This window comes from Dendronephthya gigantea, unplaced genomic scaffold (genome assembly GCF_004324835.1).
Source record: "Dendronephthya gigantea isolate DGI-Jeju-01 unplaced genomic scaffold, DenGig_1.0 000246F, whole genome shotgun sequence".
Taxonomy (NCBI): Eukaryota; Metazoa; Cnidaria; class Anthozoa; order Malacalcyonacea; family Nephtheidae; genus Dendronephthya; species Dendronephthya gigantea.
This window is the reverse complement of record NW_021163256.1, coordinates 139,197-211,285: the sequence shown is the minus strand read 5'-3', so window position 1 is coordinate 211,285 and position 72,089 is coordinate 139,197. Positions and strand designations below refer to the sequence as shown.

The window sequence follows — 72,089 nt, the reverse complement described above, 5'->3', positions numbered from 1 at the left end:
AGGGAAGGTTGGAATAGTTAATATATTCTTTTCAAAAGTTCTTTGTCTCAGGTTATTGAAAACAAACTCCCTAACAGCTGAAGGTATGCATATTTAAATTGTGACAGCACAGGATGTAAGTGTATATTAAGTGCTATTCAGTAAAAAAAATTTACTTGTCAAGATCATCTGCAAGGTAGAACTTCCTGCCTGGCAAATATCAAAAACAGCAGGTAGTGCGAGGCAGCTGGTGTGCGTTTGGCTTTAATACAACCGTCCTCGTGCGACAATAAATTCAGTCAGAGTCTTCAAACAGGGGCGTTGGAAGCTTTCAAAGATTGGGGGGACACCAGCTTCCTGGGGCACTTTTGGTAAATAAAAGTGCGGCTAAAAACATACATATATAAATATATATATGACAAAGCTGCAAGGACACCACTATAGTGTAGTTTACATTTATGCTCTATCAAAATGATTTGGGCACGTGTAAGTATGCTAACGTAGGAAACAAAAAAGGCACCTTCGATTTTAAAATAGTATTTACAGCTACATAGCTTCTCCAAAAAGGCATATTTTGTCTACACTCATACAACAAGAAACATAAATCAGGAGAGTTTATTTGAGATTCTGCCAGTTGCTTGCGGTAAAATAATGTAGTGTCACGTTGAGAATGCAATATTTGTGATGATTTCTGCCAATATCTATATATTCCAATGGATATAGTTCAGGTATTGGATTTAGTTGTAATTCATGTTCTCATGTTTTTCCACTATGGCGCTATTTTTATATTATATCGATTTACAACAAATGCTTGTTTTGGCACAACTATATATATTTCGGTAAATTAAAAAACCACTGACAACATTTTTGGTGGCGAAGCTGATTTCTTTTTGTGAAATTTAGGCTTTTTTGGAGCATGGGAAAACAATGAGATATAACGACTTGTAAAATTATTTTACCATAAATTTTATTAGTGACGTAAAAATTGACTATTCGTAAAACATCCGACACAGTGGCTACTCAAAAGTTGTCGCCTAAAACAAAACTCCGACAATCAAAACAACGATGATTGTTAAAGTAAAGTTCCTTCCGTCTGTGTTAGTTCCTCCTTTATTACTAACTCCAGATGGCCCCTCACGATCTAAGAAAAGAAATTGTTATCAGTAATATTACGTTAAATAATATACCACAAACACATGCCACGACGATGAATATGGCCAGATTTATTGAGACTTTATTCTTCAAAGGGTCTGTTGATTAAAAAAAATGCTTTTCATGTTGTTATAATTTTTTATACCGAGTTGAAGAAAATGTCGTCGTGCGAAAGGCTAATTGTACGTTGTTGAGATGTTAAGCAACGTGATATAGCAGCAGCGGTGTCTCCGCAACAAATAACCTGATTCGATTCTAAAGGCTCGTTTGCGCTTGCAATTTTTGCAGCGATTTTATGTGCGAATTTCTTCTTTTAATATATGAGAACGAGTGAATTAGTTACTGATGTTGAAATAAGAGCTCTTATACATTACTACTCATTTACATCTATCAAAAGAGGTCGCCCGTTTACACTTGCGAATTTTGCTGCTATTTTACGTGCGATTTTCTTCTTTCAATAGATGTGAACGAGTTATACGTTGCGAATGCTCTGATGTAGTTTTAAGAGCTCTTATTTGAACATTAGTAACTAATTCACTCGTTCACCTCTGCATGAAACGTCAGTGAAAAAAAATGATGTAAAATCTTAACGAGACTTATGGGATAAGTGTAATTTGCAGTACATATATTCATGCAAATATACCGTAGGAACAACAGCGTACAAAAAAAAGAAATCGGTCAGGTATAAGACGAATATATGAATTCCAACAATTCGCCAACCGTCCGCGATGTATTGTGGCCGATGACGAAGAAAATTAATTGGAAAGAACAAAACACTTCATTCATCAGTGATCACCGACAATAGCCATCGCCGACCGTCGGTGACAAACGAGAACCAGGCCTTACAAAAGTGTTATGATCACAACTCACCATTTATTTTAAAATGTATCCATTTGCTTGAAATTCCTTTTGTTCCATTACCAAAGCCGAAAACTGATACACTGTAATTTGCTTCGGGTAAAAGATGATTGAGAGCAACCGAATACGTGACACTTAAAGTGTCAACCTTGAAAGAATGTATTGCATTTCTCACAATAACTCTATAGCCAATAATTTCATCGTGTTTTTCTTTGTGTTGCTGAATGAGAGTCCATTGAACCCCAGCTGAATTTTTGGACAAGATAACAATCTGCACGTTCTTCGGTGCAGGAATTACATCTAAAACAATTCAAGCAATATTGTATAAAATCTTCGTGCATTGGGCTAAATCTACTCACGCGATTAGTCAAAATCAATCACGTGGTTTCTTGTTGCCTGGCGACAGATCATGGGAATAATCATTTATTCGCAATAACCCATGAAAATCATGGTTTATTAAAAAATGACAGACTGCAACGAAGCTTGGATCTTCAATGCAGCAATCAATAAACCCAGATTGTACCGTATATTAAAAGTGTTAGAGACTTTATGTTCGTATTTTGTTTACAGATAAACGCACTTTCTGAACATACATCTCGTGAATTCACTCGTTAGCGGAACCATACACCTCGTGCAATATTGAAATTTCTCGTTTATTGTATGGTCAGCGCGTGCGTTTATTTGTGAACAAACCACTCACAATAGTCTGTAACCCTTAATTGCACAAATATAGCATGATTCGGGGGTGTCAATCTATGCCAAAAATTGGTAGGTCCGAATTGAGGGCAAAACCTGAATTCCTTGCAGGTGTAAGCTATCAGAATGATTTAAAAAAAAAACGATCTCTTGTTATTAAGACACTCAGGGGTGAAGAACCCGCCGGTAGCGAGCGAATGAAGCTACTTTAACAGTATTTGGAGGGAAAAGAAATATCATTTGTATTCAATTAAGTTCATCTAAAGTGCCTATATCACTTGTGGGATCTTTACGGATTTGAGTAGAGCTTGAAAAATTAGTTTATAAGTTTTACAACCGTTTTTGACAGAATTAAATAGTTTCGGAAATACTTACATCTAAACATGACGATTTGCCTAAATTTCCGTCGTGCTCGGGCGCCTGGGACTCAGGAACCGAGTTCTTGTCAAACATAATATAATCAATTGTAATTTTACTTTGATCTTCCAATAACATAAAATATTTTAAGAAAAACTCGCCCAGTTGCTACAGCCATACACAACGCAGCGTTCCCGCATTTTTTTTTGAAAAGCGCAAACTATATCGCCAGTGAAACTCTTCATGTTTACATTATAAAAGACGGCGTGTTTGCAAATCATTCCTGAGTCCCAGTCCCCCCAACCGACGTATTTTCGAAACTATTTAATTATATCAAAACGGGTTGTAGAACTTATAAACTATTTTTTCAAGCTCTATTCAAATCCGTAAAGATCCCACAAGTGATATAGGCACTTTAACAGAAAATATTTTAAATTTCTACAGTTATGTAACGACTTGGTGTAGCTATGTTACTACACACAACATACCTAATGATGAAAAGTTGAAAAGCTCAATATATCCATCATCATACTGTGTGAATCCTCGTACTGAGAGGGTATAATTAGATCTCGGGGTTAGGTCATGTAACACTACGTGATTAGTGTGGTTTGCCAGAGTGAAATCTATTTCCCTTGTCTTGCCAATAAGCGTCAATTTATACCCCAGCAAAACGCCATGAATTTTTTGGTTTGCTGAAATCTTTTCCCATTTAACCACTGCTCTTTTGGAAGTAATCTTTGCAAGGTAGACATGACTTGGCCTGGGAAGTTTATCTAAGAAGGAAAATAATGTATCGCGGCTCCTTCAAAAGGGCTCTCTCAATGTATTGGTGTCGAAATGATGTTAATTCACCCCACCAAAAAAACATTAAGATGCGATTAGATCAACATTGAGTGCGATTACACGTTATACGCATTTTATGATACTATTTATGCAAATGAAAACAGCTAGGAATATTATTATACCAAAAAATACTTATCCAATCACAAAATTTGTTTCATATACCACATGACCACCGTGTCCTGAATAGCTCGCACCCGGGGTATTTTCCCTGAGGCATGGTATTCACTCAATAGAGCGGGGTTCTTATAAGGTCGGTATATTATTCTAGTTATAGATCTTGAACTCCGGGTATCCGCCCATGCAATGAAACGTCTCTCAAGTTAATTTCGTGGGCGGATACCCCCTCTTTTAAGGTCTTAAAACTAATAATAGATTGCTTCAATTCGATCATCCCGACTGAATCAGAATTAAGAAAGGGCCGACTTCATTTCAACACTGTTTACATGAGTAAGGTTGGTGTGGTGATGCAAAACAGGGAAGCTTTGTTAAAATTATCTTGGAAAGCAGCCCTCTGCATGCAACGCACGCATATTGTTAACAGAACGAATTTTACCCAAATGGCCACTTATACATAACTTACAGGAGTTATTGAAAATCCCGCACACGAAATAAAATACTCGGGGTAAATTCACATGCCCTTCCAAAATAAAGAATGAAATAATTTCCGAGTTTTCTATCGTTCAGGTGATGGAACATATTATATTTAATATTATAAAAAAGATCACCCCCAAAACTAAGGAAATCATACTTGCTCTGCTTTAAATTTTCTTGCGACAGTATGCCGATGTTTTATTCCAAAACTTCTTTTATTCGATTTTTATTCCAAAACGTCTTAGAAGCATGCACTATTGAATCACAGTGGTGGCAAATTGTGCGAACTAACTAGTAACTATGCTACTATCGTGATATTTGGTGATATTTGATCCATGAGGTATTGGGCTTTACTTGCATAGATATGTAGGGGAGTTAGTTCATAGTACCTGGTAGAAAAAGCTTTGCAGCTCCTAGGATTACATCATTTCTCTTCGTAAATGCTTCAACCTCTATGACATATTCTCTACCTCTCGTGAGATCTGTGAATATAACGCTTGACTTGTTGTATATTGTGATGGTTTTATTAAATTCCTTGCCACACTTCAAGGTAACGGTAAAAACAGAAACATTCATGAGACGTGTACCCAAAGCTGAAAGACCGAACCAGCGAACCATTGCGTTTGTCTGTTCCACGCCAACAACTTGAAAACATACATTTTTTAAAACATGTTAAATGTTGACATAAAAAATTCCTCAGAAATACGCCACTCTCTATAGATTTCTAAAGAATCTTCAAATCTATAAATCTACCAATCAGATTACAAATTGCAACTGTGGTAATTTTATTCTGCCTTTTCCTGGATCCACCACTTTCCTGTGTGGTACACGATACTCACCTTCAACGTGTAATACATACACAGTTCTCGAGTGAACTTTATATTTTCCATTTTGCACTACACAACGTATGCTCATCGGGAATTTTCTTCCACTAATGATGATTGTTGAATTCACGCGATACGCATTTTGGCCAATTTCACGTTTTCGTTTCGTATCATATTGAGTACTTGTGTGATTGATCATAGAGCCGTTTAATAACCATACCACATCAGGTTCAGGTATTCCAGTACCGATACAAGATACTTCAATTTTTCTTAAGTCGTTTCTGATTGTGGCATACGTAAGTGAAGCATTCAGAGAAGATAGTCCTAAAAAAAGGTGGATGCATGCATCTGTATTAGTTGAAGTAAAATCGATATATTGAATTTATTGTTTTATTATTAATCCTATGCGGTATATAGGTATATAAAAGAGCAGTTATTCAGCTTCCCAAAGATACCACCAATGAATAAGTGATCGAAATCAAACTTGCCCGATTGAAGGCAAGATGAAGTTGCTTGTTATTTATTATTAGCTTTGAGAAAAGAAATAAAATAGCTCTATTACTCTTTATTGCATTATATTACGGAAACTTACCTTCAACTTGAAAACTCAGGCGAGCGGCGTTGCATGGTGCCATTCCGCTTTTAATAATGCATGTAAATGTGTCGTTGCTGGTGAGTCCAGTGACGCTAATACTGCAGGATATTCTTGAAATACGCACCCCTTCTTTTCTACATTGGTGAAACATCTTATTATTCTTTTGGAACATAACCCTTATGTACCTAGCTGTGTCCTGTATCTGAACCTTGGCCTGCCCAGCACATGTCAGTGTTACATTCGTTTCGTTTGTTACAAACGGAAATGGCACCGCAACGTAGGATATATTCGGTTGAAGAGACTCTTTAAAAGAAACAAAGTTTAATCTTCGTTCACTAATAGTATACAAATTTAACGACGAGGCTTCAGGAAAAAAACTCCAAGCATATATTAATATAGGCTATTGACACGCGCATATATTAATTCTTGCATATTTAAGTGGTTGCGTTTTTTTTTGAGACACCGTGTACACACAGGCTAAACTAGAAACCAGATTTTAAAAAAACGAACGTATCATTACAGGGCAGGCGGGAAATAATCTCTCTGCTGGAGAAAATAAGTAAGAGACTTAACTAACATTTCCCTCATGTTCCACCCAGATTTTAACGTTTCTCAAGTTATTGGAGGTTGATTGCAACCACCACCTCCTTGTCCCTCTTTCTCCCTTGTTTCGCCCGCGCGTTTCCACATATATATACTTATTCAAATACTTATTAAAATATACATACTTATACTTATTGATATAAAAACAAAACTATACTTATTTTATACATATTCGCCTTATACTATACTTATTAATATAAAAACAAAATATACTTATTCAAATAATCGATTATTGTACTCACTATAATATTGTGTATATCTTTCTCCTAAACAAATCTCACTAAGGTCTTCATACAGTGCAATGACATGTGGCAATAAAATAATAAAAATAACAGTTCCTAAAATAAATAAAAAGTAATATTGCTAGCAATTCGAGACCGGGGACTTGGTGACAGATTTGTGAAATGGCGATTTGAATGCATCTGACTTCGCCATGTTACTAAGCAGCATGCAGTTAGAAGTTAGAACGAAAAATCCTTTTTACTATGACGACAAAGTTAGCTTTCTTAGCTTATCGTGATATTGTTCTAAAAGCGGCCTTTTTATAGTGTTATCAATAGTCCAGGTATCAGTATCCATAGTTGATCTTTAATCTAGGGTTGATCTTTTATCAAACCGAAATCCCAACACCTGTGGGGCTTCTGCAACAAAGGTTTGTTTTCCACTGTGACGTTTTTTGTACGTACGTACGTGCTAATAAGTTTAAAATCATTACTACGGTATATAGATGCATAGGGTGGATTCTGTTGATGATTTAGTGTGTTTTTTCTGGCATTAATCAGTATACAACAACTTAGAAGATTTTAAGATTTTACGTGCGAGTACGTAAGTGCAAAAAACGCGACAGTGGAAAGCAGCAGCCTAAAGGAATCGTGCATTCGAGATCGAAAATCAATAGAGCTAGGCGGTACTGAATAGATCACCATGTATAGCGACATGCATGCATCAGAATATTTGCAACGCTCCTCTGGAAATCCCAAGACTTTTAAGAGACTGATATTATATTGGGAGATAATTTTAAATATACCGTTAATTTAGACTTACTGATATTCCAAAGGGAGTGTTTCATTTCGAGGTTATCGTGAACTTGTATCTTGCGACCAACCTCTACACACTACAATCATAAACATGACCATAATTTTACTCGGCACGTTTACGCCATATTTATGTGCTTATATACTGGGGGATAAAAGAAAGGCAATCATCTAATATTAGAAAATACTCACTTTAATTTGTGAGCTACATTATTAGAAGTACTATTGTATGACTATAATTATTGTACCTTATAATTAATAATATTCATATTGTTCTTAAGGTGGTCCACTACAGAAAATTTTTTTCTTTAATGATAAAAAATATATAAATCTCTTCATGCCAAGTTGCTCTGAGTGAAAAAATACTTGTAGGAGTCCTCATGCAATCACTATAGTTACAGGGACCGCCGAGCCTGTTTAAAAGCGGGTGGGGGAGGGGGTCTCGGAATAGCCCGAGAACATACCCTATGTGGGATGAAGCTAGCTATTAGTGGGACTTTTTCTATTGGGTTTTTTCTATCAGAAAAGTGGGGGTCCTTGGCCTCGCGGCTGGCCCCTGCTCAGGGGTCTGTGAGTTACCATGACCAGACATAGCTACCAAATAGTGGTAAATGATTTTTGTAAACACGATAACAAACTAGGTTATAACTCTAGAATGACGGAATTGGTTTTATTTAGTTTTAAATATCTTTGCCTCAGAGCTGAACTAGAATAAAAAAAACTTGTCCAGTATTAAACGTTTTACATGCATGCTATACTAATATAAAACGTCCATGATATATCTGAAAAACCAGTCGCTATTTTACTTAGACTGAATGGAATACAAAACTTTTAATTCACCTCCGAGCCAATTGGCTTTAAAGTCAACCACGAGAATTTTATCAAGTTAGCTTTATTACTTTTCGAGTTATCGTGCACGAAAGTAAGGGGATTGAGAATTTTAGTTTGCTAAGAAAAGCGGTCTTTGTATATTTTTTGGAAAAACATTATTCAGGATCGCTTAGGGATACATTTAAGTCTGCATCCCTTGAAATTTTTAAAACAGGATAAATCATGATTTTTTGTAGTGGACCACCTTAAGTGATTGCCTTTTTTATACATCCTGTGCGTATCACATTAAATTTTAGCCTTATGACATAATATCTCATTACATTTCAACTGATACGGCTGAGACATAATATATATATAGTTATTAGCATTGTATGCATGTAGTTACATTACTACGTGCCGGTTATCATATGACCAGCGGCCGATTGTTCAAAAGCCGGTTAGCTTAGCCCTGGGTTAAAGGAAATCTTTACGTTAATATTTTTAATCGCTTGTTTACAAAGTTGAATATCTTTTTTCGTAAATATTTTCTGGACCGATAGAAGTCATATTTTCTAAAGTTTTAAAACAAACAGTGGTTCAAAAGCACATAAAATAAAACGCTTGTTAAAATTTAACCCAGGGTTAACGATAACCTAGCTTTGAACAACGGGCCCAAGACTAACTTCATATTCTTATAGAACTTTTGACATTATAGTGTATTTTGAAACAAACTACACACGTCAGTTCTGATTTTGGGCCTGTAATGGTGGTATATAGATCTTACAGAAAAATATTCTGACAGGCAACGTTTAGATTTCATATCTTTCGTTTTTCCGACCGGATGCTTTAGGAAACAGCCCACGCAATCCGCTTTAATTCTTACCACACATGCATGAACAATATACATACGAGGAAATCTTATTCTAAACCGTTTAAACCTACGCACTTTCTGATTTCTTTACAGCTGGGACACAGCGGGTATCGATTAATTAAGAGCCAGACAGAAACGTTGCATGTGAAACTTTATTTGTATAATAGAAATGAACGGGTGACCTTATTTGAAATCATTCATTACTGTGACAGGCATGTCCCGGCTATCTGCACATATATCGGTTAAATCAAGAGTGAATTGTTGGAGTAACAAAGATAGTTGAGCAATGTGGTGGAGCTGTATATTGCCTAGATCAGAATAGTCAGACAGTATCATAAACATTTCCTAAATCCCGGAAAATACTGCACTAAACATTGTAAATCTCGCGGATTTCCGCTGATAAACCAATCTCATAATAATCTCATAACACGTCCAGCTAACAATGTCACCTGATGCTTCTGAAAAGAATCTGGCTTAAGAATAGTATGATGAAGAATTGAAACGCATGCATTTCGTATGTTCTTGTAAAGATAAAATACTGTTATTATACATATACAATAATGTTTAGACAACAAAGCAAATCGTTACAGAGTAAATCGTTAATTAATTATTGTTCAAATTTACCTACCATAATTATTCCTAATTATCTGATATCTTTCTTTTATGTAGCCCAGGCATAAAAACTCTGACTGAAAAAGTATAGCTTATGTTGCAGCCAATAGCGATGCAACATTTCTGCGTGAAAATTGAAACATTTTGGTCTAAATATGACAGAATACTTACTTTATGTGTTTATGGATCTTTTCACATACTCTGAAATAAACGAAGGTCCAGACCGTTATTTCTGATTTGCAATAGTGTTAGGAATCAAATTGAAAACCGCACTGTATTATACTAAATGGCACTTCTTCGCCATGTAGCTATATAAGATTTCATGTCTCGTGTTTATAATCATATACCGGATGCTTTACTGAAGCAGCCCACGCCGCATTATATAAATGTCATTAACATATTGATATTAATGATATTAGCTTGAACAGCAGGGGCAAGTTGTTCAAAAGCCGGTTAACGCTAACCCAGGGTTAAAAATGCCTAAACCAGGTTTAAATTTTAAACCTTAGTTGATTTGCGTTGCACAAAGCTCGGTTAGCGTTAACCCTGGGTTAAAATTGATAAAAAAATTAACCCTGCTAGCTAGGTGGGTTAACTTTTTAATCCTGGGTCAACTTCGATTCAAAATGGATGAATAAGGAGCTGAAACACGTAAACACGTATAATTCGTCATGAATTTGTCACTTTTGAAAAGTTTTACGAATAATTTCGACAGCAAAGAATTATTTAAGTTTGACTTCGTTCGGTTTCAGCTGATGTATTGATTTATTTATCTTCGCTTCAATGCAATACACGATAAATGAATACAACCGTACAAATTGAAACATCGTAATCGAAATATTTGTTTCGGATGCCAAAATTCGATTCTTTTGATTGGCAGCAAGTGGTAAGGCTACGTTTGTTCCTGAATTTTGAATCATCAAAGAATGCCTGAAATTTTAAAATAGATTGTTTATAATTTGCTTGATTTTATTTCACGTCGACATTGTTTATCATACAAAATGGCCTTTCATTTCGAATCTTTCCAAAATTCCATGCACGGAAATTGATGTTCAAAACAACGTCCCTTCGACCCTGCCCTCACGGCATATAATCTTTCGACTGACAATATATCCTCGACGGGTAAAGTTTTGACGCTCGTTTATTGACCAATCGAAAACGTTCTCATATCCAATTTAGTCCTTAAAATACATTTAATCTTAGGTTAAATATTTTAACCCTGGGTTAACTAACCCTACTGCTAACCCTGCTTTGAACAACACAGTTTTAACCCAGGTTTAGCTAACCTAGGGTTAAGGATCTTAACCCAGGTTTAGCACTAACCCAGGGTTAAATTTAACCTGCTTTTGAACAACCGGCCCCTGATAAACAGGAATTCTAAGTCTTATTTTTCATGAATACTTTGAGTTTTCATCCTCGAAAGACTGACCGTATACATTTTTTCATAATCATTGTCCGTGAAAGATGGATTGTTTCAAATCACTCTTTCGGGTAGACCATGACTGCACATTTATACCACGAGCTCGAGTTCGAGTGGTATAATTCTTTAATAATATAGCCATTTACATTAATAATAATTAATTAATTCGGTCATGCAGCCATTTTGCTTTTTCTTTGGTTTTGCTACCACCATATACGAGCTGATATTCGGTGGGTAGCTCGACCAATCAGATAGGGGAATAGCTCATATCAAGCGAAAAAAGAACGAGACCAGTATCCTCCTGTACGGACCGAACAAGCTCAGTCAATAAACTATTTATTATATGACTAAAAACGATTAAGAGAAACCTGGCCGATCCGTACTGTTGGTTACCGACCCCTCAGGAACCAATCAGAATGCTTGATTTTAGTTGATGGACCGATGAACTATTCTAGTCATATAATAATGTATAATATATTTTTGCCTTAATTGAGAGCAGCTAAAAGTTTGAATGAAGCTAAAAAAATTGCAACACAATGGTAAACTATAAATATTATCCTTCGATTCATAATAATAACATATTTTAAATAATATATATATATAATATTAGATTCAAGATTTTAGATAAATGTGATACATAAAAATCATCCAGTGAACTGTTTGAGGTCCGATAAGTTTCTAAAAAACAATTTATTGAAACACAGAGGAGATATGGACAGAGGCTCGACTTGCGGCTCCACGCGTCCCCACTTTTTGGACCAGGACCTGGTCCCCACACGCGGCTAATCTTGTTGTAGTTGTTGTTGTTGTTGTTGTTGTTGTTGTTGTTGTTGTTGTTGTTGTTGTTGTTGTTGTTGTTGTTAGGGGGTGACGCTCTTTAAAAAAGCCTAAGGCTCCGTCAATTCGCATCAGATCGCAATTAAACTTCGCACAACTATCCTTAGCGATATTCCCCATCGATTGACGGAGTTATAATTTTGATTTTTATATTTTAAAGAAATTTAGAAGCAACTCAAAATTGTAACGTAATCCGTATAGATTATATTCAATATTAGTATGCATAACTGAAGCAATTTCAAATGGCTAAGGGCCTGTTTACATGGAGCCGAGTTACCCGGCTAACCGAGTTACTCGGCAGCACCGAGTTCTCGCCTGTTCTATATATTGTATGGATATCTCGGTTCACTGTTTATATGGCGCATCCGAGTAACTCGGCGTGCCGAGTTCTCGGCAAACTGTGCCGGGTTCTCGGCAAGGCGAGTTACTCGGTTATACCATGTAAACACTTTTCAACGGGAAACTCGGCTAGGCGAGTAGAATATTCGCTAAACACGCATGCGCGTTTACGTTTCATTTACCACCATTGAAAAAACTTTTTGAAATTTTGAGTCCTACATAATAAGTACGTCATGTAATTACAATGTACCGTAACAAATACCGAGTTACTCGGTTGCATATAAACACTGTACCGTTTTGTCCCGGCAAGGCGAGTAACTCGGTTACCCGGGTAACTTGGCTCCATGTAAACAGGCCCTAAGGCTCCGTCATTTCGCACCAGATCGTGATAAAACTTCACACAACTATCTTAAACGTTATTCTCTATCGACTTACGGAGTTAAATTGTTTGTGCTTATATTCTTGAGAAGATTTGCAAGCCATGTCAGATTGTGGCGGGAGGCAAATTTTAATATTATCAATATTCACATACTATGAGTTCAAGCCAGAAAGTCGTGCATTTTCTTTGTTTTGTACACAATATATATTCATGACTATAGGACCATTGCGTTAAATGCGTTTCTCTCTAGGGCATTACTTATCTTTTATTTATTAGTTTAGGCTTTGTCCAGCATACATAAAAAAGGACTCTAATGACAGTGGCACGGTGCACGCAACGCTAGCTTCTCGCCAGCTACAGCGGCATAGATTAGGACATAGATGTGCAACTCGGCACATTTTAAGTGTCTTTGCAGACGAGAAAATGTAGAAAAACGACAATTTTAACATAACCGTTCGAAAGATTGCCTAGGTTCATAGATATTTGAAATTTCATCCTGGAGAGAAAGATTGAATCTATACTTCACCAGTTCCTGGTCCAATAGTACGATCGTACTTGTTTACTCGCACGCGCTACCCCTTCTGGTAAGCTCCGAGCACATTTTTAACAAGGAAAAATGGAATTTTTTCCTGTAAAAATGCAATTTAAATAAATTTAACGCTTTGGCTAAAGTGTTTCAAACTTTTTTTGTAGTGTAAGGCAAGTGCTATAAAATATATCTTTTTTAGAAAGCCCAAGGATATAATATGCCTGGCGAAAATTTGATAAAAAAAAAGTGTGAAAAAACCTCTGTCCATATCTCCTCTGTGCCAAAAAAAATCGGAAGAGACGAGCCTCTCTGTTCTGATATCCTCTGTGTTGAAATGTTTACAACCTCATCGAGTTGTCGTTGTGAATGTTTTGTAAATGTTTTGAAATGAAAGAAAACATTTTCGTACGATACTTAAAGGTTCAAAGAGCTAAGTAAATCGGTAAGAGTTAATTTCTTTTTATTTTCTGGGTTTTTACCGAGTTGGCCGGCTTAAATAATCTCATTGAACTGCAGTACTCTGAAACTCTGGCTTCGTTTTCAACCTCATTTTCAACGACAGCGCTCATTAAATATATTTTACAGTTCAGTTATTCTTGGTAGAGTAGTTTGGTAGGTTTGGGTTGAGAACATTCCTGACGACCTGATTAAGCGAGTTAAGATTTTAAATGAAACAGCTATCTACATAAACGTTGAAAAATATGAAGCTATTTATGTTATTCCTTTTTTTTGACACTGAGCTAATAACATATTATAAAATTTTTACAAACTTTACTATCGATAAAACATCTATAGAGTAAAATTTTGCTGAAAAAAAAATTGGAGGTCACCGAACTCGTTTGCGATATAAACTCGATTAAATCCTTTTTAGCGGCCATTTTGAAACGTCTCTGTTGCTATAGCAACGACTGCCAAGCACAAGTTCTGAATAGATTTCTGCTTTAGATATGTTGCCAGAAAGTTATATCAAATTTTAGTCTTCTAATCAAACGTTTAGATGCTGAATACCCCCGTTTGAAATGTGCATCTAAAAATTTCGAGAAACAGTAGGGAGCCACCTTAAAAAAATGGGTCCCTTAAAAACAAACACAGGGTGAGTAAAAGGTTTATGGCTTTCACATTCACGTTTGCCGTTAACTCATGGCGTTAACTTAACTGACTTGGATCCCTTGAAATGCCAAAAGCATCCAATTTAACGTATTCAACAATGGCTAGGGGCTACAATTTTAACATCGTAGGTTGTATTCAATTTTAAAAAGCGAAAAAGATTTATATTTAAAGTTTATACTACAGCCGCTAGGAGGCATATTCAAATCTGAAAGGAATCCGTTTCCGTTTTTACTAGCTCTGTTACATGCCTATATTCCTGCCATGAACAAGCATTTTGTGAATAAAGTTATTCAACTGGTGATGACCAATAAAAATGCATTGCTATTAGAATAGCAAAATTAATTGATAAGATAGGTATAAAGGGTGTATAAAAAAGTATTCCCTATTGAAATGAAGCTTCTGTTGGGTGATTAATGCACAGGTGAGTCGTGTGTAACTGTCAAATTACATGCTGCAAATTCAATTCAATGCAGTACACCATATTATATGCAAACACGAGTCATCCATTGTGTTGAACGAATTGAGGGATATGTTGAAGAGCGCGGCAGCATGGATTGATTGTCTATCGTATCATGCAATAAAACAGTCTCTTGTACTGATAAACTCGATGCGCCTGCTTTATTGGTCGCGTTTAATTAATTTTAGACAAGAGGGAAGTTAAATACAATGCCACTTTAAATTTATTCAAATTATCGAGAATGAATGAATAGTAAAGCCTAAACTACAGGGTGTATAAAAAAAAACGCAACCACTTAATATTCTAAAATTCATATTGTTCATAAGCTCAAAAGATTTTATGCCCCTGGGATTTTAAAATGGCTTCTAATCGTACAGTTCAACTGCTAATGGTCAAATCAGCTAAACTAATAACGGTGCAGCTAACAACCGAACAACGAGTTTTTATTGTCGTGCATGATAACTTGAATGCTAAGTGTCGACCTTGTAAGATAAATTGTAAATAAAATTTTACTCGTTAAATACTTTCAATTCAGCTCGTTGGTTTACGCACCCGACTTTGTTTACCAACGATTGTGCCGCTAGAATATGATTACAAGCTTTCTCGCATTCCAGGGGCCAAACGTCTTTTGTGTTGTAGAACAAAGAGGATATTCATGAATATTAAGTGGTTGCGTTTTTTTTGATACACCCTGTAAACTCTAAAGGCGGCTTTTTTGAGAGGCCATTTGCAGGACATCCTAGGAGGACATGCCTCAAAATAAATAAAACTCAGGGTTTTAAATCTTTGTGAAATTTGACGGTTCAGATTTGAATCGCTAACTTGTATGTATCTCATATAGTATAGGATATTCTTTGAAAGAACAGTACACCGACACCGACATTGAACTATTTTATTCTGACCGACGTGAGGTGAGGTTTAAAGTACACATACCGCTAAAATACCACAACATTTTGCTAGCATATAGAATTTATCGACATGGCTACAAAGATTATTATTGGAGTGGCTTTGGTGCTCTTCTGTTATGCCAGGTATGCTGTAACTAACAATAACTGAATAAGTGTTTAGAATAGTACATGCATGTTCGTACCATATTAACTTGTTTAGATTTGGTCGCGAATTCTGTTTTGAAGCAGGGTTGGAAACGGCTCAGAAAGCCAAAGAATACTAGCTTGAGGCTAAAAACTAAAGTATCTGACATTTATTACTCTGGCGCTTCGTTTAGTCTTTAAAGAAGCTAACCTAAAGGCCACCAGTGTTATATTATGCAACGTTGCTTGCAACTTGCAATGCAATTCTTCTCCCAAGGCATCTAAAGTTGACAAATACGAACATTTCTTACGATCTGCTCACATTTTTCTTAGTATTTCGAACACTCATTACAAATTTGAATCCCTCAATACGAAAATAGCTCAAAATTTTAATTGCATTGCCATTGCAAGAAAATTGCATGGTGCAAAAGCGCCTTAAAGTGAACAAATTCATTTTAAGATTATTTAATTCTTAATCGTAACCGGTGACCGAGAATATTTTAACTTGCACAACGTCAACGAGGCAACGACCATGCACATGTTATTAATTACAACCATGATATTTGATGGGAAATCCGTTCAGTGGGACTGGAAACATCGTGGATTTCAATGATATGGCAAGGGTAAATGCGTGGTCAAAACTTTGCGTTTTCAGTCTAATACACTTCCCGAATTTGTTTGTGTGCACACAATAAATAGTTTGGAAACGAGGCGGGCAATGTGATCCATTGATAGTGGGATGGTTTTCATTGCCCGAAAACAAATTCAGGAAGTGTCTATTGCATCAAGTGACTGACAATTGCACGGCATTGAGTAACGTAAAAAGACTGGGCCAAGGATTGTGATTGGTGAGAAACAATAACTTTACTTCCGGTTAACGTACGTGTTGTGAAAAACGTCTCTTGCTTAAGCTCACTAATTACTGATCTAAAACCCTCCTTATTATCAGAATAGTGAAGTTGAGCTGTCTAATTTATTCAGTTAAAATATAAAGGAGAATATGCAATTATTACCTCAAGCGAACCATTTTTCTGCAATTTCCAGAATCCCACAAATTTAATCTTTAATGCCAAATCTGACCTATGTCCTTACCCAACGCCAAAGATTTGGATTAAATTAATCCAATTAATGTGGATTCTGGATATTCTTAATTCGTAGAGAACTATTTAGTTTAATATTAATTGCGATCAACTTTTCAAAGTTGTTAAAACAAGAATATATATAGATACAAAATATTAATTATTTTACTTCGCACGATTATGTAGTTTGCTTATCACTTGTCATGCCTTGGTTTCCGGAAGTTTTAAACCAAGTTTGGAGGACAAGCATTCATCAGACACAAAAACATACTGCAAAGAAATGAAATGGCTAAATAAATATCGAAAAAATCTTTGTCGTCGCTTCCCGGAAATGATCCCCGTCATCGAGAGAGGTTTGAAACAAGCGCTGGAGGAATGCAGAAGACAGTTTAGTTCGTACAGATGGAACTGTTCGCCTCTAAATTATAAACAGGTGCTAAATGAAGGTGGTATTCTAAGAAAACGTAAGTCTAGTTCACACGACTGAATGAATGAAAGATGATATTTGCTTATTTTCATTTCTTTGAATACAATTCAAATGAACTGATGATGTAAAGTCCGTTCTTTCATGTCCATCACAAACTAAGCATAAGTTTCTGGCGGATTGTCATTTGTCAATTTCTAATTCATGAAGTCCGGCCCCAATGTCACGATAAGAACGGATGCGCAAAAGCTGCTGTAACCTTTCTTTAAAATTGTGCGCCCCATAAAAGTGTTTAGCGAAAATGAAAAGCATTATTTAGGGAGGGGGGGGGGTATTCCTTTGATGTCTTGCCCAAAAATGCCTGTTGTATAGCGGCTGGATTTAGCGATTTAATTTTCAGGCTCTCGTGAAACGGCATTGGTACAAGCTCTGACTGCGGCTGGTGTAATGATTGAGGTTGCCAAGACGTGCGTGATGAAGAGAACAAAATACTGTGGATGCGGTGCACTGAATCGACGAATTAACAACGAAATCTCGATCCTTCATGGTTGTTCTGACAACATAAACTTTGGCGCTTATTTGGCCACGATTTTCATGGACCCAAAAAGAGCCAATACTCATTCAAAAAAAGTAAAGCGACATAATCATATCGTTGGAAGAAGGGTAAGCAAGGCTTGGTCGCTACATTTACATACTTAACGCAATTGCTTTGGTAAAAAATATTTGAAATAGACCTTCTTCATTATGACGTCAATTGGCGGATGCAAATGCAACGCGAGGTTTGATCGGCTCCGAAAAATTAACAAACTTCATCAGACTTTCTGCATTTGACATCGGTAGGAAAAAGGTCTATTGTACAGCGAAAGAGTTCCCTTACAGGTATCAAAATTTTTTTCTGAAACATTTTTCATCAACAATCATTTTTCATTCCACAGATTGTCCGTCAAAACACGCAACAAAAGTGCGACTGTCAATCAACTTTAACGGGTTGTCACTACAAACTCTGCAGAAGAACTGTTCCCAAGATCGAAACGGTTGGTCAGGAGATTTGGAAGCTATACCAGAATCCAATACGCTCATTCTGGAACAAAACTAATAATAGACTTTATAAAAGAGTGAGATTGTCGCGAAAGATAAAAACAGATGGTAGCAAGGAAATACAAGATAAACTTGTTTTCTTTAAGAAGTCTGAGAATTTCTGTGAGCCAAATTATTCCATGGGCATTGTTGGTACATTTGGTCGTGCGTGTAATCATTCGTCTAACGGACACGATGGCTGTGCTACGATGTGCTGTGGACGTGCTTACAAAACAACGGTGTTGGTTGAAGATGTTAAATGTAATTGTCGTTTTGTTTGGGGTGATGTGTTTGACATTAAGTGTGAGATATGTCAGGAGACACGAATTGTGGATAAATGTGGCTAGTAATTGGCCATGTGTGTCCAAGAACGATGTGTTAAAAACAGGATGCTGTTATAGTCTCCATGTTTAGTTAATTGTTGTTCGGTTTTATATCTTGTTCATTATATTGTTGTGAAAGGATACAGAAGTTATCCTAGACTGCATGGTTGCGTAATATTGTTTGTCACATGATACATTTTGACATTTTAGAAGCCTGGACATACGATGTCATAAAAGTTTGCAGAAAAGCATATTAACATGTCGTGAAAAAAGTAAAAAATTTCTCAGTCTTATCTTGCGGTGCATTACATTCAGTCAAATATCACACAGCTTAGCATCAGTAGGCATTAGGTACGGACACATGCATACAATCAAGAGGCGTCTGCCCTTCTTTATGACCAGCTTAGTTTATCAATTTTTTCAAACCAGCGCATTTTTCAAGTGCTGCTAAAAAGGCATTCAAAATTAGTGCATGATCTATTGTAAATAGTAGTGTGCGAAAAATAATAAAACATGACATCTTGGTACTTCTATTCTCTTGGTACGTGTGATTCTAATGATCCGTAGCGTGTGCCTGGGGACGGAAGGCACAGTACTCTAATTCAGTGGGACATTTAATGTAAAGGTACCAAACACAATCCAACTTTTGCACTTTTGTTGAATATTGAAGGCATGGAGAATAGCCGCCCCCTTTACCGATAAACTTTCCAAAGTTCCTAGAAAAAGAAAGTTTTTTAATGTACAAGTAACAACCGCTGTGCCAAATTACTGCTATGAAAATATTAATACGTTGTACTTTATGTATATGTGTAAAATGCTAGTGAGTGAAAAGACTTAAAATAAATGTTTTTGCCTTACGAGTATATCAAAGTCGTTAAAATGAAATGGTATTCTTGTCACTCCAGGCTAACCTATGCACAATAAGCTTTAAGATCATACCAGCTCTTTTACTCTTTCATACTTGAAGTATTGAGGGAAGTTTGTTTCAAGTTTCTCGATTTTTATTGAAGGTGGATTCTTCTTCGTCAGTACTTCCAGCTTATTCATAAAATAATCATAAGCAGGTGAAACTATTTCTAAGGCTTCCAAGGTGAAATTGATTCTATATATGGAAGAAAACAGAACACTTCAAATTCTCAAGGGATAGATATCGCAAGGGATAGATATCGCAAGGAATAGATATCGCAAGAGATACATATCTCAAGTGATAGATATCGCAAGGGACAGATATTGCAAGGAATAGATATCGCAAGAGATACATATCTCAAGGGATAGATATCGCAAGGGATAGATATCGCAAGGGATACATATCTCAAGGGATAGATATCGCAAGGGACAGATATTGCAAGGGAAAGATATAGCAAGGAATAGATATGGCAAAGGATAGATATCGCAAGGGATACATATCTCAAGGGATAGATATCGCAAGGATAGATATCGCAAGGGACAGATATTGCAAGGGACAGATATAGCAAGGAATAGATATGGCAAAGGATAGATTTCGCAAGGGATACATATCACAAGGGATATATATCGCAAGGGATGTATATCGTAAGGAATACATATCACAAGGGATAGATAATAGCAAGGGATACATAGCAGCATAGACAACCCATCTAAATAATAAAAATTTCATATAATCTTGCATACACAAGAAAACAATGAGTAAAATTCATGTTTACCTTTTTTCCAAAGAGATATACATTGCAGAATGCGGATTGAGTACGAGTAATTTATCCACGGTATCCAAAAATGCATCTGTCAAGGCATCGTCATATATCACTATAGGGATTGAAAACACTCTCAGATTGTAGAAGCAGAAATGTTTCTTTTTGTCTGAAATCAATATACACAACCCTATATTAGTTCGCCCAGTCTCACTGAAAATAGTTTTCCCAAAAACATTGTTTCGCTTACCATCTGATGCCATTATCACAGACAGCCGTTTAAGGTCATTTTTATCCTCTTTTGTCCATTTATGATCATGATCCATGTCATCTTAAAAATTATATAATATAACTAATCTTAAAATAACACTACAGTTTATATACAAAAAAAATAATAAACTATAAAAATTAGTCTAAAAATCTATATGGCTGCCTATGGCATGACCTTGATATGATACAATGTAAAAGCATCTCACCAGTACCTAATATACGGGATGAATGGAAGAAATCTAATTCCCTTATAACCATAACTTCATTGTCTATATCAAAATAGTAAAAAAAAATAAATAGCTTAATTGCTTTAACTAAATGTTTATTATGATACGATGATTTCTTCAAAATCGCTGCGGTAACAAAAGTATTAACAATGCATGTTAACAATTGTATGGGCACACAGGAGAATCTGTGTCTGGAATTTGGCCCTTCATCTAGTCACACTTCACACGGTTTATCTGTGTACATGCAGATTTGAGCACTGTCACTATAAAGCGCATTTCATAGTTTCTAAAAGCAGTTTCCAAATCTCAAACTGAAATTATATTACATTTTAAATTTAGATGAACACATTTGCCTTTTACACGGACACAAAATGTGTAAAAGGTCAGGATTAGTAAATTTTAATGCCTGATTCTTGGCAGGCCGGGAAGAGCGTGACCCAAGAAAAGTGTATTAGCCAAACAAAGGAAAAGGGAGGGTTGGAATATTTGTGGACAGATCACACTCTTAATTATATAAAGTATGACAGAAAAACAATTCTTGGAATGTGCATGCAGTAGAATTTACAAAGAGCTTCTGTTGGGTATATGGATGGCAGGTACCATTGCTCGGTATCACGAAACGTAATACACTGGCGGTCAAAAAGAACTGCTCAAATGTTGCTATTATCGTATGTAACTGTTTAAATACAAATTCATAAAAAACGAGCGAATATAGGAGAGAGCTTCATAGGCATTTTGGATAATTTTCTTATTCCAAGCAATATTTCAATAATGTAATGCAACCTGCCACACTTCCAAGATATTTAAACAATGGTTTGATGAAAAGAGGGAGTGACAGAATTGGATTGGTCTGCACAGTCAAAAGACCTTAACCCTATTGAAAATCAGTGGGACAATGTCAGGGAGATAGTGCAAAGGGTCCTTGATTTATACGTTGCTGTAAAGAATGTCCATAGGATGAATTTCTTTTGACCGTGAAGATTACCACCTTAACAGAAAGTATGCCACGCCGGTGTAAGGCCGTCATCAATTATAAGGCCAAAGGAGGGTCAACAAAATATTAATATTTCATATAGCTTAGCATGTAATCTAGCCTATATTTACTCGTATATATTGTTAAAGGGACAGTTACGTTCATTTGATAGCATTTTAACTTTTGAGCAGTTCTTTTTGACCGCCAGTGTATTATTAGTTGATATATAACGTTGTAGCTACGTACACTGTAGCAAAATGTACCTGTTGTTGCATACTTGAATATATCGTGATTCCTGAGCTTGTTTGACTCGCAAACGTCCAAAGAATCGCGGATATCTAAAGAGATTCATGGCAAATGAGAATAATTGATCATCCAAAATTAGCTACAATAATACTTGAAAACATGCAGTATTCCACACATGGCAAATTCGAAAAATATTTGGTAAAATTCGATAAACTATAAGACAATGGGAAAATTACGCAAGATATACCCAAGGTTTTACAAGATCCTGGCAAGATAAGCTAAGATTTTGCATGACATAATGATGGTAAGATCTCACTGGAAAAATCTTGACCAATCATAAGATTCAAGATCTCGGGGAAAATCTTGACATGATATTATTTTTCAGAAAAGAACTTGGAAAGATCGTGTGTCAGATCTGGATCATGTTATTTTTACGACTCCCCTAGCAATTGGGGTCGTAAACTTGCAATCGTCATGTAAATATTGTACGACTCCACAAAATATTGATTTTATTCAGAATAAATCTTCCTAGGATTTGTCAAGATCTTGCCAAGTTTGTAAACTTGAGAAGGTAATATACACGTTTGAAGGATAACTCTTACTGTGTAGAGATCATGACATATAACAGTGCAATGCTGTCAGGAAATCCCATATACTAGTTCCTAACTTCCTACCGGTACAAAATACTCTTTTTGCAACTCTAGCCATCACAATACTGCACAGGCCTACTCCACCGCCCAATTCTAAGGCTATACAACCATCAAACCTAAAAAAAGTACTCCATTAGTTCCTTAAATAGTGTATAATAAATCCAATATTCACAATAAATGTTTAGTTGTAGATTTAGTTCATTATGATTAATAAAATTTTTAAACAAAATGCAAAAACTCTTGCCTCATTGAAAATTTAAACAGTCAAATTAAGGGAAGCTGTGTTTAACAATTATTACACCAAAGAATCGTGGAGGTGGGGAACAGGGGGTCTTGTCACGAAATCACGAAGGATTTTTTGCAGATTTCACGAATCAGGAAGAAGATAATTTCATTTTCATGATTTTTTAAACACTCCGGCCTAAAGGAGACACTACGAATCTTTAAAGATGTGACCACAGTGTACGAAGTTCTACAAAAATCTACGACTAGTTAAATGAAGCGGAAAGCAAATGTTTTGATTTTATGACCTTTAATTAATTTAATTGAGGCCTAGTATTGAACCTAAAAATTTATAAGTAGTGGCAAAATATTGGTGAAATTAAGATGCCTTATCCAGCATTTTAGGTCTTCACGATTCACGGAATGGCTTTTTCTTAAATCACGAATCAGGATACACAAATAACACTAATCACAGGTCCTTGCATCGACCGCCCCCCCCCCTCCCATCCATGCAGTAAATTGATCTTTTACTGACTTTTGCCAGTTTATTGACTTTGTTATAACTTATAATTACGGGCAATTCGATTATAATTATGAACAAACTTGTCATTTGAGAACAGAATGACTAGAAATGTACCGGTATAATTATTATAACAATCTGCTTACTCTTTTTCATTGTGGATAAGAAAGTCACAAAGCAGCATTGAGCCCTGCCAAACCTATGTAATAATAAATCATAATTTATAAGGGAACCACAATTGAATTGATGAATTCCTTCAAAATGACAACCTTGAGTGAGGGGTTGAGGGATCCAGCTGTGTTGACAGTAATATTTATGTGAATAAGTTTTGGAAGCCTGGTTAAATTATAACACTCACTAATTATAAATAAGATATTTTTCAAGTATGCTAGCTTTTTACACAAGCATTTTTGGCCACAAAATGTGTGTCCAAATTTTCTTGTTTCAATAGCTGCCATACCAATATGTGAATAGCTGAGTAAAGTCAATTGCAAAGGGTCCCTAATGTTACATCAGTCAAAAGCAGAGAATTGCTCTTAAAAACTAATTGGTGCAATATTCGCAAGCATTATAAATGAAGCAATTAAACTGACTTTGAAGTAAATAACTATAAGCTAGACCAACCATGCCAGACATTTAAAAAATATTAAATAACCTTTTAGTATGTACCTGTGTTCCAACACTTTTAATAGGAGTTGCAAGGGTGTGTTCTGCAATGAAGATATTTGCCATTATAATACAATTTTATTGATACTTAAGTGACTAATTATTACAAACGAGTAAAAGGGCACAACTTTCATTGGGTAACAAATAGGATTGTGTGTAGGGAATTATAATAGGAAATAATGGTATAAAATAAAATAAAATATATAATGTTGTGTTCAGCTATTGGTTTTGTTCGTACCCCAAGCACCACCCAGGCCGCGCACTAATTGATACTCCTAGCTCACCTGCATGCCATAATTAATAGTTTCATGCAATGTTATATGTTTTTCCTCTAAAGTGCCTGGGCACAAGGCTGGAATTATATAGTCAATATTTTTGACTTGCATTTTGTATTCACACCCTTACAGCTAAGTTTTTCTATGTTGCACTAACATACCGATAGTTATAATATTTCGCTCAACATCATTTTCAAATCTTGGAATAATCATGTCACCATCTTCATCATAATTGACCAGTCCTTCATTCTCTTTATGCTTCAATATTTGTTTATCTGACGTATAAGGTTTTTGAGCATTGCATAGTGGACTACCATGTGGAGTAGTGAAATGAAATCTTGACAGTGCTAAAAAATGCACATAAATGTTAAAGGTGTTCATAAAGAAGAGGCCTTCAAATACCTTAGATTGTTCGATGTTGATTTATTTATAATACTTAGCAGTACCATATAACCATAACAGTCGTACATCAAAACTAATGATCAAGACTCAGGGACAGATTTTCTGGGGGACACTAGAAAGATTTGCATCTCCTATAAAATTTACAACGATGCAACGTTTTTCTTGGATCGTGATGCATTTGTGCACGATTAACGTTGTTGTCCTTTTACCTATTGACCTATTATACAAATGGAGGTGGTATTAAATTGGTATATAAGACGACATACAGTACTGTATGCAGTATCAACTTTATCCATCAGTGATTTCAACCACTAACATATACACTGTATAGTGTATACCATACCGTAGTTTCCTTCCTCTATGGGAGTGAATGTCTTATAAACATGAACTTCTGATAAAACAACGTCTTCAATGCAGTCATTATCGAGGTCATTCTCGTCTTTTAATGCAAGGTTGATGCTAGTGTGTGAGTGTGACATTCGTAAAACCAAAAATATGTAGGTTCACATGATGTGTACTTACATAAAGTTTTCACCACAATGCAGGCTCATGTATTGTGTTGGTTCCATTCACTGTTCCATTGATTGATTAATTTTATAGGCGACCAACCACTACCAGTACAATAATGTTCAAATTCGAGGTTTATGTAATTTTATTTAGATTATTTTATTAAATATTTTAACAGTTTTTTTGCCATCCAATTGCTGTCGTTGCGTACAAAGCTTTTTAAAAATAGTAAGATATGTCGAATCAACAACGTCTAGTGAAAGATGTATTTTTGTGGAGTATGGCTGCCGTATATATTTGTTTGCATTCGGATCTCTCTATGTTCAAATACCAGGTATGTGCTTTTTTGATTTGCTTACATGAAATTTCGTGCTATGGATCACTCAGTCTAATGCCTAGACTGTGTTATTGATTATCTTCTGATCACCAAAATGAAACCATGGACCATTCTATGTTAATAAATATCACCCCTCCCCCCTGCGAGGCATAATGAAATCGTCTTGAAATTCTAGCCATATTCCCCAATCCAAAGGAATTTTTCTAATCTCACAACAAGAGATCGTCTTGGACCTTCATTTTTCATTTGGCAGAGAACCATTTGAGGCTTCTGTAATCCCCTCCTCACCATATCATTTTTAACACTTTTTAGCCTGATGGCCTGGGTTAATTGCAGAATAAAGTGTCTAGATCTCCACTATGGCCTGAGAGATCAGTGCATCAGATATCATATCCATGTTTTCTTTAGGTCTTTATGGTGAATCTGGTCTACTACCTGCTAAAAACATTTTGAGAAGAGGTATTCATTAAAAAGATGTCAGTTGATTTTAGTTAAGTATAACTTTTTCCATGACAACAACATGGCCCTCCCAACCTGAACCTTGCATGCACAGTACACATAAATTGTAAATTGTATAATGTAATATCGTTAATCTGTATATACACATGATGTCACAAATCAACATGTTTGAAAATAATTAATAGTTAATTGTTGTATTTTTTTGTGTACTTTGATTTTTACACCACAATGTCATACCGGTGGTATGTACAAAATAGGTGCACTGACTATTACATAATGTTGAATGAGAATTAGGACTTTCAAATTGTTTACAAATTAACTGAAATAATTTCTTCTACGACAGAGGCCAAATCTTCAAGCTACAAGATGTTTCTTCAGAAGCCAACGCTAATGTGGTTTGTTCGTGATCTTGGTCTAACCACTGAGACAGGAATGAGTTTTCTTTGTATCATTGGTATATGTCTTGGTATACTGGGTATCTCAGGCAGGGCTTGGCGGAGTTTCATCTCGTTCTTAACCATGTGGTTTCTGTATTTTTCACTGTATCAAGTATGTATATCAATATGTGCAATGTATTAATCTTCTGGCCCAACAGTGTATGATAATAATATTTAAATATACCGCAGTAGAGAGTTATAGTTAAAATATATCATAGTTACTTTCAGTGGCGTAGTCAGCATTGATAATTTTGAGGCCCATATTCATATATTGATGTTAATTAACAGACTGTAAAGAGAAATTATTTGAAAAAATGACATGAATATGTGCATATAACCCCCCTCCCCAATCATCGTTCTGGCAAATATCGTTCGCCAGGGGTTACTTTGGTGTTATTTAGTTAAACACTGATAACGCGTTAATCCCTTTTTAAAGAGCGATAATCTTTGCGCGATTTATTAAGCGACATTTTGCTTTTGTTTCATGCAACGCATGAGATTATGTACAGTTGATCTATGATTGTAACAAAGAAGAAAAATATCTGCGTAATTTCCTTAACAAACAAAATTCGCCTCTGAACACAGCGATTTCGCAACATAAGCCCGTTTTCCAGCAGCTAGCTATATAGGCGAATTTATTCGCGTGAACAGATAACCCACACAGGCCGGACGCGATTTCGCAACACAACGCTAATGCAAAGGCATGCGGAAGCATGTAAATTAAATACTACTGTGAAGTACGCACCACATTCAACACAACATTCAACACGATAATCAACACGCATTCAACACGATATTCAAGATCACCATAAGACTTATTTCCATTAACGTTCCAAAATCAAATAATGTTTGAAACTTTTTCAAACATTTATTAAAAGGATTAATGCACTGATTAAATCGATCAATTGGAGTTTAAACTTTATAGCTACGTTGTAGTGGCATTGTAGTGGCATCTCACACGCTTGTTTATTTTATAGGTTGGTCAAACTTTTTTGTGGTTTCAATGGTAAGCATATAGCTACAATTATACATGTAGTAATGTCATCTATAAAAGATGGACAGATTACCATCTCAGTGGTAAAAATGCCCCATGGCAGCCATCTTGCTAGCAAGTGTTTATTGCGTGATATTCGTCATTTGTCATTACGTCTTTGCATTTCATGCTCTCTGCCGTGTGACCTATTTCACAAATGTTTTGGCATTTGCGGAGATAAAAATTCATTTCAAAATAAATTTCATTTCTGTTATCAATTAAAAGCCAACAAACGGCAGATAGTAAAAGTTCACAGGCAGCCATCAGTTCAGAAAGTGTCGTGGCTTGATATTTACATTTGGGAAAAATTTGAGGACAAAAAATAATCTCTAGTTACACTTCTGATAATACGTATTCTCATTTTATAGTATTTTCAATTTCGAAACGTTGATTCACCCGCATATAACTGAGCGTAAACAATAGTTATTGTATAGTAATAAAAATGTTTTTCAGCTGCAAATGATATTCTGAGTATGCGCATTGCCATTGACGTCAATTTTCTACCGAAAACACACCGCCGTTTCTCGGGACTTTTTTTAACGCGCGACGTTTTATTAAGGCAATACTTAAGAAACTAGTCGACAAGAACACCAAGGAAATACCACCTTCAGTCGATATCTTTTGGCAATATTTTCAAACAAAAATCTACTAAGACAATTTTTTAACTAAAAACTCAAATCCTTACAGAACTCCGTTTTAGCTGAAAGCAAAAACTACAGAAAATATTACCCTGATCAGCGAATGATAAAACAGCTACTGGTGTTCGCTGATTTGATGTCTCAGGCCCTGCTCTCGTAAGATACAAGTGTTAACCACTCACCTGCAAATTTTGAGTTCGTCGGGAGTATAATTTAAATAAGATTATTTGTGCGTACCCGGTCACAGCTAGACAGGTTGAATTAAAAGGCCCTAAACGACTAAAAAATTGGTTGGATTCACTTGTATCCGGCTACGGGAAAAATTAAGGCCTCAGCCTTTGGCATAGACAAATACTTGATCTGCTCCCCACTCTCGAATTTGTCCTTCGGTTAAACTACGATACTGCTCTTTTAGTACTGCTATTGCTTGGGGAATAAATGGAAACGTTGCATTTTAATTTCCATTTCAGGGATATTCTGTTACTTGAAGCTGGGTTCTTATGTCTCTTGGTAGCACCTAAGAGGAAGGCAAGGTTTGTATAATCATTGGCGCAGCCAATCTGACGATTTATTCCCGCTTGCAGTAATATTTTAATACATTAATTTGAAGTCATAATTTTATATTTTGAAATTGATTGTTTTCACAGTAAAAACAAGCTACGCGCTAATAAAAGCGCGCTATTTCACTCTTGCTTTCTACTAAACTGTAAAAAAACAGTATTAGTTGTAACTTCTTGTACTGTTAGTAACCACGTATAATTCTTTCCACAAATCCTTCCTCTAATCCTTTTACTTTAACCCTTTCGTTTAACGCTTTCTTCTAATCCTTTCCTCTAATCCTTTCCTCTAATCCTTTAATCATTTTTCACAACACAATACAATTTTTACGCATATACATGTACAATAAAAGAGGGCATAAGTGTGACGGAGAAGAGAAACAGGACTTGCGTCCTAATTGACACCTGACCACAACATTATAACTAGACTTTGCCGCTTGTCGTTCACCAATCTATCGCAATGATAACATTCATATGATTCATGACGAAAGTACTGCAGTGATTAGAAATTATAAAAATTATAAATAACCATAATAAGCCAATCTTTCCTCCAATCTTTTCCTTTAACCCTTTCCTCTACCGCATTCCTCTAACCTTTTTCTAACCTTTCCCCCTAGGGTTCTGTCCAGTCCTCCTCATGATTCAATATCATTGTGGTTGGTAAAATGGTTGTTATTTCGGTTAATGTTTGCTTCTGGTGTCGTCAAACTGACCAGCGGATGCCCAACGTGGTGGGGGTTGACAGCGTTGGACTGGCATTACGAATCACAAGTACGTTTGCTATCTTTAAATGTGTTTGTAAGTATCGTTATTTAAAGTATAATGTCACTTGCGGTGAACATTACGGAACCTCGCATCAGATGACCTCTAACATGCATGTGATTTATTCATTCACGCAGGTCCAACTTAGCTAAGTTTCTCCCACTCGTGCAGGCTCATATTGTCAGCGGACAACTTACACAAAATTGAGAGCAAGGCGTAAAACAAAAAGCTTTTAATTTTTCATGCGAAGACCGCTGGAAAACTGAGCCCTCTTTACCGGGAGAAAATTTGCCGAATATGACCAACGTGATTATTTAACAATTTACGCCGGAGGCGAGGTGATTATCGGGAAATATTCACCGAGACAAAGTCGAGCCTAAGGCGAATAATTGTTTTTTTTTGCACAAGTGAATTGACACAAGAACTGCATTTCTTCGCTTATCTCTTTGTAAGAGACGTCCACAAAACGGCTAGCTGCCATTTTAGAATTTGTTTCATTCACCCAGTGAACTCAAATAAGACTAAAGCGCTCCCTCTGTCAGGAGTTTGAAGCCAAGATGGCGGAGCATGAAGCCTTTCTTGTAGGTATGATCCAGGCCTCCACGTGGAAATTTCGTAGGTAAAATGGCGGGAAATATGATTTTACCTTTGAAAGGGAGGGTACATATTAACTTAGATAAAACTATATAGGCTTTTGTGAAACATTTATTTATATGATTGTAACGGCATGAAGAGAGACTTTTTTTATTTTATGATTTTGACTTGTATTACAAAAAATGCCTCTTATATATCTAACTGTCAATTTTTTTACTTTTGATATGACATTCTCAAGCACTATCGTATGGTGTTACAACACTGGAATGTCTTTAGCACAAACACTTGCAAAAATCTTCAATTTTGTTTCCTCCCTCACAATATCTTTTGGATTCTTACCCATTTACACTACACTCAATTTATTTGCCTACCAGTACACAGGCCGAGCACGAATGAAATTGGTACGGGTACCCATTTTTGCCGACGGCTGTGGGCCGTGGCGACCAATTGAGTGTAGTTTAACGGGAATGTACAGTATGATTAACTTACTTTGTTAACTTAACTCATGTTTTGTTTCTAGTGTATTCCGACACCATTGGCATGGTTTGCCCACCAGCTTCCAAATTGGTTTCAGAAATTCAGTGTTGCAATGACGTAAGTAATGTTTTTTACAATATTGTGATTGCATACTCAATACAACACGGCGGCGAGTGTTGTAAACAACTTGTGAAATGAATTTGTAATGAATAAGATTTGAGTACATACACAAATCCGTTACAAACACTATTGGTTGTATTTTTCCGATACAACCACTAGTGTTTGTAACTGATTTGCTTATCTATTCAAATAATTTGTATGGGTAAATCAATTGTGATTTTTGGCACTTCACTCGATGCACGTACATTCTTGGGACCTACATCAATCTAGTTGTCTCATTTTTCCTTCAACTGTTCCTTCCTTGAATTTAAAGTGTGTATAATTCCACTCGAAATTAAACCTCTTTAAACCTAGAATTTACGTGAATCGAGTGAAGTACCAATCGTATTTTAGAACATGCTTCATGTAGCGACTTCAGTGCTCATAACGGTTGTCAATATAGAAACCCTTTCTGCAGTATTTAGTTGATTTTATTTTCATTTACTCTGGTGGAAATTTTGCGTGCGGTAAACATGTAAGATATTTTCTTCTGTATTATTTTCTAGATTCGTGATAGAAGGTCCAATTCCGTTTTTGTTCTTTGCACCAGTACGATCGCTCCGTATTTTTGCTTTCTACCTTCAGGTACATCATCCTGTTTTTTTTACACATTCTGCCATAAAAATACTCAGAATCATAACAAAAAAATAAAATGTACAATTTAGACAGTTCTAAAGACAACAGAGTACAACCCCCCCCCCCAAAAAAAAAACATCATGGGATGAGTAATAAGTAATTTGATGTAGCAAAGCATCCTATTATTTTGACTACGTATAGCTGCTTTCTGTCATTTTAATGCGTTCGATCTGAAGAACTATAATTAAAAAAGAATGCATGGCAAAGGATCCATGATTATATACGTACGTGCAGCTTTTTTCTGCACCAACCGTTAGTTTTACAGGTTTTTTATACGGACTAGTTAATTGGTCAGGCAAGTCTTCATTCGTATATATAGAGATTGTTTGTACACCATTGGTGTGACAGTAGACCATTGGTGAATCTTGAATAAGGCTTGATTAAGGGCGACCCGGCTAAGGTAGCCCTCAGTAGTCCATTCGTACGAATGGTGTATGTATTACCAATGGTAATCAAGTTTATCTATTCGTACCATCGGCCTTATAATTGCTTGGCCCAGCACGCTCACGCTTTCCTTGGTCACCGATCTCTATACTAGAGACTTTAAGATTGGCGCTTACGGCAAACGCCAAACAGCAAACAAATATTGTGTATTAATATATAATTCTATGGACAAACTGTGTGACACAGTTTAATGTGTGTTGTCCTGTTAAATTTAATTTTCTACTGCATCACAGAGACTGTATGCATCAGCAATTGAAATCATTGTGTTACTATATTTCTATATCAACCTTTATATCTAGCTTACATACAAAACCAGCAACATAAAGGATTTTTTTGAATACGGAAGTAAATCCTTAAAAATGTGGCGGGGGATCGTAGGATGAACCCTGCAGTGCCAGCGGCCAGTGTTGAAGCCTAGAGCAGTTGTGTGTCTTAGTGCCGGTCTACATACATTTAATAAAATAGTTATATTTACGTACCTAATGACCAATAGTAAAAGTCAAAGTTAATATCCTAAAGTTGAATACTGTCAAAAAATATATTTGGCTCCAGGCTTTGTTGTTCTATTATAAGTATTATTGTGAGTGAAGTCCAGGTTACATACGAGACCAGTCCAGGTTACAAATGAGTGTCTTCATCAGGGGTGATCTGATGTTGAGACTGGTTCCTTATATTCTCAAAATGATGTCATCTATCAATCAGATGTAAATATTCTTTTGGCAAAACTTCCGTCATCCCTATTTAGTGTACAAAGACTTGGATTAATATGCCAGGCTTCCAAACAACGCCTTTGTCCATAACGATCATTAGTGGTAATAACTTTTGAATCATTGCACGCAATGTTATGGATGGTTTGACATACGTGTTCCGCCAATGCGGATTTTAAACTGTCTAAGTTCGAAGCGGTCTTTTGATGTTCTTCTAAACGTGTGCCGAACTAATTTGTCTATATTTGCACGTGTTTCCTTATTAATATATCGGCACATATATCACTGACATATAAGAGCACAGCCTAACACATTTTTCGAATCCTTGTAAAATAATACGAAATCGCATTTAAGGAACGTGGAATCGCATTATTTACATAATATTCTTTAGTAAACAGATAGCGACATATTTTGAGACGCGACGGCACTTATTTAAATGTGTAATTATTGAGAAACGTTCTCTGGTTGAAATATTAATTTATTACAAGGTTTCGGGTATCACTCTATATAGAATATAAATGTGAAAGGACGCCAACAATGAAATAATTATGTCAAACTACATGTGAGTCGATATATTATGACTCAGATACATGTTGACATATGTATGACTATATAATGTACCGAAACAGGTATATAATATTTACAAGCAAATAGTAATTCCCAGGGGATTATTATCTCTTGTTATTGAATAGCGAACATATAGGAATAGTTTGTATGAATAGTACACCCTGTACCTTATTTTCCTTTTTTATGTATTTTTGAAAAAGGTTTTCAAAACTTGAAATCCTACTCGCTATGCAAAAATTTATTGTGCATTGACTGTGAAAACAATGAATTTCGAAAGAAATGAATAATGATAACAACATAAAATTTGCATGTATGCATAACGAAATTGTCAGGATTTTCATGCTAATAATAAGTAGATTTTTTAAAAAAAATATGACACTCTGCAGTTACCCTTTCAATTATTTGTAGAAGTAGTGTCACAGAGACACAGACCGCAATATAAAACTGGTCACGAGTACGTTTGGGCTACTGTGGTATACTGGTGTTGAATGTTGTGCCAGCTTCACCTTGGTTATTAAGTTTTGTGCGTTTAAATTGAAAACAAATTTTACCGAACACTTGGAATCATTGTATTGTTTTTGATTCTGATTCTGTGCACAATGTAGTTATTATACTCTTATTAAAGTAATTCGTCTTCGACTTCATGTACATTCGCCAGGGAACTTCAACTTGTACAAGGCGCTTAGTATAGTCGCACGGCGACTCGAATCCTCAGCTCGCCATGGCAGTCTTGCGCTGTCCACGAATTACTCGATCGAAATTTCTTACCATGCTTCTCCTTATTGTCTTGTTTTACTTGTACTACGAAAATTCCGTGTTACGAGTAAAAATAAAAACCTTGGAATATTCTAACATGAAGCGTGGAGCATTGGCAGAGGTGGAAAAAAGCAAGCAAGTTATGAACGACAAGGAAGATATCATTGCAAGTAATACTGTAGTAAACAAGGTAAAAGCACCGCAGAAAGTACATCAAACTTTAAAAGATTCAAGTGCGCTGGATAGGAAATCGACAGAGTCAGATCGAGTTGCCTTTGCGTCCGAGAATCTGTCTATAATCATCTACAACGAAGGGGGAGTACTGCCATCAAGCAGACGAGTTAAACAACTTCAGAGTATGTTCCCAAAATCTGCTTTCTTTTGGAACGATCATATGGACAAAAATCTTGCCACGAGCTTAAATAACATAATCAAGAAAGTGAATACAAAGTACTTTCTATTCTTGGAGCCGAAAGTGATGCCTTCAGACCGTGCGCAAGAGGACGTCGCTTCTTTATGGAATGCTTTGGAAGTATACCCCGGTCTAGATGTTATAGGCGGTTCGTATCTTGCTGGCAACAAACTACACGTGCAGTGCAGCCGCTATAGACTATGTCGGTGGACCTTCTCCGAAAGTTATGAGTATGTTCGTTTTTTGGACAATATTATGATTTGTGATGGGATATCATCCTCGTTTATGGCAAGAACAAGCAGTATACAAAATATTTCTTTGTTATTTGACCCGAAAATGAACGATATCACAGCCCTGAAGGATTTCTTTTACCGTGCTAAAGGTCATAATCTTGCAACCGGAACAAGACCCAGCATGATGTTCTTAAATAGTCAGTACAAAAGCTTGCACCAACTATGGACTTCACGCGCGGTAGCTGAAGAACTCGTTTCGTTTGCAGTCAAACACAAGGTGTTAATTTTTAAAGATATTGAGGGGAAATTAATCGAACTTTGCAGCCCATCAAGTTCCTTGAGCGGCAAAGGTTTGTGCATTGAACGAAACTCGCACGAGCTCTTCCTAGGTGGTGGGCACTGGGCATTTAAAGGTCTTTATGCGTATCCTTATTTATATCAATATCTCGTGACAACATTATTCGAAGTTACCGACCACTTGAAACGACATAACGTTAGTTACTTGATTGATGGTGGTGTTAGCATTGGTGCGATTAAAATGCATTCTGTACTACCATGGGATTCAGGAGACGTCGACGTACTGGTATTTGGATTAACTGTACAACAAATATACGACTTGTTTGAGCCACTTAAAGATCAAAAAGGATATGTCGTCCGTTTGATATCAAACCCAGAGGAGCAAGTGCAGGTTTTCTGCACGCCAAAGAATGTCGGTGATCTTTCGGGTGGGATTGCGACGATATTTCCGCGCCCGGGTCCAACTCCTGAACTTATGAAGATCAAGACTAATGGCAGATGGATTAATTATAGTAGAGCGTTGTTTAGATATTTAATTGATACCTATGGAGAAGATAAATTCCTCGGACATTCAATGTACGGAGGGAGAGAAACGATGGAGTGTAAGATAAAAGGACATAACGCTTGCTTGCCTAACTTTAAAGATTTCTTAAACGGGAAGGGTGGTACAGCACGGGAATATTTCTGCGAGATTTGACTATTCAAGCAGTTATCGTGTGGCCATTAAAAGATAAGATGGGTTATTTTTAGACTGTTATCTGCGATTCAACGAAGCGTGAGAGGACTTTATGACACCAAATAAGCACATGCGCATGCTATTGTTGTGGTGATTATACGAATGCCAGGATCATGTTATCTGCTCATTTCAATACCTCAAATTCATCTCACGATACTAATTTTAAGCAGAAACTTAATCAGAGTCCAGAGACCGCCATCTTGGATTTCTACACCGGAACAGAAAACTATATCAGTGGCATAACGTTTTTATGCCACCCTGTTGTCTTCCTGTAGAGTTCAAAACTATAAAAGTAAACGTTGAGAAACATAAAAAAATAAATGATAAAAATTGGTTCTACCTCAGCAACCGGGCCAGCCCGCTTGGAGTGTTTGTATGAAAATATTTTCATCCCACTCAGCGAGATCTCGCCTCTTTCGAGCGGGCCAGCCCACCTGTTTATATAAACAGCCCCTTAGCTTGCTTTAAACAGGTCCATGCTAGACTGTAAACACGGACAATGCTGCATGTTCATATACGTGGAATCGTTTAAGGGCGTTTTCATTATAATTTAGAAACAGCCAGGTGGTCCTCGTATATATTTTCACACGGTGTACCCAAAAATATTTTAGTTTCCTAGGCATTTTGAATAGTATTCCAGAGGCATAGGAAACCTCAATTGCTTATTGCTTTGTGTCAACGGTTTCGTCGTAATTGTGTTGGGTATGCAAATCAGTCTACTGATGCAGAGACACTGTATAATGAATTCTTTTATATTCGACACTTGTCGTGGTAACGTCGGACGAGGTATCATCGTGAGGTAATCCTTAGATTCAGTCGCTGTCTCAGGACTTGCACAAAAAATCTTATTTCTAAAAACATCATTCGAACAATTGTCGCCAACATCCTCCTGTCCCTATATTTAAGCACAATGGCAACAATCTTTTACTGTCCCATGTCAAGGAAACAAAGGGAAAAAATTGTTACAGGCATTTCACAGTTTCTTTTGTTTTTCTAAAAAAATATTTCGATGAAAAGAAATGACTTGACCGCCATTTTGGATTATTGAGGATATGCATGAAACTGAAAGCATTTTTGGTTGCCATTTCAACATCCATAATGAATAGGAATTATACGCACCTCGTAGACTATCAGCTTATATACGACTCGAGCTCGTCATTTGTTAAATATACTTATCCCGCTGTATTTGCGAGCTGCATGAAGCCCTCAGATCCACGCTTGTGATTCAGCGCTTGTTCCTAAATTAATTCTTCCATAATGATTTCCTTCATTTAATAGCCTGACGGCTTTTCTTTCAGCTATTATACGTATAAAAGCCTCTTTTAATATCTAAAGTTCAGGGGCCGGTTGTATATGAAAGCCGGATAGCGCTATCCACTGGCACTGGATAGTGTTTTTTTTTTTCAATCCCACTATAAATCGCCTGTTGTTTAATATAACTTTAGTCTTTAATTAAATCTTTGTATTTTTAAATTGAGGCTCCTCTTTAATAATTATTGTTTCCAAAGATGAATTTTATCGCTTTTCGAGAACGGATAAAAAAGATCACTATCCGGTGGATAGCGCTATCAGGCTTTCATACAAACGACCCCAGCATTTTATGTGCTGCGATCTGTTATGATGGCCTGTTAAAATTATGACGGCACATATTTCCATAAATATATTTCTTTATATACAGGTAATTTTCCAGCTGCTGATTATCGCTACCGGAAATTACAACTTTTTCAACTTGCTGACTATTGTCCTGTGTTTTTCCCTTCTCGACGACGACCATTTACCTTTCTTTGGTAAGTTTTTCGAGTCTTTCTAATTTAGTGTCCTTGAAATACGTAAGAAGATTATTGTTAGGATCAAATGTCTATATTTTAGAGTTTTGGGGCTGTTGTATATGCGGAAAGCCGGATAGAGCTATCCACCGGATAGTGGTTTTTTCAATCGCTTTAAAATCGCCAGTTGCTATATAACTTTGGTCAATCTTAGCATTAACAGAATGTATTGTAATGTTTTTTAAAATACCTTTAATTGGGGAGTGTATATTCGTTTATCCATGTTTACATATCATTGAAGCAATCCCGCGTACGAAAGGAGTTAGTCGGGTATAAGACGAGTATATGAGTATGCATCCCCCCCCCCCCCTTCCCTCCCAATTAAACTCCTAGCTGCGGCCCTGCATGGCAGCATCTTCCAGTAAGTTATCAGCAGATAGGGTATATAAAAACTGCTTTCCTAGACAAAAAAATGTTAGCATGAGATAGTACCAAAAATATTACCAGCAGACAATTTGATAAAATACAAGAAAAAAACCTGCTCCGAAAAATGACATCTTGTAAGCTCAGGATATGAGCTACAGACAACAAGACAAGAATTTTTCAAAATATCACCTTAAAATTCTTGTCTTTTTGTCTATATATAAGTGCCTTTGCCTTTATAATTATAGGATGACATTTTTCGGAGTAGGTCTTTTATTGTATGAGGTAGTACCTTCCTTACATTACACTTAGTCATGAAACTTGTAGCCCTATTATATTAGTCATGATTCCCCAGACCAGGTCCCTGAGGTCGAACGACAAGAATATTTTTTGTCTATACAAGGAGCTTTTAAACCATATTTGTTACAACCGTTGAGAATTTTATGTTGTTTTGCTTTGTTCTCTAGGAGAACAAAATAATGATGAAGCGACAGAGAAGTCTCGTCATGAAGCAACAGGGAGATCTCGTCATATCCAGACTATTGTCTGGTATATCAGGAGATGCACAGTATTTCTTGTCATGTTTGTGTTGCTGTATTGGACTAAACGTTTTTTCGCGATGAAAATAAACGGCAAGGATTTCATTTACACCAAAGTAGGTCAGGATTATTAGTGATTGATTATTAATTATTATTGATTGATCGTCGATTTGTATTTAAAAAGTCAGCCAATGGTAACGAATAAAAAATATAATTTTTAAACCTTTACAGATAATAAGTACACAAATTTAATCTTTGTAAAAGATCGATTTACAAAATAGTAGCACTAGAATCTGCTTAAATCAAAATCCCCTAACCTTATTTTGTTCTTTGTAAAGGCGATTCTCCATTACGTTCGCCCCGCCCGCGCGGGCGAAGCTCCCTTTGTTCTTGAGGCCGGTCACGGTCGCCTAGGCAGAATTTCAAAGGCCGCTTCGCCCGCGCGGGTGAAGCGGACGGTAATGGAGAATCGCCTTAACTTTAACCTGTCTTAGAGATGTACCTTTTCATTTATTTTTAGATTTCTCTCATCCACAATTCAATTATGCCCTAAGTAAGATTGTTCCCTTATCTATTTGGCTTGGCGCAATATCTCTTTCGTTTGAAATTGTCCGCAGTTTATTCAGGTAATTTTAACCATATTGGCTATAAGGATTTTTAAATTCGATAGATCGGAATGATGTTGTTTGTTTCATAGTATTTCATAGTTAAAGCAAAATGAGAGTAAAACTAAAGCTCCAAGGCTTACTATTGCCCAGAGTGAAATGCATATAAACGCATTTAAGAGAGTACAGTAACTAAAGTATTTGGAAAAATCGCCTTCGATTCTGATGGGTAATAATTGGGACTAATATTCCATCCTTGCACGCAGTATATAAATAAAAGATCATGTCAAATAAACCATTATTCTTACCTTTGGACACAAAACATAAGATCCTCCTTCTAAAACGTTTGTATGTCGTCCAAAAAATATGATTTCTCAGAAAATGTACTTTCTATGTAATCGTTGCAAAATTTTTATTTATTGCATTACTAGGTCGTTACAGAAAGCTGGTTTATCGGCAAAGATTTACTCATCTTTTCAATGCTCGTTAGTAGCTGTTGCAGCCATCTGGGTATTCTCTATCAGCTTGGTAATTATTTATTGTGTTTCGATCTTTTTTCGGAAAAAGAGCGGGAAAAATATTTTGCAGTAGGCTGAAAGTTTATTGTAAGGTAGCGTAATTCTATGTTTAAAAGTCATCCCTTATAGGTATGTCATATAGGAAATATTTTTGCGCTATGATTCGTTTCATGCAGGGCCGTAACTAGAACGATAATTGGGGGGGGGGGGGGTTTATTCATATATCAGTTTTGCCCGACGGATTTCTATTGTAAGCTATTGCACTTACAAAAAAAACCCGTCGGGTAGAACTGAATATATGAATAAACACACACCCCCCCCCCCAATTATCGTTCTAGTTACGGCCCAGGTTTCATGCGTAAAACTGGCTTAAGATCTCCTTTCAGAAAATAGTGAAAGAGCTTGGATGATTTTAAAATTTCATTCCAGTATACATTTTCAATGCACTTATTATGTTTAGGTTCCGTATTCAAATCTTGATAGAACCACACAACAGAATATTTGGCCTGTTGTAAGGAAATGGCATGACCAAGTTCAACATTTGGAAATCGCCAATTCCTATGGATTATTTAGAAGGTATTATTTTAAGCTTTTACGAAAATTATTCTGCATGCACAATGTGGAGAAGCAAAGATATATAGACTTCAGCTGAGGCATTTCTGTGCTTAGAGCAAATGAAAATAAAAGACATTCGTTTTTTTTAAATTGAACCCTCTGAAGCAGGCTTTAAACCTCGTTAACATCTTTTCCGTGACTTTTTTGTGTTATATATCATGCTCTCAATTTTTCCTTTTTCATTTTAATACATTTGTCAGAATGACAGGTGTTGGAGGAAGACCTGAGATTGTAATTGAGGGAAGTGATTCTCTTGATGGTCCATGGAAGGTACATATATGTACCCTCTCTATAGAGAGTGTATACTATATAGCTGTATGTTTTTGACTAATTTATCAGTTAACAAAACCTTTACAATGGAACTGAAGTTTTGTTTGTCCATGAATTCTGAAAAACCTGCCAAGAAAACTTTATAGAATATTCAAAAAACTATTTTAGATCTGTTGTTGATATATTGAGTATATTATGTTCCCTTTGCCCCTTTTTGCAATTTCAGTTATCAAGTTGAGGACGACTATTAAAATTTTTCATGCTTTTCAGGAATACAATTTCCGATACAAGCCAGGAATACTAACACATTGTCCACCGTTTATCGGTATGCGCGTTTTTTTGTTAATTAACAGTAGAGTATTTAAAGGTGTATTACAGTCGGTAATGTAAAAAACGCTGTGTTTACAGATTGCAAACTTAAAATATCCTGTCCTGTCAGAATATTTATTACTATTTTAGTTCACTATATTTCTAAATGAATAACAGATAGAGTTTATGTTCAAAGAGGTGCAAAACATACGAAATTTCGGCAGAAGCCGCTGTAACCTGTCTTTAAAATCAATATATACCTAACAGTCTTGTTCAAAATAGCTTTTTCAATCTCTATCATGTGAAGTTAAACCACTTCAATGATTCGCTCAATAGGCAACTTATATATTCAATATTAAATCATCCGTATTGTCTCTTACACTATATATAATCAATTTCTATTCATTCAATTGGTTCATATTTCCAGTGACGTAATTTTGGAATTTCAGTGCAGAAACAAATCTAACAATTAAAAAACGAATGATATTTTGGTCTGATCAAGAATGAGAGAAACTTTTTTTGCGAATTATTGATTGCTCCTATTCGCCCTAAACCTGTGATCGTCAACTGTATTAGTAATTTTTTTACTGTATTAGCGTGAAGTACGAATTTCTATTTCGAACGCTTTTCATATTTGCGTTCGACGAAGGAGAATCGTGACGTCACGGCTATAAATATACTATGTCGTTTTTGAGATGTTTGGCATTTGCCTCGCTCTCGTGTTTTTGCGTTTACTTCGACTTCCTGATTTCGTGCCGCGTCCTAATTTTATGTGCTTTCCGTATTTGGCGATATTAAGCTGTTGTTTAGGACTGGGCATTCGGGCTTTCGTATTCTCTGTTTAATAAGAAGTTGTACCAATTGTATCGATTATCTTCATCTTGAAGTGTTTGAAATATGAGTGAAGATTCTTATAAAAGCATTCGTATCTTGCAGTGTTTTAACGATGAGAAATCCGACCATGGTCGGACGTTCTTGCACCGAACGTTCTTGCTAATCTTTGATTACTTCTAGTTTGTATCTGCTCTCTGCATGACTCAACTTTAGCAAACTATTTTTTCCGTCACCATATTCACGCCACCGCCGCTATGTAAATAATATAGTGTTCACAAATCTTTTACAGCTCCACATCAACCACGACTGGACTGGCAAATGTGGTTCGCAGCTCTTGGTTCATATCAACACAATCCTTGGTTCGTACATCTAGTTTACAAATTACTTGAAGGTGACGCAGACGTTCTTCGTCTACTGGCCAAGGAACAACCATTCAAGAAACCACCACGTTATGTCCGAGCCCTGCTTTATAAGTACCATTACACCAAAGTGAACAAGAATATAGGTTCCATTGGAGATTTTGTTCGTAATGTCAGGTAATTAAGGTTGTTTCTTTATTAGTTTTATATCATTTGTTTCCAAAGGAAGACGCTTTGGTGCAGGTCCAGCGTTTAAACAGTTCATTTGTCATAAGACAAATATAATAAATATGCACTCATGCATAAGTAGTTTCATGTTTATGTAAGTACTGGACTTTTTCCCGTGACTCAGAGTCACCTAGAATGGTCATGATATGTGTCAGGATATGATCCAAGCTCAAATCCAAAGTGAGATCTAAACTTCACTCGTTTATCTTTCTTTTTTTTCTTTAAGATCAATCAAGTCTTGTTGGAGACGTGAATTCACTTCTGAGTATTTGCCTCCTGTGACGAAATCAGAGCCTACGCTGGAACAATTCTTAAGTCATTATCAACTTGGACCTGTAAGTATTAATATGCAAGTGCCTAAAAATCGTAGAGCAAGAACCACTTATCGGTGAATGTTTAACACTACACTGGCGACGTCTCTGAACAGAATTAAATACCTTCTGGAGGGCGTTTGCACGTTTACATTATCAACGCAGTATTAGGCTATAAGTGGATTAGGCTATGATAGGGATAAATCATCTTTGCGGACTGTTCCCTTATTCAAAATTGAAAGAGATGCATGTTTGTTCCGCAATACCACTTCACCGCGCCAGCCTTCTCTTCTCGCATGTACATATTTATGTCTAAAAGATATTGCTGACCTTTATTTAACAGAACCATAAAGATCGCGAGCTTTCAAGTGGACGTCTCCACCATTTTATTGTTTATCTTCGTTCCAAAGTTCTCTTAGTGGATCCTCTTAGATTTTTGGCTTATCTTTTCTTCACTGGCATCATTTTAAGTATTCTGACTGAACAAAAATACAAGATATCTTCTGCAGGGTAAGCCATTTAAATTTGAATATTTCTAGTTTTCTGCCCACCAATTAGTACCCACGGAAAAAAGGCCATAATTTGCATTAAAAGGAGTCCAGAAATTTATAACAAGTTTATTGCGGTGCAAGCTTCGTTACGAAATGTCTGAGTATCATCTGAACGAAAACATCCGCCATCTTGGATATGCAAATTTTTAGACTGGATACGTATAGGGCCAGTTCTCGGGTATTCCAACTTATATCCAACGTCAGAGCTCTAAGTCTCTGCCTGGGCTTGCAGTTTCGTTGTTTATAACGTCTACCCTTCTTGGACATAACGTAATTACATGTTTTTGCTCGCAAAAGTAAGAAAGGTAAAAATTTTTGGAGAAGAACTGTGTAGGAAAATGTAAACGTTGATAGTCTTTAGTCTTTATATTGCGATTTCTCCTAAACTAGTTTTTTTCTTATAGGAATTCGAAGGTGCACATCGATTAACAATTGAAGAATAATCAATGCATGGAAAATTTATTGCTGACTATTATTGCTGCAGCTGTATTTTTGACTGAATACAATACTTCATGTGAACATACTTTTTATATGAACGTTGGTGATTTGTGGCGTAACTAGAACGATTATTCATTGTTTATTCATAAATGCAGTTCTGCCTGACGGATTTCTTTTTAAGTGCAATAGCTTATACAAAATCCGTCTGGCAGAAGTTCGTCATCAATATCATGCAAAACCCGATGTCGCCCTAAGGCTAATCGTAGTTCTACTTTTCCATATTTGGCTCGTTAACCTTAATTTTTTTAATGTCGTTCGTTTTTTGTTCGCGAGCCTTTGGGGTTGCATCGCCTATACGCCGACGACGCAATTCGTCATACAAGGGATACTGAATTTGACAAAGAATGCTTGATTTCGGAAAAAATACTATTCTCCCCCTTAGCATGTGGCTAGCATAATTATAGCATCACTTTCGTGAAATGGAGCCTTGTGATTTGAAGAATTTTCATGAATTCTTGTAGTGATTGATTGGGGGGTGTAGGCTACATTTGAATATATGGATATACACACACCCCCCCCCCCTCCCTCCTCCAATGAAGTTGCTAGCTACGGCCCTGCCCGTAGTTAAATAAACCAGCGAAAATGGCAAAATAAAAGCTGAAAGGGAAATATTTTATATCGCAATATTTTGTTGTCGTCTAATATCAACCACGCTACTAATATATATATTAAATTCTTTTTTAACCTCTCTTGGCCGGTCTTTACGGAGAAATATTGGACCTTGGTCGCTTCGTCCTAGGTCCAATGTTCCTCGGTGAAAACCTCGCGCTTGTTTAGCCATAAAAAGCTATCAAAAGTGACTTCGTGAGCATGCTGTATTTTTCATACCAATTCTTTATGTATATTTTTTGTACCAACTTGTTCGTTTGTGTGCTGCTGCATGTTCAACCGTAGCCGCAGGGATTTCAACATATCATAAGTATGCCCATAATATATAATATCTTGATATTTCCCCTTTCGTTGCCAGGAGCGAAGCAATTCCCAGACATCGTACAAACAGATTGGCTAATAGAGAACCTACAATTTCACAATGCCATGCCAAAACTAGCGAACTCAAATAAGACTGGAACGCTCACTCTCTGACTTTCCCTCGTTAATGAGTGAAGCCGAGATGACGGACAATGGCGCGTAAATTTCAAAGATAAAAAAGAAATTGCCGCCATTTTATCTACGAAATGTCCGCGTGGAGGACTGGATCATACCTGCACAGTGTACCTACAAGACAGGCTTCAGTGTCCGCCACCTTGGCTTCAAACTTCCGACAGAGTGAGCGTTCCAGTCTTATTTGAGTTCACTGGCCAAAACCTAATTGTCATATGACATATATCGCGATGACTGTTATCACTCAACATGCATGTGGCCAACCACTAGGAGGAATAATTTATATTTCGATCAAAGACAACTTTATCTTTGATTTTCTTTTCAGTTTTTGAAGAGGCGGAATATCTCGATCAAATGACACTTTGTTCTTTCTTCTTTCAATCAAGGCAGTTTATCAAGAGGTGGAATCAGCTATATTTCCTTTACTCGATTTTCTTTTCGTCTGTTTCAGGGACCGCGAGCTGGTTTAAAATAGTGGCCCACGCAATTTTTCTGTGATATTATTCAGTGTCCAAGGAAAAAATAGGGGCTTGCTTTTTTCCCCTCCCCTCGCGTACAGTCCATGGAATTTGCTTAAGCATGCAATTGCAAAAAAGATAGAGCGAATACTGGGAAACCTTCTTCATTGAAACCTTTATTAGGATGTGCTATATACGTACAGCAATAACAGTTCCATGTTCAATACTATATTTTTTTGGCCAGACATTGCCGTTGCCGTTTTAGACATAGCTTAGCAACGTATAAAAAGACGGCCTCTCACGAGACGAATATCTGATCGAATGAAATTTTTTCGCTTGTCCAAAGGCAAAGTGAATCCACTACATATATGGCGATTAGACATGAAAAAAAAATCGGGCGGAAACGGCTTTCTGAGATTCGATAAAAAATCCCGTTACGTCGTCTTAAACTACCTTGAACTGTTTAAATAATCATCTCTCAAATGCTAGTTCATGGATTATATTGTTAACTTCTCATCGGTATTGTTTCTAACCTTAAAGTCACAAGCTATAGGATGCCAATGATTGCTTGAATAGCCAACAAGAGTGGACGGACCTTGGATTTATAAGACTAAAAATCGTAAGATTCTTTTCTTTGTAATTATCCGTTAAGGCTAGTTTCCACTCAGGAAAATCTCCTTTGGATCGGAACGGACAGGAAAATTCCTGTGTCGGTGAGTTCTCAGGCGGCGTTTATACAAAGGAAACTTTCCTTTCCTGTCCTGTCCGACCCAAAGAAGAATTTTCCTGAGTGGAAACTAGCCTTTAGTTAAACTAAAATGGTAAGAGGAAGTACGTCTGCCGTATACAGTACACACGGATCCTAAAATGTCAAATCATATAGAAATAGTTGTTGGCTTTTCATACATTAAGATTATATATATAGGCTATGCCTATGGACTATTATGTATGTATAGATATATATGTACTGTGAAATTTAAGATCTTGATATCATTTTATTGTAAAAACTGAATGAAAATATGTCACAAGTTTTTCCCCCTTGTTTGCAATTACCCTCTATACTCGCTATATCTATCATTTCCCGGTTAATGCTGTATATATTACTTTTTTAAAATATCATAACTACGGTAGTTCATAATCGTAGTTTGCAATTAACATGCACTTCGTCGTCTAAATTTTGTCCCGTCTTTTTATCACCTTGAAGCATAATTTCCCATAAAGCTGTGAGCTTATGCTGAGTTAATTGAGTACTTTAATGCATAAATGTTCAAACAGGGACGTGATAATTTAAGTCATTTTCCCGTCAATCTGCATTCGCAATTAAAGCGTAGCGTAATTATAGATTCCTTGTATGGACTGGCTCGGTGTTGTCATCTGGCGTCGTTTGGAAGACGGTCTTCGTTTCATAAACATATACGAAATATAATTGTTTCATCTAAGAATTTTCTAAATGTTCATCGAAATTTACTGGCAGAATTAACATCACTTTTTCTTCTCGTGTGGCTGCGAGCGAAACAGATGTAAAAATAACGAAGTCGAAGACGTGTGATTCTTTGATTATTTATTATTTTATGCAAAAGACGGTCCACAAGCTGACGCCAAACACACGTTTATCGCGATAAATTATGGAGTTAAATTGGATATCATTGGTTGGCTTTGCAGTGTAAACATTGTATGTTTGTTTTAGTTTTCTTTCTACTGATTATATCGAGCATCCTTTAACACGTATTTATTTCTATTACGGGTTTATGAATATATTTTAGCTCAGCCCAGTGCTACCTTCTTCCTTACATAATATCAACAACCTTTGGCCTTTTGAGCATAATAGTTGGCAATATTCATTGAACTTTTCCATCAATAACGATCGTTTCTCGCGGAGACGTGTGCGTGGAATTACTGGCGTGAAAAAATTATCTGTATTCTTGCACGTTACAACCTGTTTTAAAGTAAGCCTTGTTGATGTTAAATACATACTCTGTTGGCTTGATAGATCTTTGGGTTTATTTATAGTTTTTACAATGGAATTTTCCATTTTTATCATTGCAACTTTTGCAAATTCTGGTTTCGCAGTAAAACGGTTAATCTGCTCTCACTATATGACATTGATATTTCCCTTTTTTGTGTTACAGATTTTATCGAACCATATCAAACATCGACAATTATATAGAAATATTGTTTGTATTGTCTTTGCAACCGACTGTCACTGGAATTACATTGGAAATAAACTTTCCTGTATATACTTCGCCAAGATCTGTTTCACTGAAGGGCGACAAAAATTCTTAGACTATAATCTACGTTGGAACTGTTCTACGTTGGAACGATAACATGCGGGCTCCTTAATCGACTTCATTCTTGATTCATTAAGAAACCGGCGACACTGTGAAAGCACGGATTATACAGAAACTAAGTGGCATTGTCATCGGACGATACTCTAGCTGCTCAGATTCAATTCAAACTTTTTGCTGTCGTGCCCTGCGTTGTACTGTAGCTAATCTTGATTTCATTGAAGTTTACTTTGCGATTAATCATACTCTTCAGGGGCCGGCAATTTCTCAAATGAATACAACCTAAATACTGTATACTTGTGTTCCTGTAGACATTGTATTATTGAAGCAGCAATCTGTTTTTATCGGCGGCGGTCGTGGTTTATAGCTACTGTGCCGTACTGTGTTACAAACAAAAGTTAGCTGTTAGTCCAGTTCACGTGGATTTCGCTTGAGTTACTTATATCTACCGCCGTGATTCCCAGCATTCGTTGATATATTGCACTTGTGAGCGATTTTGTCAACGCTACAGTGAACTAGCTGATTTTTTGTCAAAGACGACCTATTTGTCGCTAACGACAATACGACTTTGTCTTACCGAAACCGCAAAGCAACGAACGTTGCTGGAATCCGCGATTAAAGTATTTCTAGCTATAAGTCATGGTTTTGGCTTTGTTGGTGTTGTAGAAATAACAATAACGGCGTTCAGTATATATTATAGAACTCGGCTAAATCATGGCAACATCACAAACAGAACCGCAAACCGAATTTTCAAGCTGTGTTCGCAAAGGAAGACGGAACGCTTGTGCAGAAATCAAGTATTGTGTATGTGAAACCACTGAAAATCAGGCAGAAGGCGCAACCAAGCCTGAGAATTTGACTGGATCATGTCCAATTCATCATGAAGCGGATAATAGAAGTTTATCTTCAGATAAAAATTCGCAATGATCGAGGTATTTCCCGCTAAACCGTGGGGTAATTATAAATTTCCATTCAACTTTAGCTGCACTTGCAGCTGCCGTTTCCATCAAGTTGATCTAACTGTCTAAACATAGAAATTTCTCATTATCTAAGAAAACCATCTCATCAGTAGACAGTACGTAGACAAAATCTAGTTTTAGTTATTTTCTGCATTATAGGAAATAATTATTGATGCATGTATATCGTTTTAGCTAATTTGAAATATACATTAATTAATCCATGTTTTTGCCTGTACGCATTACGTAACTTATTTTGGCTGCATGGCTGATAACTGTACCTATAAATATATATGTATTCCGATAATTACTTTTCTCGGCTTAAAACTTTACGTTATGTAGGGTTAATAAGCCGGCCGCTTATAAAGACTTTTAGTCGTAAGCAGTAGCTTTATCATGCATGCATGTATACTTCGTCCCTTTTTGTTGTTTCAGAATTGCAGAATAGCAGCGTGTGATGCTAAAGCGAGCATGAATTTAGCTAAATTTAACACGTAAAGGCTAGTCCCTTCAGTTTTGAATCATAGTAAATATATATCCTGAGGGAAAGGTATCCCGATTTTCCCCCTAACGGTTCTCGAAGTTACCCGAACTCACAGAACGTAATAAATCCCGGCACCCCATTCCACTTTCGGTATCTACCTTTTGATGTATGTTATTTAACTTTTTTGCAATCTGCAAATGGGGTGAAAATACATATTTCTCAAAATGGCACTGGAATTTGTTTTCACTGCAAAAACCGTTACTGAATGCTGATTATGTACTTCAGGCATCCAAAACAGAAATGTTGAGAGTAAGTGGAACGTTAAATGAGATGTCGTCGGAGCATTTGTCAAATTTGGACATAATGGCGATTGATCATGTGTTTTTAAGCAAGTGCATTAATGAAACGTCAGGTAAAAGTATAGAGAAATGATGCATGAATTATGTACTTTTCCTATGAAATATCCTCTTGTGCTACGAAGAGGTACAAACTAAAACAATTCGACCTCTCATTCACGTTATAATAGAAGCAAACAAATTTGCCTCGTTGACAATGTCAGACATTTACATAATCAATTTGTCGACAATTTTTGCAGCGATGGACGGGTGCTGGGGAATCTATATAATTCATGAATCATGTATATCAAAATCACAAAGGTAATTTGAGCTATTTCTTTGTGACCATCGATATGTGGTGTTATGAAGTATGTATCTCCATTTACCTCCAGGCTCCAGCTGCTCTGATCTCTGATTGATTTAAGTGTGACCACTGATGTATATCACTATATGCTAGCAATTAGTAGGTTTTTGCAATAGAAATTTACCGAAATTTTATTTTTCACAGCATATGATTACTTAACTATATATCCTGGCATGTTAGAAGCATATTAGAATTACTGGATGAGGGGTGTAATTGGTTGAGAGGAATACATGGGGATGTTTCATTAATTAATTAATTGTATTGTAGTGCAATTAATTATTATTAATTACTTATTTTCCAAAGATAATCAAAATAGCCGAATTTGCATACAAACAAACCGCTTTGGAGGAACTAAAAACGGGAACGCGAAACGAAAATACTATCTACTGAGTCTGAGGTTACTAAGAATATTAATTTGGTTAAGAAATATTAAATTATTCCACATTTCCGAATATATTCACGGTCGGTATTTAACATGCATGTTGCTGCATTCGTCTTGGTAATTATGTCGTTCTCAACGATGGATCAACCCGTCTCTCACTATGTCATGTCACGTATAAAAAAATTAGCGAATTTTAGAAAAATTCTACCGACTCTTCGGACGAAAATTTAGTTTTTGAATTATTGTAAAATGTCACTAAATTATTTTCTAAATTCTTTAAATGTTTCCGCCTTCGTGGATGCCTTTCCTCTAATGCCATAAAGCATTAGAATATGATAGAGTTATCTGTAATCTCTGCTTCCTTTGTGAATATCCCAAACAAAACACCATGTGTTTCCACCTCAGTGGAGTACTTTCCGGGAAATTCTCCAAGATTCTTATGTTGCCAAATATCGTAAACACTGAAGTGTAAATTTGCATCCCAACCAAGATCTTCGCTTGTTATTGTGATCTCAGCATTTTCTGAACCACGGTTTAACAGGATTGCAGCCATATTACCATCTTTCAAAGGGCCAGCCCAGATTTCAAGGCTCCCGTTGGTACGAACCTTGTGACCTTGAACCCCGAGTGGATCCTGGTTTACAGAAATAGCGTCCGCATTTGTGAGTATGTTTAGTGTGTCGGCAGGTATGTCTCGTATATCACAGCCAATCAAAAGAGGGGCTTTCATCAGACACCATAGGCTAAAATGTGTGATGTATTCTGTAGTTGACATCTTGCCGTTGCCAACCTGCAGCAAGGAAGGATTCGGCCAAAATTTAGTTGAACACATTAATTTCAATGAACAATTCTATACGTACTGCAAAAAGCTAGATCAAGGCTAAATCATGCACCATGTTTCAAAACATAAAGAAAATAAAAGGCATGCTATGATGAGACTAGTATGAACATGTGGCGATAAAGTCACTCATTCATTATTCCAGTCAATCTGATCGCTCTTGCATCAACGCTTCGTTATACACAAGGTGCACTGATACCATTAATGTGCATACATTTCCATAAACGAGAACAAAAGTATGGAAAATGAGTATACTTCTCTATCAGCTATCGCCTATGATCACACAGCGATGCCGAAGCTTTAAAATACAATGTGCTTGTTGGAGAATCTTTTGATCTACAATGCATTCTCAAAGCTCGAGATACTTTTATGCAGTTTATACGGTACTACATGACGTACCTCTAACATATCTGGGTCATTCCAGCCACCAGGTTTCGCGTATTTCCACCATTTGTTATTTTTATCAGAGATAGAAATCATTTTGTCCCAATTGTCTTTGATATCCCCTGTAGTCCTCCAGCTATTTCCAACATCGCCTGCCCACGTCGCAGGATCATCAACACCCCATTCACACATGGAAAAGAATATAGGGCGACCAGTCTGAAACAAAATGTGAGGTCATTTTCTATGTTTCCTTCCTACTAGTCACTCGGGCATTATTCAATGTTGTATATATAGCAAGCATATGAACACGATTAGAGAACGTCACGTGATCCACCTCTCTAATTATCGTAAAGGTGAAGACCAAAACCAGTCGAGACGTTTTAACCTAATACTCGCTCCGCTTCACGCTCGGTGAAGAGGAGAGTGACGATAACTACGGGAATAAGCACGGTCATACTAGTAGGCTATCACGTACGTTGGTTGCGAGAGTCTTGACCTATCTCTTGACTATAAAGTAAATGTGTTAATTATAAATTTATACGAAAGAAGACGAAGTCCATTCAATCCGCACTGTCGGAATCAGCCTTTTGATGTATGTTTTTTTCGTTACCACAGAAGCGCGAAAATTTCTTTTAAATAAAGATGGCGAATTTTGTTTCTAAATTCTAAGTCGAGAACCAGTCAAAAATATACCTCCAAACAAACAACAAATACACTGATACATCGCCTACATTCCAAGATTGAAGGAAGACTGAAGGTTAAAAAGATTTTATCGAAGAGGTAATTCAAATTTGCATAAATTTCGACTGAATGTGTTTTTAAAACAGGTCAGTTGAACATGTGATGTGAATACTGAATACCGAAAGTACAGGACTACAATATACAGGAACAGGATATTCTGTATATTTCATTTTGTATTACTACCAATAAATATTCCTAGTTTTAAAATTTAGTTTAATAGTGGAATGGAAAAATGGAAAATTCTGTCACAAATCCCAATTCGGCTTCTGCACGGATTGCCACGGAAGCCTGGGTAGTTGGGCATTGCCCAAATGCCTGGGTGCCATTTGCCATCCCCCCTTGCTGCTTGCATGGCGAACATATTAGTTCAGGGTTTAAAATATCTTAGTGATCTATCCACAATAAACATATTTCACCCACCTAGAGAATATATAGTTGTGTAGTGAAAATTGAAATTAATAGATATATGTAACTATTGTACTACTATGTAGATATTGAAATTAGTAGATATACATAATTCATATGGTTCTTCACCAAGTAATTCACCCCCAGATATGTCAATATGTTTATCTTATACTGTAGTATGACAACATGTCAGGGAAAACGTAATGTTATGAGACTTTATCATACTGGTATTTACGTACATCATGGATGCAATGTACCCATTCTGAGTCTAAGGTCCATCATTATGCATGTCATAAGAACCAGTTACATTTTTACAAACTTCCACATTAATCTTGATAACCCTTTCTTTTTACTCTTATTTTTGAAATTTTAATGCTCATTTGTTCTGTGGTAACATTCAATTTTTAATAAGATTATTGATAGTTCTTTGTCAACTAATCTAAACCCAGACATGTCAATGTTTATCTTCAGTATATACATTATAAATATAGCATACTGTTGATTTTACTGCAAAAACATTCCAATATAAGAAATATATGACCTAATTGGCCACCAATCAAGGTATACGTGTTTAGGCTTCTAACATTATGTATATTATCCCAGAGGGCGAGGGTACTAATTCTGCCCAGAGATTTTAATCATGCCCGGGAATGCAAATGCAAAATCAAAGTTGTCCGCCATGTCATAGACTTGGGTGTTTCTGTAAGTTATGTGCATGTGTGAGTTTAAGACATGTTAAAACTGGTAACTAACAAACGTTTGCAAGCGTGGAATTAGCTAAATTAAAATTTTGGTTCGTGTCAGCACAACTGATATTTTGAATAATTGAATTATAAAACTATTTTAAAAATATATTTCATTTGGGTGGTTTAAATGGTGAAAAATCTATGATTTTAAAGCATTTTGGAGTGTTTTTGAACACATAAATGGGTAGATTTTGTATGTTAAAGCATACAAGCATTTTGTAAATTTATCTTGTGGATTTATCAACAAATGTAGGACACCTTTTTGAATTGATTTGTCAATTTTGTTAAAATGATTTCTATTGGGGGAAAGCATTTATTTTTAAAGGTAAATCTGTTTAAAAAGGAATTGAAATATTGCTAAAAATTGTAGTACAGTATTTAAACTGTTTAATTGTAGCACAATTAATGAATTATGATTATAGTTGAATTTGTTGCTCAAGGGTTGGTTGACTTTATAATTGTACTTGATATAGGATTTAACTTATATGACTTCGATCATTCAGGAGAAACAAGTATTACAGAATTTCAGTGATGGAAAGATAAGTTTATTGCTTCAGGCGAGGGGATTTTGCATGCATGTATTTCTAGTACACTTTTTATACTATAAGCCAGACTATAGGGGAGGTTGATAAATTATGCATTTGAAATAAACTTTTTTATTGCAGACATGTTTGGACTTAACCATAATGAAAACACACTGGAAAAGTTCTGTTTTATGTCAACACAATTTTTTATTTCCTTTAACCAGTTAATAATTCATATTTGTGAAACTATAATTTGGGGGTTTAGGTACAAGAGCTACATAAAATTGTTTTGTTCCTAATATTATAAATGTGCAAAACCTAGCATAATAAAGGACTAGTGTTATATTGAGTCAGTGAGTGTACTATAACTGTGTGAGGTCTAATGTTGCAATATCAAAATGCCAAATACAAATATGGAATATATAATTTATAATACAAAGCTGTCATAATGTATAATTACCTTGTTCAAAGCATCCTCATAATGGGGTATCTCTTCTCTGGTTTTGACTTATCAGTAAAACAATTATCATATTTCAGATAGTCGATGTCCCAGCTAGCATATGTGTTTGCATCAGACACTTCATGGTTGAGTGAACCTGGGCGACCAGCGCATGTTTTGAAACCTGCATCACTATACACCCCAAACTTTAACCCTACTTTATGGGCAGCATCAGCTAGTGGTGCGATACCATGAGGAAATGTTGTAGAATCCACGATAATATTGCCTTCAGCGGATCTATTTGCTGCCCAGCAGTCGTCTATGTTGACATATTCGTAGCCAACCTTCCGAAGGGGTGAAATTGATAGCGCCTGTATCGTTTTCAAGATGATTTCTTCGTTAATATTGCAGCCAAAATGATTCCACGAGTTCCATCCATCTGTGGTGTCAAACCAAGCCCATTGTTGAGGGAATTGACTAAAGAGCAGCCGAAAAAACAGAGCAAAAGTGCTGCCTTCATATTTGTCGTATCCAATTTGCAACTTTTATATTTATGGTAATTTGAGAACAAAAATTACCAAATGTTCATATATTGGCAATACTTTATGTTGCGTTCACGTAATGGTGCAGACTACTAGATTTCATTGTCTTCTGCTGCATAGCTTTTGTGAAACAGGGTAATATTGGCATAATTTTACCATTTCTTGCACATTTGTGCAGTAAAATTTCCTTAGGAAACTTTCTTGACCAACTTCAAGTTTTGCATGAGAATAAATTCCTTTTCACGCAGACTAGAGACCACGAAGCGGGGGGGGGGGTTGGGGGTCGTGGTGGTTCACTTCTGATCTAATAGCTAGCGGGCTTTAACTCCTAAATAATTTTTCAAGTACATGTAACTCTTACATACCGGTAGCCAGTCATTTTGACCGATGAGAAATAGTCCGGAATAATTAATTCGTCATTGACTTGATTGTTTCGATCTCTATTCTCCAAGGCTATGGTGTTGTTAGTGTCGTCGGTTGTCTCGACTCCTGTCAATATCCTCGCACGCTTGCCATAACCATTTATCGTCGTTCCAATTGACCAGAAACTTTTGAAGTCTTCAGGAATCCACGCGGGACATCACCGTGAGCATAAATTAAGCTCCCCAAGTAAAGAACAACGAAAAGAGGACGCACGAGGGCATTTTATTTAATGGAAATCCACCAATTCATGTTGACGATGTTTCCATCAAATCCAATATACTGGATATTAGAATATCATGGTATAACCTATCATCCAAAGATCAGAGATCATGCCGATATTATACAGAATACTCACCACTTACCGTTTGGAGCACCGTCGAATACCACCATCAACCTACCAATCTTAATTTCATCGTACAAACCTTGTACAATCGGTACAAAACAGGTCCGCCTCAACGTTAGCGTGGTAAAAGGCATCAGCACAAAATGTCTATTCCAAGAACTCCCGAATAACATTCAGGACCTTGGAACGGATTTTGGTTGTCCACAGAATACCTCTTCACAAAGTTGGGTTGGAAGGAAACATGTGGTAACCATTTAACATTCAAAGATAACAATTGTTCAACGGTTGAAACCAAAGCATTTGGATTAAGGTCATAAAGAAAACTTGGCCAATATTTCATACTGAATCTTATAGTGTTGAACTTTTTCTGTTTTAATAGTTGTTGAATAATAGAATTTGCTCTTCTTTTTTCTAAATAAAATTGTTATAAAAGCACAGACATTTTGTTATATGCTGGAAATCATCGGAACCACGAGCATTTTTCAACACTTTGAAGATGAAAAAGCCACGCATGGAACACACGTGCGAGATGTGGACAGTGACAGAGTTGGTAGATACGCTAATATATTTGAGGCCAAATTGTCAGTAGTGCTATCAAGAAAACAAAGAAAACAGAGCACTACTGTAGTGCGATTTTGTTTGGCCTGTAAATATGCAGCTATCAGCCAACAACATTATGTGGACGTAATACGGTACGTAATACTAACAATGAGTATGGGAATGTGACAAATGTTTCACTATTGATTAGCTACCTATGGGAGATACCGCCAATGTTAGAATTCCAACGATTTCGACAGTTTAGCCATTGCAAGATAAAAATTATTGTGGTTACTCTTTCTGTATGAGAAAATGTCGGTGAAAACCAAAGCCACTCAACTTTAAGGGGTCTGACAGTCTAATTTTTTTTACTTTGGATATTAGACTTTAGGCTTACTATATTATCACTATACTATAAGCAAAGCAGAAAAGGTGTTGTAAGAATGAACACCATAATTACGAACACCAGACACACCCAATGATAGAAACTGGACGAGCTAAATGTCTTTTAAGTTAACCATGAAAATTTGAAAAGTTAGCTTTATTACTTTTTGAGTCATCGTGAGGTAGGGGAAATGAGAATTTTGGTTGCTAAGAAAGGCGACAAAAGACGTTTTGCATAATTGCATTTTCACAATACAATAGAATAAAGAAACAATAGAATGAGCCAAAACTATTTATATACATCCTAAATGGTTATATACATCCTAAATGGTTATATACATCCTTTACTCAACGTTAGGTGCAGTAGTTTCTACATTTACTTATCGAAGTTAAATGTCACCTCAAGGCATGACATGATTAACGTTTTCCACTGATTTCTTCAGTGTATTTACTCTATGCTCCAGACTGAACATTCTGGACATCCTGCGCTGTCTGTAAAATCAGGCGGATACAAACTGTCTAAAACTATCTCGTCTGTTTCTGGTTCTGGATCAACGTCTAAACTTGCACCAATCTACAAAAATTTGTATAAAATCATCACAATATTATGCTGGGGGAAAACTTGCTTCGAAGAAAATGAGATTGGCTTCGTTACAGGGTTCATTGTGATTTTAGGATGGATCGCAAAGTCAAAGTTTGAAATAAGTTTTTTTTGTTTGTGGGTTAGGATATTGCGATTATAATCATAATGAGGATTTGATTAATAATGAGGACATGATTACGGTTAGAACTAATGGGTGCATGCCAATAATGTTTAACAATGAAACTTTATCACAATAATGGTTACCTTATTCTGAATAATTGGGACGGGTAAAGAGACAACGAGTATTCCAAGAATGACAGCAACAGCTCCAAGCAGTTTTCCCGAGGTCGCTGATGGTACGTAGTCCCCATATCTAAAGCAACAAATGTATTAAAGGAGTAGAAGCTAAGAATGCTTGCGACTATTGTTCCTTATATTTTTTATTTCTTTTCACTTACCCCAGTGATGTCATAGTGACTACGAAATACCACATTCCCAAAGGCACGTGCGGACATGTGTCATCGAGATGATACAACAACACAGACAGGACTATTATAGCGATAATACACGTCAGAAGAATTAGCCCTAGTCCTCGCGCGGCTGACATTTTGACCAACAGTGTCTCGCAGATGAGAGGACGAATTAGCAATCTTTACTATGCGAATTACCCTAAGAGCATTACAGATGTCCTCTAAAACGATGGGAGTGTTTTCTAAACCCGAGAATACTATACAAGAGCCACATTATGTAAGCTGGTACGAGCGAAGCAAAGTACGTCGCAATGGGTACGGACAGAATAGGCCTTCTTGTTCTGGGCTTTCGAAAAGGACACTGCAAATTCTAGTGTCAAAATCAGAACGCATATGGTATCAAATATGAAGAACGTCTTGGCATAGAGGTCCCCGCTTTCTCGGAATTGCTGCTGCAAGGTAAGGTTTCAAGAATCTGCCAAGTATGTTGAATACGATACAGAAAATTAAGATGTTGGTCACAGCTCTTGATTACTTCTTGACAGCAAATAGCGAAACCATTGGTATCACTTAGTGATTCGAAGACGTTGTGACTGTTGCGTGACGTTGTTGATTGTCGCGCAGGTCGGTTTTGCTTTGCAAACTTCGTGGAATTAGTGTTATTTTCGTATTCCAGATGGAATTCAGCATAGCAACAGTCTTTCATGTCCAGCGGAATCCGAAGATTTGAATTCGTCGATCAATGCTTGGATGCATTCATCCATTGGAAAGTGGATCTTATCGTGCGTGTAAAACTTAAAAACATACCTATTAAGAAAAAAACATAACGATTCAATCGGCATGCAAGTTAATTTGATCATTATGTGTGAGATTTACGGTATGACAAAAGAGACGGTATAAGAAGAAAACCTTCAGCAAGTGATTGCCAAAAGGGTACATTTTGGTGGCGAAGCCAGCTTGACTTTGAGTCATGCAAAATGCAAAATTTGGCGTTATCATTATTCATTTCTTGACAAGTTGATTGTCTTCACAGTCCAAAAGCAATGAAGTATTTTCATTTGCATGACCAAAAGTCGGCTAGCTTCGTTAACGGGTAAATTGTAATTTTAAGCTGAATCGAGACAGTGAGTATTTTTTATCCGTCTCTCGGGCAAGATGATTTCAGCATCACACAACATTAACGTCTCCTAGTAGACCAGATGTTTGAAATCGTCTAGTCGCTATTAATTAATCATCAAATTATTAATGCATGACGACTTTTGCTGTGATGTTATCAACAAGTGGTTTTCTGCGCTTTGACGGAATCTCTAAAAGCATTCCCTGAAAGCAACCGAGTCTGTATGCAATTCACAGTCAGTTATGACTACAGCTGACCGTCTGAGCCCATATCATCATGTGGCAAACATTTTCGAGATCGAATTATTTTGCATTTGTTTGATGCCAGAAGTAAGCGACGACATGATTTTGTGTGATTTGTGCGACCATTGGTTTCACTTTGGTTGCGTCAATGTGGAAAGTATGGACGAAAATGAACAGTGGTTGTGCCCTGAATGCACGCCTCCTGCATCCTGAACAATTCATTTGCATGACGAACTTTCTGTATCATAGTATCGAAGTACTGTATCATAGTTAAATGTATGGATAAATTATTGCTATTCTTGTTCCTTTATGTAGTTAAGTATGTAGTTGTGTAGTTAAAATGTATTACTAAGCAAATTTTTTATATGAAATATATTTTCTAGCAAATATTAACTTTTGTTTTGGACTTTCGCGTGGGGGAGTGTCCGGGGGGACACTATCCGCGGGGGGACACTATCCGCGGGGGGACACTATCCGCTGTAACACCGGCACCGGAAAGGGTGAGATTTGCGAGATCAACAAACAGGCAAGAATGCGCTGAAATTTCTAAAATCTAAGAATAGTTTAGCTATCTATACCTTCAGCGTTTTCCATACACATAGCGTTTTGTATAACATGTATATAACATGTGTTCTGATTGGGCGAAGACGTGTTTGGATCAGCCCATCCAAACACGGAAATTTACTTAATTTGCTTATGGAAATCAAACTTGAAACACTACCTTGTTCTTGTTATTTTATATAACAATCACTTATTAATGGTTTCGATGGCCTGATCCAAATACTTAGTGGAGATGCTGCTTGAGTTAAGAAAAACTTGCTCACCTTCGGCTTGCGATCGTGTTTCACGCGATTTTCTTAACTCTTGCAACATCCCCGTTTGTTTGGATCAGGCCATCCAAACACGGAAATCATTAAGTAATTGTTTAATCTTTCATCTTGTGTTTGTAATAAAGTGTATGCGTCTCAGCTTTGATTAAATGAAAGTATTTTGCGAACCAGGGCATGGCAATGAGCTTCTCTGTTGCAATCTTACCGTTAAATATTTTCTGTGTAAATACATAAAACTTAATTATCTCTACTTTTAAGCGTTACGGGACATTATAATAGGGTGTTGAGTGCCTGGCCAACTATCTCATGTATGGCTTGTCAAATACTGTTTAAGGAGGGATTTCTGAGTAGGTGGCTTTGAGATAACAACTTTGGCCATTGAATACTGTCTCAATCCTCCAAGTGTTCTCGCTTGGAAATTGTTTGCACTCCTTTGAAATTGTTTTAATGGGGTAAGGGAGATCTGTTACATGCATATACGGATATTCGATAAGTATTCAAGTAATTTCCACTTCTCTTAAAAGGATGTATATAGTTCTAACATTGTTATATCACTTTTGTCAAAGATTCTTTAAGCCATACAATGATCTACTATATTACTAAGGGAGGGGAAACGGTGTAACGAAACTACCTTAAAATAACTGCGAAACGCATCTGCTGCTATGAATTTTGCGACAGAGTTGTAAGAAACGTTTCTTTGATAGTATGTAGAGCGCGCGCGAGGCTTTACTAGAACGCATACTTTTGAGGTTGCATAATCTTACGGAATAACATAATGATATCTTGCTATAACCATTCGTAAAGAAAGATTTCATGCATGACATGTCTAATTTAGTTAGTAATTAATTGAAATTTGAGTTGCAAGTTTAAAAGTCTAATTAGAAGACAAGTTAATGATTTTTTCATTATTTCCTGTATCAAGCGTTTCTCGACAGCATGCATGCACACAATTCAGTCGATTAAATAAACATGAGATATGTCTGCAAATTGAATGTTAATAAAATTAATACTAATGGGTGGAAAACAAGCTATTTGATTCCCGGCTTATTTCTCAATTACAGTTAATTATTATCTTTTATACCTGAACATGTCTGGATCACGATCAAAGAAATATTCCTTTCTTTTTCGATCAAAATATTTGTCAATCTCCTGTGTAGCGAGCAAGGTGTGAGGGTACAGGCTGATTGTTTTATAAGCCATAATAAATCTTTCTCCACCAACATTTATGACAATCTTTATCTTATTCAGTTTCTCCTTTAGGCATTGTTCCTGGCTATTCTTTAAGTTCAGTAAACTTTTGCCCGATGACGGAATAGAGAGGAAATTTGAGGTCCAAAACACTGCTTTTTCTATAGAGCTGTCACTCTCTCGTAAAAAGTCTTCTTGATGAAATATTGAGCGAAAGGTTGGTTTCCGTCGCCTCCAGTTTTTCTTAAGAAGCGACATGATTTGTTTGATGTTCATGTATGCGAAACAAAAGTGTACTCTTGTCTATACATATTAGCCACAAGGCCGAGAAAAACATGCTTTCAATTGACCAATACGCAATCACCAAATTAATTCTTAATTTCATGTGGTTTTTCTGCAAGTCCCGTGCAAACTCGTCTGATTTTGATGGCTTGTAAAGGCATAGGAAAAAACGTTACAGGAAATTACAAAAATATATATAGTGCATTTTGAACCACAAAATTAGCGGAACATTGTTTTAAAAAAGCTGTAATATATGTTTATAACAAGGTATCTTTGCTCAAAACCTTGCGGATACATCTGTATATGTAAACTTCATTACTAATTTCTTTCTTTTAAGCATGATCTCTTTTATTTTAGCACGTTTGCGCAAAACACAGTCTATTTCGGTTATTTGGTTAACCTTATCTATCTTAGATCTGCATTTTTAACTCTTTTCAATGCGCAAAACAAGATAAATTTTTAAAAAGCATCACTTATTTAATGTTTTGCTTATTTTTGTGCGTTATCAACGACTGATTGTGTGTTTTAAAAGTCTCACTATCAATGTTAACAATACTTTCGAGTGTGTAAAATTTGAGATCGTTCTGTAATATGATGCTATGCTCAATAAAATTATTTACATTTAACTACTGGAGGTAACATGGAGTATAACATGAATAAGACTAAGACTCAACCCTTATAACTAGTTATACTAAACTCCTACGGCCATCACGTACCGTGATGTATAAGCGTGGGATGAATGATTTCTAATGAGTTCTATAAGAGATAACTATTAGGTCCAAGACCAAGAGTGAATCATTTCAGTAAAATTTTTTTAATAGAAATTTCAACTATGCATGTGTTTGAATGGTAAACAAAAAAAACGAGAACTAAAATATATTTCAATTTTTATAGAAGAGATCAATTTTTATAGAAGAGATAAAATTATGATTTGAGCGCCATCTATTATTTTCTATGACACTTGAGATTTCCACAGATTGACTTGGCGTCAGCCGTCATGGCGCTTTATATCGTTGTATTATCTTTTTATGCGGCTCTTTGAATATTGACATATCTAAAATATTGCTCTTTCCCTCCGCCCTCACCATCAATGAAGAATACAAAATATTTTGATTGTATAACGCTTCAGAATGATCTTTTATTCAACTACATGTCGGTGTTCTTTCTTTAACGCCGCAGAATTAATCAACATGCGTATTTTTTTGTATTTGGGCCTCGATTTAATTTGTTTTAATGACGTAATTTTCCCCAAATGCCGGGCACAAGTATATTTATAGTTCTGTTCTCAACGTCCTCGTGAATAAATAATGAGGCACGTTTCCGTAAAATTTCCAGACAGGATTCAATGGCATAGCTAATAAGACAACGATAATTCATTTACACACCACTTTCCGAGTGAGCAAAGAACGATTTTGATGATCCGCCAAGCTGAACGGTTGACTACATCACGGGCGTTCTTTGAGAGCGCCCGCAATAACTTTGTAATGCGGATAAATGCTATTAGCAATCTTTCCGGTCAGCCAGCAAACATTTATAGTAATTGCGGGAAATTTGTCCGTTTTAAAATATTGCGGGAAATATTTTCGAAATGAAAGGTCATTTTGTATGTTAATCGATGTGAAATAAAATGAAGCAAATTGTAAACAATCAATTTTAGAATTTCGGGCAATGTTTGATTATTAAATTCAGAAACCATTACCATTGCCAATCAAGAGAATCGAGATTCAGTTGAAGATTGAAACACAATTAATGATCAGCTAAGATACCTGATGCAATGGCATCCAAAACAAACATTTCGATTACGATGGAAAATTTGTACGGTTGTATGTATTTATCATGTATTGCATTGAAGCGAATATAAATAAATCAATACATCAGCTGAAACAAAACGAAGTCAATCCTAAATAATTCTTTGCTGTCCGAAACTGTTCGTAAAACCTTTCGAAAGTGTTTAATTCATAAAGAATTGTACGTGTTTTCGTGTTTCCGCTTCTTATTCATCTATTTTGAATCGAAGTTAACCCAGGATTAAAAAGTTAAACCTCCTAGTTAGCAGGATTAATTTTTTTACTAATTTTAACCCAGGGTTGACGCTAACCGGGCTAAAATGTACAACGCAAATCAACCGAGGTTAAAATTTTAACCCTGGGTTAAGCACTTTTAACCCAGGGTTAGCGATAACCTGCTTTTGAACAGCTGGCCCCAGAGCTTTAAATAACCCAAATATGCCTATCAACCCTTAGTTCATAATAAAGGCTGCTCTCCACTTACGCGTTTTTTATACGCACGTACACGTGCGGAAAATTTTAAATGCTTTAAATTTTTATTATTTAACATCTATAGGTCAACTAATGCATACTAAAATATGCAGAAAACTAAGTTTCTACGATTTACTCACTTAGTTTTTTCAAAAGTAACATGTATATAAGGATTTAGACTTTTACGTGCGTGTACGTGCGTATGAAAAACGCGGAAGTGGAAAACATCCTTAAGTGGAAAGCAGCTTTTAAGCTCAGCTATACATGCAGTATAGCTATAATATAGCTCTCGTGTGGGGCGGGTTTTAGCTCCTAGTTTACACAAAAGATAAGACAATCAAGCTTTGTCGCGGATGGAATAAAAGCAAGCAGCAAGTCATTCAAGGAAGAAATATTTGTCATTCCCATGACTGAGTTATAGAATTTGCAAAACAGAAAGCAAAAGAAATTAAGAAATAATTCAACGTGAATCTTGCTCCAACGAATTCCGTGGACGCGACTTGACACATTATAAACATATTTACTTTTCTTGCCTAAGCATAATACATATAAATTCACTTTGAAAAATCGCTTGTCACTTTGATTTAAGATTTTATAGATCCTTAGTTAAGCAATTCTATATTCTTCGTGAATGCGGAAATGATTGCCATGTATAATTATTTCATTATGCAGTCAGCGAATACTTTGTTATTGCAGTTTAATATGCCACTGTACACATGCAATTTGCCACGTATAGCTATATCGATCGATTGATTATGACTGACTTGGGTAATTATGTAAAAAATGCCGAAGGTCTTTATAATGCCTGGTTTCCATTTGGTCGTGAGTGTTGTGAACATGCATGTCTATGGGTGGCTGCATGCATGATGTAGTGGAATGTGTGTGTGCAACAGTCAACAATGACCGATTTGAATACGCAAATAAAGACAACTCATTTCTCATCGGTGAAAATCACTTTGTTCACAACAATTATATTAAACAGTATTATTTGAAAATATAAAGATTTCGTATCGAAATGATTCCAATTGCCAAAGTGCGTAGTTTGGAAACGACGTCGCCAAAATGCAAGCGCTTGGCCGGTCTGAACAATTTCTGCTTTATAATATTTATAGTATGAATGAGCTAAAATGAACTAAATATAGCATTAGAATATTTGACATTGTCTTCAATTAGGTCTGTCTCCGACGTCGATCTTTTCATGTTCTCGGAGAATCGAATGAAAATCAACTTAATAAATAAACGTCTGAAACAGGTCTTAGCTTAAATTGTTATTGCATGATGCATTCTTTCGATTGCGATAACACAACACACTATTATTAAATTAAATTGATAATATTTGAATTATAGTCAGCGGGGTGTCATCGCTTTAATTTGATCAGATGATTATTGCTACGGATTTTCTGTTTATAGAAGACATACTCACATATTATGCCGAAAGTGCGATTCTGCTATACAGAGGTAAGCTCATTTTAAATCTTTTTCATCGCTATTCTTCCGAGGAAGATACGAGTTGTTCGTTACCACCAGGCCTATTTAAGCGTGCAATATTGTACAATTTGTGCAGTATTTATGGAAAGGTGTAGAGTATTGAATGAGAATGGACTGAATGTATTGAATGAAATTTGAAAATGTTTGACACTTAAACCTAATTACAGGATGAATATTTGGAACATATAAAAAAATCAACATGACATTCAGCAAGGGTGGGCTAAGGAATGTTGAAAGATATTTCCCCCGTCAAGGAAATTGACGTTTAAAATATTGTTGCAAAGCGTAAACGAAATTGTATGTAATTTACCCATGTATCTGTGTTTTTCACCACACTATACTGTTTCTCTATACTATATACTACAATATTAAATGTGTGCAATATTAAAAATTCCTTAGAATAGGAATTGCTTTGAGATATATGAATTTGTTTTCAAATTTCGTCTGCGATTACTTAAGTTTATTCGATAAGGTCATTGATCATGATCTTGCTGAGAAATGGTTCGCCAGAAAAATATTTCCATATTTTCTTTAGAATTTTAACAGCATAAATAAATTAGTTCAACATGACTGTTCTCAATTCAAAAGAAAATATTTCGCTAGCGAACTATTTCTCTGCAGGTGGAAAATTGGAAATCTACCCTAAAACGAAGATTGCATTGGAAAAAAGTTGCCTTTTAAATTCATCGTTTAATGCCATACTTTTATTAAATTTTATTAAGTACTCTGCATTATGTCGTAAGGCGTTTCGGCGAGAATGCAAACATTGCAACGTGTGAGGAATACGATTATATTCATTATTCGATATTCATTTTGAACAATGATGAGGTCGCGAGGTTCCTTTCATTTAATTTGTTCAATTTAACTACTTGGTGAAGGTGCAAATTTCTTTTAAATGGTCGCAGTTACAGTTCAACCTAATCTATTAGATATACTAACCATTAATACTCCGTAACTGCGGTTATCGAATCTATCACGGTCTCGACTCAGACTTGAAAGTACAAATTCCGTCTCCTGGTGAGACTAATTATTAATGGCCATGAATATGCGAGTCGTAATATTTCACATATTTCTCTGGTTCAAACAACATTCCGTGAGGTCGTATATGTATAAAATTCTTATTGACATTTTAACTATCAGCTAAATAGTCAGTTGTTAATTCAACCTAAACATTCGCAATGGCTACACTTGTATAATATCTTAATAACTTTGCACAGGCGAATTTTCTCTATTGGCATTGCAAATTGCAATTATGCATCGTTACTATACGTTATAATGTATAGATATGTATAGATATGTCATATCCGTGTTAAATATTTGATGAGTCTTAACCCGGATTTCAATTAAGTCTTTGTGAACAAGTCATTTTCGCCGATGAGAAATAATCCGGTTGTAAATTTGTCTTTGGCTGGATTTCCACTTACAGAGAAATGGTTCGCTGTCGAAATATTTGCATATTTTCTTTAGAATTTTAACAGCATGAATAAATTATCTCAACATGACTGCTCTCAATTCAAAAGAAAATATGATATTTCGCTAGCGAACTATTTATCTGTAAGTGGAAATCCATCTTTCTCTTGTTTCTGTATATCGAAGTCGGTCAAATTGACTACACTCATCCACATATACAATATTCTATAACGTCAATCTCCCCCCCCCGCCTAATCGCCCTTGCCATTCCCTTCCTGAAAAAAGTAACCTAAGTAAGATGCGAGTTACGATAATTTAATTCGGTATATATATATATATATATATATATAATTATATATATATATATATATATATATAGAGGTATAAATATAGCAACAAAAGTAATAAAAATAGGCAGTAATTCGAAAAAATTTGTAATACATTTTACACAAATATGGCGACAGTTTCCTGGGGACTAGTAGTTCCATACGAGGCTTAAGTGATCTGAGCCACAATACTGAAAGAGGTAGCCACTAAGACATCAACCTGACCAACCGCACACGCTAGTTGGACAGTATTCGATTCGACTGATCTATGATTACAATAACTTTGTGCTGAGTCTATGGGCTTGAACGTGACAATCAGGAAGCGCTTCCTCCCTGACCAAAGCCCGAAATTGTTTTCAGTTTTTATTTTTCTATTACTAAGCACATTATGACATATATTAATTTTACTAAGTTGATTGTTGCCTTTTGTTACTTTTAGAAATATCTGTGGTCATATTTTCTGATGGCGAATTATTTGTTTCTCTTCTGCCTTATTTTCACTTTGGGTGAGTTGTGCGAAATAATTAAGATATGGAAACTTCTGTTCTTTTTTGCATATTTTGCAATATCGGCGACTGCTTGACGCTGTTATAGCAATTCTGTAGCAAAAAACGTATTTTATTCTCGAGGGAATACCTCAATTAGGGGAAGCAATCGCAAAAACGTTTGTTCTTCGCTTGATAAAAGGCAATGACGAATATGCCCCCATTTTTGGGGTACTTTTTTCAAAATCGTGAGTGCGGGACCTCGTAACGACAAGTGTCTTTAATTTTAAGTTAGATTTATTCTTCAAATCGTCTGTTCCTTCTAAAGAATTGCTTTTCATGTTTTTATAATTTTTGAACATTTAGGAAATTTTTTAAAATTGCCCGAAAAACGTCATCCTGAGAAAGGCTAATTTCATCATACGAAATCTTTCTTCTTAAAAATTTACTGATTCATTACCTTGAGATTGACGTTGAGTTTCGCCTATTAAACAAAGTTGAAGAGAAATATACTGCTGTATGAGATGCATATTCGTCCATTGTTTGTATAGTTGTAACAAGTCAATTGTGCACCAATAATAAAGTGTTTAAATTATTGCCACAAAAATTCTTTCTTTCTTCGAAATTAACTAGGCTTTTTTGCTTTCAGTTAATAAAATTTAATTTGTACTTATTTCACGTAATATAGTTGACTCATCGACGATTCAAGCAACAAGCTTCACAGGTAACAAATTATTTCCAGCGTTTCAGTTGTCGAGTGGTAAACTGTTTTACCGAGTGTTTGAGTGACGATACAAGAGCAACTTATTGCGCAATTTTAATTTGTTTAAAATTTAAATACGAAAAATATATCGCAATCCATGCAATGTAGAATTACGAAACAAAGCAATTTTAACAAAAACAGTAAACCTGAGTGAGTTCTCAGACTGTTGTTCACCGCAAGATTCGGTTCTTTACGAAATTATGTGTTTAAAAAATTGAAATAGGTACCATTTCATTTTAAAACTCATATTATTCTAATGTTTTTAGCAACAGGGTTAACGTCCAGTCAATTCAAGCAGCAGCCCCACAGGGAAATGTCCATTTGCATGCCTAATTATTGTCATAAAAATTCTCCCTTTATATTTTGAAACTTTTTTTCTTTTTTTGGACTTATTTACATATCTCACGTAACAGGTGACTCGTCGACGATACAAATTGAAGCATCAAGCACCACAGGTGATAAATTATTTCCAACGCTTCCAGATGTAAACTATCTTATGGATTATTCGGGGGTCCAAAAAAGTGGCACAAATGCACAATTAACACTTATTTACTGCGAGCGAAGGAAACATTATGTTTTGTGGACCCGAGACCTGTCGGGTCCACAAAACATAAGTCATAATGTTTTCTGAGTTGTCGGTAAACTAGAAATACATGCATGCAGAAACCCCTCGCCTCGGTTAAACGAATTTAGTTAGCATAGGAATGGTAACATGATTGTTAGGAAAAAAAAATTTATTGGGTTTGGGGGTTTTGGAAGGTACGTGTATGTGAGAAAAAAAAATTGAGAAAAGTATGGAAATATTTTTCTGCACGCGGAAGCACTGTAGTCATAGCAACTCGCAACGGCCGCATAAAGAATCAAAGTTTACCCTCATATTTTTGCAAAAAAAATGGCAAAAATACGACAAGATTTTTGCCTTCTTCTGGAAGTTAAGTTACTCATCTATAGTCAGTGTTATGGTAAATTATTTTCATTATTAATTACCACGAAATATAACATCAGACGTTTCATACAACTTCCGACGTTTTATGTTACACTTTGACCGGTTTTTGCACGCGAATATTTTAATTTTCTTTTCTTTTTTGTCATTATGAAAACGGAGTTTATAAATGAAATTATCATGTCGTATAACACATAACACATTCAGATTTACAGTGAAATACATTTGAGGATATTAAAGTTGTGTTTGCCGCAAAAGAATTACTTTTTAAAGCTGTGGCGGATGAAATATTAGAGAGCTTACGCAAATAGGACGGCGCCTGCTATGGTCACACTGACGCAATTGTTGCAAATTGACGCGAGCAGTTCGTCAGCAATTGCGTCACCGTCCTATATACACAAAACATTACGCAAAAAAAAGATGACTTCAGATTGATTTTAGCTATGTGTACGTTTCGTGAAACACGAGAGGCCCTTTATCTCGCCAACGACCAGGGCATAGTAGACGACGAAGAATTTCTGTTGCTCTAGCTACGACATGAACAAGTCTGAAAAACTTGATACGCCCTACTGGTACTACATGGTACTACAACAACATCAATCTTGACTTGCTATCTGACGATGAATGCAAAAGCCAATTTCGTTTTTACAAGGATGATGTATACATGCACATTAATCGATATTTTCAACCTCCCTGGATGAATCGTTTGTCCTAACCGTTTCTCCGTGGACGGCGAGGAAGCTGTGTGCATGATGCTAAAGCGATTTGCCTACCCATGCAGGTATGAAGTTTTGGTGTCCCTATTTGGCAGGCCAGTTCCTCAAATTTCAATGGTAGTCAGTCAAATGGTCGATCTATGAGAAATATACTCACTTGTTATCCAGTCTCAACAAATCATGGCTAACACCAGCCAAGTTATTGGATTTTACAAGTATCAAACATGCCAAAGGAGCTGCACTTGACAACTACTGGGGGTCTATTGATGGGACAGTTAGGCCAGTGTCAAGACCCATCATCCACTGGCGTAGCCAGCATCGATAATTGGGGGGGTCCATATTCATATATTCATGTAAACAGACTGTAAAGACAATTGATTTGAAAAGAAATTAATCCTGCGTATCACGAATATATAAATATGGACCCCCCCCAATTATCGTTCTGGCTACGCCGCTGCCATCATCAACCAAAGAGATCTGTACAGTGTCCATAAACGGGTACATGCAATATAGTTTCAAAGCATAGTCGTGCCCAATGGAATGATTTGCCAACCTGTTTGGGCCAGTACGTGTGGAAGGCCGGCGACATGACAGTGGCATGTTGGCTGAGTCTGCTTTGTTACCAAAACTTGAGCAACATTGTAATGACCCAATCACTGGCCGAGCACTCTGTATTTATGGGGATCCAGCATACCCACTACGAGAGCACTTGATTACGCCATTCAAAGGAAATGTATCACAAATTGAGCTTACATTTAACAAGTCGATGAGTAAGACCAGAGTAGCAGTTGAATGGATATTTGGGGACATTGTACAGTACCAATTGGCAAAATGTATATTATTTGTGCCCTGTTAAGAAATGCCCTCACCTGTAAATATAGAAATAGCACAGCTAGCTATTTTGGTGCAGACCCTCCCTCATTAGAGGAATATTTTGTACAAAATTGAAGTGGCACAAGAACACATATCAGTATGATTAAACCCTGTTTTTTCATTATTACACAATGAAATATATTTAATAAATAAATATAAACTGTAATAAAAATAAATTATACACAATATTTTCAACAAAATGGAATGGCAGTTAAATAATGTGTACATAATGATTAATTATTAATGAATAAATTTGTAAATACTTTAATTTAATAAATTTGTAAATAATGATAAACATACTTGTGGAATAGAGTAAGCAATTATACAGTTAAATTTTAAAATAAATTCTGCCACTTACTGCTTATTTATTTTTTCAATTAAATTGATTAATAGTTTTAATTGCAGTGCTTGTTGTTTCTGTTGAAGCTGTATCTGTTGTTGTTGCTGTTGCCACTGCTCTCGTCATTGTTGCTGTATGTGTTGAAACACATTGGCAAATACCTGTTGCGTCTCCTGCTGCTGTTTCAGTAATATCTCGTGTAATTTTTCGCGTTGCTTATTCTCTTTCGCTTGCATTTCCAATTCTTCTTTTTTCATGCTTACTCTCGTTCTCCCTTATCCCTCAGATATACCAGTGTTTCTCTTCCTGATGCCCTTGTTCTCTTTGGTGTTGTCTCCTCGTCACTCTCTTTCGTCTTTTTGCTTGTTTCTCCGAGCTTCTCCATAGACATTCTTCTCATCTCTGCTCCCTTCAATCTACTTTGGAAGAATCCTTCTTCTTACCATTGTCACCCGTCTGATCTCCCTCATTGAACTTCTCAATTAACTCACTCACTAACAGCTCCACTGGTGTTAGCTCTGGTGGGCAAATTCCAGATGCTCGTTCCTCCTTTGCCTCACGTTTTTTGTATTTTTTCGCTAGTAAGGTATATCTGTCTCGCACAGAACTGCAATTCATCCAGTTCAGCATTCCATTCCATCGCTTTATTTGTATCCATATTTGACTTTTATAAATGAAACAAGAACATCTTATCAAAACTACAACGTTAATATATTATTTACATTTAGTGGTTTGTTCGGGGGTGGTTTCATATAAAGAGAAATCGCCTCTCAAAAGTATAAACAAACATATTGAACACAAAGTATATTATTAGCATGAGATTTTAATAGTTAAGGAAAGTCCGTTCCTAAATATATAAACAAGCAAACAAAATGTCTTTTAGTTGTTTATTTCTAAGCAAATACATTTTAGACAGTAACTATTGTAAAAATAATACTCACGTTTTCTTCCCGACGTCAAAAGGGTTTATTTCTACGTCTCAGATCTGGAGAGGACGGCAAACTGAACCGGAAATGATGCCATATATATGTATAAATTAGCAAAAGCGGAAGCAACCTCATATCTTACAAGCCATTACGTTGGTGCCGTCCTGTTTGCGTAAGCTCTCTGTTAATACCAAGTGTAAAATCCGATTTTGTGCGATTTATTACATTAAACACGGTGAATTCGGTCGAAAATTTGGTCTTGTTATTTGTTATACCGTGAAAAGTCCTGACCATATACGAGTCCTCTAATTTCACTAAAAATACATATATTCCATACTTTATGAAAATATATATTATTTATGAATTTCATCAAAATTTTGCGAGATGACAGTTATTCATTGACGTTTGAAATACAATTTTTTGTCTTGACCAATCAAGAGCTTAGTAGCTCACACTGGCGCATGCGCATAACGTAGAAGACCGTCCATATCGTGAGGTCCATTGCATCATTGCATGATTTCGCATTTGTACATCGTTGGTGTAAATATGCGAGCGGAATTAGTACCCTCGCACGGTGCTCCGCATCGGCTCGGGGATTAGATTTTTATTATATACCACTTGTCAAAGAAAAACCAAACTACAAAGTAAACCAAAGA

At 36.1% G+C, this 72,089-nt stretch overlaps 5 protein-coding genes and 2 long non-coding RNA genes across 9 annotated transcripts; 3 read left to right on the top strand and 4 right to left on the bottom strand.

The window, feature by feature from the left end:
* Positions 1–525: 525 nt before the first annotated feature.
* Positions 526–10,159, bottom strand: LOC114540670. Of its 2 annotated transcripts, XM_028560798.1 has the most exons (10): positions 9,997–10,159; positions 7,543–7,612; positions 6,741–6,836; positions 5,893–6,198; positions 5,316–5,624; positions 5,064–5,120; positions 4,866–4,958; positions 3,531–3,815; positions 2,002–2,289; positions 526–1,120 (listed from the first exon to the last, which is right to left on the bottom strand). In XM_028560798.1, the coding sequence occupies exons 2-10, from the start codon at positions 7,565–7,567 to the stop codon at positions 1,014–1,016; spliced, it is 1,566 nt and encodes a 521-aa protein (XP_028416599.1). In that variant the 5' UTR covers positions 7,568–7,612; positions 9,997–10,159; the 3' UTR covers positions 526–1,013. The 2 variants fall into 2 exon arrangements, with proteins under 2 accessions (XP_028416599.1, XP_028416598.1); XM_028560797.1 differs by having other exon boundaries at positions 527–1,120; positions 4,866–5,120.
* Positions 10,160–15,720: 5,561 nt separating this feature from the next.
* Positions 15,721–18,871, top strand: LOC114540674 (protein Wnt-2b-like). Its single transcript, XM_028560799.1, has 4 exons — positions 15,721–15,927; positions 17,193–17,470; positions 17,831–18,093; positions 18,366–18,871. Exons 1-4 carry the CDS (start codon positions 15,875–15,877, stop codon positions 18,852–18,854), a joined length of 1,083 nt encoding a protein of 360 aa, XP_028416600.1. The 5' UTR covers positions 15,721–15,874; the 3' UTR covers positions 18,855–18,871.
* A 65-nt stretch (positions 18,872–18,936) lies between these two features.
* LOC114540666 (methyltransferase-like protein 22) lies at positions 18,937–25,437 on the bottom strand. 2 transcript variants are annotated; one of them, XM_028560792.1, is made up of 11 exons: positions 25,292–25,437; positions 24,708–24,893; positions 24,275–24,315; positions 23,752–23,804; positions 22,888–22,979; positions 22,231–22,305; positions 20,980–21,036; positions 20,748–20,828; positions 20,513–20,666; positions 19,770–19,932; positions 18,937–19,546 (listed from the first exon to the last, which is right to left on the bottom strand). In XM_028560792.1, the coding sequence occupies exons 1-11, from the start codon at positions 25,425–25,427 to the stop codon at positions 19,523–19,525; spliced, it is 1,062 nt and encodes a 353-aa protein (XP_028416593.1). In that variant the 5' UTR covers positions 25,428–25,437; the 3' UTR covers positions 18,937–19,522. The 2 variants fall into 2 exon arrangements, with proteins under 2 accessions (XP_028416593.1, XP_028416594.1); XM_028560793.1 differs by having other exon boundaries at positions 20,513–20,612.
* Positions 25,438–25,528: 91 nt separating this feature from the next.
* On the top strand, positions 25,529–44,125 carry LOC114540668 (lipase maturation factor 2-like). The gene is given in 20 exon segments (XM_028560794.1): positions 25,529–25,744; positions 25,747–25,789; positions 26,201–26,251; positions 26,595–26,800; positions 27,666–27,694; positions 28,830–28,892; positions 29,534–29,687; positions 30,793–30,866; positions 31,415–31,493; positions 37,375–37,483; positions 38,353–38,544; positions 38,945–39,050; positions 39,461–39,557; positions 40,008–40,123; positions 40,363–40,432; positions 40,703–40,757; positions 41,865–42,111; positions 42,389–42,497; positions 42,817–42,983; positions 43,429–44,125. Coding segments are annotated over 20 exon segments (2,046 nt in total). The 5' UTR covers positions 25,529–25,690; the 3' UTR covers positions 43,454–44,125.
* A 2,322-nt stretch (positions 44,126–46,447) lies between these two features.
* LOC114540672 lies at positions 46,448–48,417 on the top strand. The gene is made up of 3 exons (XR_003689090.1): positions 46,448–46,753; positions 46,845–47,027; positions 47,211–48,417. It is a non-coding gene; the product is annotated as an uncharacterized LOC114540672 (long non-coding RNA).
* A 1,579-nt stretch (positions 48,418–49,996) lies between these two features.
* LOC114540669 (alpha-galactosidase-like) lies at positions 49,997–54,513 on the bottom strand. Its single transcript, XM_028560795.1, is given in 5 exon segments — positions 49,997–50,677; positions 51,125–51,325; positions 53,986–54,002; positions 54,005–54,403; positions 54,406–54,513. Coding segments are annotated over 5 exon segments (1,161 nt in total). The 5' UTR covers positions 54,485–54,513; the 3' UTR covers positions 49,997–50,212.
* A 2,181-nt stretch (positions 54,514–56,694) lies between these two features.
* On the bottom strand, positions 56,695–57,351 carry LOC114540662. Its single transcript, XR_003689088.1, has 3 exons — positions 57,235–57,351; positions 57,041–57,149; positions 56,695–56,767 (listed from the first exon to the last, which is right to left on the bottom strand). It is a non-coding gene; the product is annotated as an uncharacterized LOC114540662 (long non-coding RNA).
* Between the last annotated feature and the right edge of the window lie 14,738 nt (positions 57,352–72,089).

What these genes read in the sequence shown, in the direction of transcription:
- LOC114540666 (XM_028560792.1), bottom strand. Translation starts at nt 25,427, where the DNA reads ATGTCACACTCACACACTAGCATCAACCTTGCATTAAAAGACGAGAAT. An exon ending in GCGAAATATTATAACTATCG is followed by an intron (nt 24,316 to 24,707) that starts GTATGTTAGTGC and finishes TCTTCATTGCAG; the next exon opens with AACACACCCTTGCAACTCCT. An exon ending in ATTCAAGTATGCAACAACAG is followed by an intron (nt 21,037 to 22,230) that starts GTACATTTTGCT and finishes ATTTTGATATAG; the next exon opens with ACAATGAAGTTATGGTTATA.
- LOC114540670 (XM_028560797.1), bottom strand. Translation starts at nt 7,567, where the DNA reads ATGAAACACTCCCTTTGGAATATCA. An exon ending in ACACTCCCTTTGGAATATCA is followed by an intron (nt 6,837 to 7,542) that starts GTAAGTCTAAAT and finishes TATTTATTTTAG; the next exon opens with GAACTGTTATTTTTATTATT. An exon ending in TGCAAAGCTTTTTCTACCAG is followed by an intron (nt 3,816 to 4,865) that starts GTACTATGAACT and finishes TTTCCTTCTTAG; the next exon opens with ATAAACTTCCCAGGCCAAGT.
- LOC114540674 (XM_028560799.1), top strand. Translation starts at nt 15,875, where the DNA reads ATGGCTACAAAGATTATTATTGGAGTGGCTTTGGTGCTCTTCTGTTAT. An exon ending in GTGCTCTTCTGTTATGCCAG is followed by an intron (nt 15,928 to 17,192) that starts GTATGCTGTAAC and finishes ACGATTATGTAG; the next exon opens with TTTGCTTATCACTTGTCATG. An exon ending in AGGTGGTATTCTAAGAAAAC is followed by an intron (nt 17,471 to 17,830) that starts GTAAGTCTAGTT and finishes TTTAATTTTCAG; the next exon opens with GCTCTCGTGAAACGGCATTG.